Source organism: Ptychodera flava, chromosome 3 (assembly GCF_041260155.1).
Source record: "Ptychodera flava strain L36383 chromosome 3, AS_Pfla_20210202, whole genome shotgun sequence".
NCBI classification, from domain to species: Eukaryota; Metazoa; Hemichordata; class Enteropneusta; family Ptychoderidae; genus Ptychodera; species Ptychodera flava.
This window is the reverse complement of record NC_091930.1, coordinates 34759695-34831783: the sequence shown is the minus strand read 5'-3', so window position 1 is coordinate 34831783 and position 72089 is coordinate 34759695. Positions and strand designations below refer to the sequence as shown.

At 37.1% G+C, this 72089-nt stretch overlaps 2 protein-coding genes across 2 annotated transcripts in view; both read left to right on the top strand.

The window, feature by feature from the left end:
• The window catches only part of LOC139129235 (flavin-containing monooxygenase 5-like), a 16239-nt gene extending 9271 nt beyond the window's left edge, over positions 1 to 6968 (top strand). The window contains exons 3-4 of the mRNA XM_070694878.1: positions 4493 to 5136; positions 6015 to 6968. Coding sequence (XP_070550979.1) covers positions 4493 to 5136; positions 6015 to 6968 — 1598 coding nt within the window. The remainder of the gene's footprint in view (positions 1 to 4492; positions 5137 to 6014) is intronic.
• An 11554-nt stretch (positions 6969 to 18522) lies between these two features.
• Positions 18523 to 67316, top strand: LOC139129879 (uncharacterized). Its single transcript, XM_070695567.1, has 2 exons — positions 18523 to 18827; positions 61550 to 67316. Exon 2 carries the CDS (start codon positions 62324 to 62326, stop codon positions 64004 to 64006), a length of 1683 nt encoding a protein of 560 aa, XP_070551668.1. The 5' UTR covers positions 18523 to 18827; positions 61550 to 62323; the 3' UTR covers positions 64007 to 67316.
• Positions 67317 to 72089: the final 4773 nt, after the last annotated feature.

Here is a 72089-nt window from a genome sequence, read left to right as displayed (position 1 = left end):
GACAAACCTGAGCTGGGGAGCTGATGTGGAGAGAAGGAAGCGGGGAGGCGTCTTGGTTGGAATAAGAACAGCAAATATTCCCACCTGCCCAATTTTGAAATCGTTTCAGTTGCGAACAGTTCGCTTTAAGAGTGCCCATCAAATTTTGATTTTGTTCTGAACAGTCAGAAATAGCAGCTTTACAGTGACAGTGTCTCTGGTTACAATAGTACATCTCCAAATCGAATGGTTGCCTGCCTTTACAACTTGATCTTTAATCGACTTGGTTGAAAGCAATTGTCAGGTAGTGTTTATCTCGTCTGTAAAAGCAGTTCTTGTGGTCACACAACTCATTCAACCGATTCCAACGAGCAATCCGCGGTTAGTGCCAAAAAAAACCCACTACAGCAACAGACTCTTATTGGCATTTGTTGTCTGACAAAATAAGAGTTTGTCTAACTAGATTTCAAAATAATAAGGCAAATCAAATTTCTTAAAAGCATGGTGGCGGAAAACATCAGACGAGATTGTCATGACGACGGGAAACGAAGTAACCACCCTGGCTGAAATGCAACCTCTGCAAACACATGGAGCCGCTAGTCCAAAAGGTCGTACCGAGTCTCCACCTCATGAAATATCAACAATTAGGGAGTCGTCATTGTTTACGGCCTGGGGTCGGAGGAATTTGAAGGGGTTACTCAAAAATGGAAAGCTAGAAGAGGGATTGCTCAAAATATGGAGAGAAAGAAGGGGGTTACTCAATTTTTGGTGCAAAATGAAGTGAACACCTCCCAGGTTGCAACATTTCACACATCAATTTCTCAAAATTTTCGATGCGAGAGGGGGACCCCCTCTCGTGCTCTCCCCTTCGGGCGTCCTAACAGTTTTGCTCAGTAAAAATACATATTGAAGACACCTCTCAGATTGCACCAGACTGCACCATTGCACACATCAATTTTTCTCAAAATTTTCCACGCAAGAGGCTATCAGGACGTCCTATTCTAATACATATACATGTACATGGATTGTGTATATGATAGACTAAGTGTATGCAAAGAGTGCTCGTGCATACATGTAAGGAGAGAAGATAACTATTCATCTTATCTGAAGCTAACTTTGAAATCTTGGTAAGTCTTAACTCTGGAAAACAGACATTGCCAAAACTAACGAGTACGTCTTTACACTATTCTAATCCCTGTACGACATATATATTAAGCTTAGAATAGGACGTCCTGATAGCCTGTTCAGTTCGAAAACGGGAACGGTGATTTCTCTGCAAGTTTTGTAAAATGGGGGCAGAAACTTTACAGAAGTGTAATCGAAGCTGAACCTCAGTGAACAAGGCATCTTACACAACAGATTTTTATGAGAAAACGGGTAAAAATACTTACCGCCGTATCCACTGCTTTGCTGTCAGCCGTCCAAACTTACAGATTCCATTCCAGCAGCTATCGTTTCCTACGTATACCCAAAGCTATCCTGCACTGTGTCAAAGCTATCGTTTTCATTCAAAAGCTACACCTGAAATTATGCTCAGCTTGATACCGGTGACCCTGTTCTCATAATTAGATGTACCCAAGGTCATAATCGTTGCCAATTTAAGACAAAAAAATTACAGCTTTGGAACCAATACTAATACCATCGGTAATTACCATCGGTAATGGCATTTTTTGCACCCGCTTCTTTGGGATGACAATTTGATTCAATATAATGATCTCATCGGAACATTGGTTGCATGTAAATTATACTACGTGTCCTCTTTAAATGGTGGAGCTGATGAACTGACTACAAATACACAGTAATGGTTTGTTTATATGCCCGTGAACATGAATAATAATATTAACAACTCACAGTATCGTAAACATCGTAACTTTACAGCTAAAACGTAAACTGTGATTTGTAAAGATCACAGTCAATCACTTAATAAAAGGGAGAACTTTTGGATCAAGTTCAGACATTTTTTTTTCTAAAGTATCACGGATTTTGCAAAATGTTCACAGCGCGTGTGACACTTTTGCAACACTTACTCATCACTGTTCAGTGAATACAACATCTGTCTTTCGCGTGGGAAGGTTTCGTAAATTTTGCGGTTTTTAGGGGTTCGTTGATAATCAATGGAAATAGCAGACCCCGCCCTGACCATCAACGTTTTTTATGGGCAAGGGGAACAGTAAAGCCGAAAAAAGAAAAAAATAACTAAATTGTCCCGTCCATTCTAATTGTAATTGTGAGTAATGAATACATACAATAATTGCCAGTCAAGTGATAACACTAACATGGGTAAAATGCTGCAAACGTATATTTTTCCTCTTAGTATCGAAAACAGGAAGATACAGAGATGAAGCAGTACAAGATAAGAAGTGTGTGTATATTGTAATCAAAATAGCGTTGAAGATGAAATCAACTTTTTGTTGTATCGTTCGTTATATGATGTTATCCAAATACTCTATTTGACATTGCATTTGAAATTGTCATGATTTTGATGTAAACGATACACAGAAACATGAGTTTTTAGTTAATGACACACGTAGAAGTACAGCCAAACGTTTCCATAGAGCTCAAGAGGAGCGACAAATCAGTACCTTATGGGTCTCGTTCAGCTATCATGCTTCGATAGGCGACGCTTTAGAGGTTATTGAACGTACTGATTTATTCATTCACATGTTTTGTATTTGAAAGTTTACAAAGAAGGCCATTTGAAGAAAATTCTTTGTTTGCCGTCCTTGGGTTTTTGAAAAAACCTACCAGCCTGCCAGGGAAAATAACAAATACAGACAAAAGAATACAAATGCATTAACAGAAACTCAATTTTCATTTGGTTTGTTTTGGAAAAATAATATTTTTATTTGTAATAGTGTTAAAATTGTGTTTGATTTTTGTTAATTTTCTCTGAAAACATACCAGCACGCAGATAGCAAAGAAAGAAGTTTATTGAAAGCGGCTAATGAATATGTTTTCCATTAAATTAAATTTGTCCTGAAATGTACATTTAGCTGTGACTAAAAAGCCCGTCGTGGCTTGTTCTTTTTCATTAGGTCACTTTAATAAAACTACTACCACTACTGTCCGTTCATTCTAATCGTAATTGTGAGTAATGAATAAATATAATAATTGCCAATCACGTGACAACACTCAACAAAGCTTTAAATTGTACGCTTTTTGACGTTTTCGGCAGTTGAAGCCGCTGCAAACATATATTTTGCCTCTTTGTATCGAAACAGGAAGATACAGATGTGAAGCAGTACAGCATAGGAACTGTGTGTATATTGTAATCAAAAAAAAGCGTTGAAGATTAAATCAACTTTTTGTTCTATCGTTCGTTATATAACGATTATTGCAATACTGTATTTGACATTGCATTTGACATTGTCATGACTTTGATGTACGAACGGATATACAGAAACTTGAGTTTTTAGTTGATACATAATATGTAGAAGTACGGCCAAACATTTCTATAGAGCTCAAGAGGAGCGACAAATCAGTACCTTCTTATGGATCTCGTTCAGCTATCATGCTTCGATAGGCGACGCTTTAGAGGTTATTGAACGTACTGATTTATTCATTCACATGTTTTGTATTTGAAAGTTTACAAAGAAGGCCATTTGAAGAAAATTCTTTGTTTGCCGTCCTTGGGTTTTTGAAAAAACCTACCAGCCTGCCAGGGAAAATAACAAATACAGACAAAAGAATACAAACGCATTAACAGAAACTCAATTTTCATTTGGTTTGTTTCGGAAAAATAATATTTTTATTTGTAATAGTGTTAACATAATGTTTGTTTTTTGTTACTTTTCTCTGAAAACATACCAGCAAGCAGACGGCAAACAAGAAATTTAGTTGAAAGCGGCTCATGAATATGTTTTCCATTAAATTAAATTTGTCCTGAAATGTACTTTTTTTTAGCAGTGACTAAAAGCCTGTCGTGGCTTGTTCTCTTTCACTAGGTCAGTTTAATAAAACTACTACCACTGTCCGTTCATTCTAATTGTAGGCCCAAATTGTGAGTAATGAATAAATATAATAATTGCCAGTCACGTGATAACACTCGACAAAGCTTTAAAAAGTACGCCATTTGAAGTTTTTGGCATTTGAAGCCGCTGCAAACATATATCGTTACCAAGTAAGTAGCCAATTGATATTTGCATCGGTGTCGTTTCTAAGGTGGTGTCTAGTTTTTAATGTCTTTACAGTTCTCTTTTTTGTTTCTGATTCGTCATCTTTTAGTGATAATAATCAACAACTGTCTTTGATTTGTTTGAGGTCATTTTTGTTATACAATAATGAGGCGCATTGAAAAGCAGAGAATGGTATAGCTAGATATAAGCTTGTTTTTGCCTTATACAAAGTTTTAATTTTCTGAAAAAAAACGCTTTATAATTTACACATAACTGACGTAATCCAATGGTGGCCTCATTAGAGCATATTATATCACAACGATATTTGTTGAATTGCCGCATGGTTATAGTATATTAACTAACGTTCGTGTATCGTCTGTCGTGTTTGTGTCAAACAGGTCGCTCTGTCAACAATATGTCTAAAAGGGTAGCGGTTATTGGAGCTGGAGCGAGTGGGCTCACGGCCATCAAATGTTGTCTCGATGAGGGTCTTGAACCTGTGTGCTTTGAAAAAGATGGAGACATCGGTGGGTTGTGGAATTACCATGAAGACGTAAGAGAAGGTAGTCCCAGTGTGTTCCGTTCTACCGTTGCCAATACTAGCAAAGAAAACATGAGTTTTAGTGATTTCCCGCCACCGAAGGAATTTCCAAACTTTATGCCCCACACTGTCGTCATGAAATACTTCAGACTGTATGCTGAGCACTTTGCATTGTTAAAGTACGTCAAGTTCAACGTTTGCGTCGATAGCGTCAAACCAGCGAAAGATTACCACACACACGGTAAATGGGATGTCGGATTCACCGAGAAGGAGACAGACACGCGGAAGACAGAAACCTTCGATGCGGTGTTGGTGTGTTCGGGTCACCAAGCCGATCCGCATATGGCGAAGTTTCCTTGCCAGGGGGACTTCAAAGGCCGAGTTGTGCATACTCGCGACTACAGGCATCCACGCGGGTACGAGGACAAACGCATATTGGTGATCGGGATCGGTAACTCCGGCTGTGATGCGGCGGTGGAGCTCGCGAGAGTTGGTTCACAGGTAAGAAAAAAAACTTGTGGCGTGTATGGAAGGCGTAGTCTGTATCCACAAAGACTATAGAGGGCAGCATCACAGGTCTACACTGAGATGAAAGACTTCCTCATGTCAGTGACAAAATGTAAAAATGTAACATGGATTGCATTTTGTACATTGTAAGTTTAGGACATAGACATTTAAGTTGTTTCTGCAATAAGGCTGTCGATGTTGATTGAATTTGAGAAAAAAATTGTCTAAAATATATCAAGATATACGGCATTAAAGGGACAAAGTCGGCCATTTTTCATGAATTTTGTTTGATACGAGATACTACTTACATTGTTTGATATGTTGAAAGATACTGAATGAATGGGTGACCATGCAAATATTCGACCCAGCTTTTAGACACGATACATGACACCATCTCGAAAATGAACTAATGGTCATGACCATTAAATTCATTTTCGCGATCGTTTCATTTCTTAATTTGTCTAAAACCAGGGTCGCATATATGCATGGTCACCCATTCATTCAGTATCTTTCACCATGTCAACAAATATATGTAGTATCTTGCATCAAACAAAATTCATGAAAAATGGCCGACTTTGACCCTTTAATATACCACACTCTCCTGATTAGACTGGCTCTCAGTCGCTTGGCTTTTCTCGGCAGCTGAGTTACTGGCCAAGCGTGGGCCAAGACGTTCACCCAAGGAGCTACGCAACAGCCTACCGCGGTCTGCTGCTGTTCAGTCCTTCAATTTATTATATGTTTGATATTTATATGTCTACAGACTAAGAGCAAGTCTATATTCTGATTTCCATGACAGCATATTTGCTTTGATTCTGTGCCGCACAGTTTTCAGATTTTGACAAAATAACACTGCATCGTTTGGATTGCAGGTGTTACTGAGTACAAGAAGAGGAACCTGGGTGATAAATCGAGCCAATTTGCATGTATCCCGCGCTTTTAATGCAATTCCTCTGTCTTTGTTAGCAAGATACACTCAAAGACGAATAAGTGGTAACTTTAATCACGAAATCCACGGATTGCAACCCTTGAATAATCCACTACAACAAGTTATAACGGTGAGTGATTATTTGCAAAGCGAGATTTCGTGCGGTCGCATCAAGATCAAGGCCAACGTAAAGCGCTTCTTTCAAACCAGTGTAGAGTTTGAAGACGGCACCGTGGAAGAAGACATTGACGAGGTGATCATGGCGACGGGATACACATTCGCCTTCCCGTTCCTGGACGAGTCCATCGTCAAAGTTACCAACAACGAAGTGGCCCTGTACAAACACGTATTTCCTCCACAAATGAAACACGGCACATTGGCAATAATCGGACTTGTGCAGCCAGTGGGAGCAACGCCCCCAGTGTCAGAGCTTCAATGTCGGTGGGCCACCAGAGTGTTTAAAGGTCTTGCTAGACTACCATCTCTCGAGGCCATGCTGATCGATATTCGTCGTTGGAAAGAATTCATTGCATCGAGATTCGTGAGGTCACAGCGATACACCATACAAGTGGATGGCCTCGACTACATGGACGAAATCGCCACTCAAATCGGCGTCAAGCCAAATATTTTCCGCTTGGCTTTAACCAATCCAAAACTGGCTTACAGGTGTTTCTTCGGCCATTTCACCGCCTACCAGTATCGTTTGATGGGTCCCGGAAAATGGGCAAATGCTGTGCAGGCGATGGAAACCGTGACGGACCGCGTCCTCTATCCAATCAAAACACGACCACTTGATGTGCTCAAACAACATCCAAAATCCGGTCGCTTTACCAAGTTCTGCATTTTGATAATTGTGATTGTGGCTGCCGTATTTGTACAAGTAATTAACAGTTCCTAAAATCTCCGTCTTTCAAGACGATTGTAAATAATTTGAAAATCAATTTACTTATCTTATGAAAGAGTACATTGAAGTGTAAGAAAGAATATCTTCAATCGAATACCTTTGAACTTCATATTTCAAAATTATGTTTCAATAGTTGTCGATGATCGATCATTCATGGAAAGGTGTAAGTTAAATCTATTCAAATTATTGCGTTGACTTACCAACAAGATTGCGAATGCGGTAGAGGGTAGAATATTGGCCGAGGGTTATAATATTTTCGTTAAATAAATTTGCACATTGGTGTTCAGTTGCGTTTAATAATTTTTTGAATATATTTCTTAATCATTATAATGAGAGAAATAATATAAATTGAAAGAGTAAACGAAACGACAGAAGCTTCGAATAATATGTGCTAGCATTTTAGTATACATTTTCGCCTCTTTTAACTTTCACACTTTACAGTAATATGGGAATCACAAAAAGTGTTTATTTGAATATTACAAGTGTCATTTTTAGGATAAGGATCGCTTGATCCAGGTATTAATTGTAATTCACTGCTGCCTGTCTTATGTCCATCCGATCAACATCAAACAGACAAGTTCGAAAACTTTTCAAAGAAGGACACTTTTCTCTACAATTATTATCTTTTAACATCGACAAAACGTCCATATAACTGATGGACAGTCTTTCTAGCATTCAAATCGACATTCCTGTTAATCAAAAAAGAACATCGTGTGCCTATAGATTAAGTTCCTTATGTAACATTGTGGTGTAAAATCTTACGTCTTAGTTGTTTTGCGTTCACATTGTAATGTTTTCTTATCATGTATGTGTTTGATGATAAGAAATGAACATAGTGATAAACAGTGTTTGATTGCAATTTCGTATAGGTAACATCAGTTCGTTGAGTTATCGCACAACTACATCGATACACATCTTCTACGGCACCGTTTGTGTCAAAGGCAGGACACAGCTTCTCGAGACCTTAAGATGAGGGGCGTTGAGACATATTCTTGTTAAATGCATGACGATCGAACACGGTGGAATTAAGCAATAACCTATACGCATAAGGGTATACACAAAGATTTGGATACAACGTGCAACATATTCCGTTAGCTATAAGGCGAGTGCCGTATCACCCCTATTTGTAACAATCAACCCTTTTTGAAACAAAACTTAATTTCAAAATAACTTTGCCGTATTTGTTGAAATATTAATAAAATATGCATATTTGTATGTTTGGGGGCAATTTTCTTTTTTTTCCTTGTCAAAACTTATTTTTCCGAAACTGCTTTTCGTTACAAATTGGGTTGATTGTTGCGAATAGGGGTGACATGTCAACCTATTTGTAACAATCAACCTATTTGTAACAAAATTTAACCAACTTGTAACAAAACTTATTTTCCAAAAATCTTGGCCGTATTTGATGAAATCTTGAAATACATATTAGTATGTTCGTGGGCAATTTTCTTTGTTTTCCTTGTTGAAACTCATTTTTCCGAAAATGCTCGTGAGATTAAATTTCGTTGTGCAGGTTCCTAGGGATAAGAGCCCTACTCGTAAGATACAATCAAGTCATGGAGATACATGCCAAAAGTTTGTTTCGGGGCAATTTTCACCAATTTCGGTCGAAAATGTTAAAATCTTGTTTTCTGACCGAAATCATACTAAACCTATATGGGGTTAACTTTTGTTACAAATTGGGTTGATTGTTACAAATAGGGTTGACGTGTCAACCCTATTTGTAACAATCAACCCTATTTGTAACAATCAACCCTATTTGTAACAAAGTTTAACCAATTTGTAACAAAACCTAATTTTCAAAAAAACTTGGCTGTATTTGATGAAATCTTGATGAAATATACATATTAGTATGTTTGGGGGCAATTTTATTTTTTCCTTGTCGAAACTCATTTTTTCCGAAAATGCTTGTTAGATTAACTTTCGTTGTGCAGGTTGCCTGGGATAAGAGGCCTACTCGTAAGATATAATCAAGTCGTGCAGATACATGCCAAAAGTTTGTTTCGGGGCAATTTTCACCAATTTCGGTCAAAAATGTTTAAAATCTTGTTTTCTGACCGAAATCTTACTAAACCTATATTGGGTTAAATTTTGTTACAAATAGGGTTGATTGTTACAAATAGGGTTGACATGTCAACCCTATTTGTAACAATCAACCTATTTATAACAATCAACCCAATTTGTAACAAAAGTTAACCCAATATAGGTTTAGTATGATTTCGGTCAGAAAACAAGATTTTTAACATTTTTGACCGAAATTGGTGAAAATTGCCCCGAAACGAACTTTTGGCATGTATCTGCACGACTTGATTATATCTTACGAGTAGGGCTCTTATCCCTAGGAACCTGCACAATGAAATTTTATCTAACGTGTATTTTCGGAAAAAATGAGTTTCGACATGGAAAAAAGAAAATTGCCCCAAACATATAAATATGTATATTTCATCAAGATTTCATCAAATACGGCCAAGTTTCTTTGAAAATTAAATTTTGTTACAAATAGGGTTGATTGTTACAAATAGGGGTGATACATGTCACCCCTATTTGTAACAATCAACCCAATTTGTAACAAAAGCAGTTTCGGAAAAATGAGTTTTGACAAGAAAAAAAAAAGAAAATTGCCCCAAACATACAAATATGCATATTTTATTAATATTTCAACAAATACGGCAAATTTTTTTGAAAATTAAGTTTTGTTATAAATAGGGTTGATTGTTACAAATAGGGGTGATACAAGTGCCATATTAAGTGTTTTACCCCAACTGAACGTATACTCGCCTTTAGAGGAATTAGTCGCTTTAATCTTATACCAACACTGCTGATTCTGGCGTTCAGAAGTTGTTATCTCCGCCAGTCCATAGTTTTGGCACCCAAACACGGAAAATAGAATCAAATCTTGTAACAACGTCGTCGAATGATAATCCAAGACCTGGTCCCATTGACAGGAGGGATATATGGGGCGTTATTCGGCTGTGGAAATAGAAGTTATGCAGACGACAAAAAGTGACCATGCTAACACATAGCATATCGCAAGCAAATACTTACAAAGGCAGAACTGTTCTAAATGCAAAATTTCTGAATGTTTATTAAAGTCCCACTAGCTGTATCTTTTCGGATTGTTTTTATGATTTTACTTTAAAACTAACATAAGTTTGTGAGAATGTATTATACAAATTCTTGATTGTACAAGTTTGAACAAGATTACACTGCGATTAAATATTTGCATATCTGCACTGAAATCTTGACATCATTGAAATGCACAGAGTAATCCAATGTAATGCATAGCGGTGAATATTTTCATCTGAGCCATTGTATGTCTTGTTTCCTTTGTAATATTACCATTTTTTGAAAATGGCGGGAAATCAAAATGACCGTAAAAAATTGAATTTACTTGTCAAATGTTTGACAAAGGAATGGTTTCCTAATGCAGTAAAAGCCCATATCCCTTCAGAGTGTAGAATTCAGAGTAAACCAGGAGAGAATAGGAAGATAATTTGAGATCAACAAATTTCAAAGAGTTACAGCTAGTGGTGCTTTAAGTATTTCCAGTATTCAGTCATTTAATTAGTTTTAACGCTTACTTTTCCTGCTTTGTCCCGGTATTAATCTTCTTATCCCTGGGGAATAGCCCGTTTTAGCACCCGTATATTTATTGCCACTGTACCAAAACCGACGTGAGTCATCAAATAATCAGAATAATGCATCAACGTACCTGACACACAAAGTTACTATAATATAATCAACTCTACTGCATGAATAATAATTGAATTGTAGATGTCGTCAGCGCTATTAGTAATCAGCCTAAAGAATCCTTGCCGTTTTAAAATGAAATATTCACGACTGTACCATTCTTTTGGATGTGTTATATTCTAATGTCCCCAAAACGACGTATTACCAGAGCCATAAACAATCCTAACCTGCCACAGAATCCTGGCAGCCCAGAACTTTCTGCACTTACACATTTGCCGATGCATCCATTTCAACTGGATCATTAGGCAGGACCACTGTGAAGGAGAGCGTTTGATTTTGTCATCATTTGGCGTGGAAATTATTTAGACATAAAATTAACAGCATTTTGATGGTGCAAATATATTCCCGGTCGTCCGATGCAGCGAGTAGAGCGATTGTGACCTTGAATGGCGTTGCCAATATGATTTGTGCTCTCTCTACTCGGTCTTAAGGTGGAGCTGCACGTTGCCATCACAGTATTTTTCAAAGCAATATTTCATCAAAGATGACAAGGGGAACCCCCTCATGCTGTATATTTTCAAAAAGCAGACCCTCTAAAGTTTAGTATAGTAGCAGTAGCTTACACGAAGGATGAATAGGGTGTATATTTGGGGTAAAAAATCTCAATTTAACATTAATTATAAAAATTAATTAAGTCAAAAACTTGACACTATTTTCTGTAATGCAATATTTCAATTGAAAGAATAGTATATGTAGAAAAAAAACGACTATTTTTTTTGCATTATCTATCCTTATTCAGAAATGGCAAGGGTGAAAGACTGACACTCAAAAAAGTGATCAAAATCATGATTAGCAAAATTGAAATGCCTCTTGTTCAACATGTAAGAATTTTATTGTTAAACAAAATAGTTGTTTTATTATAGAACATTTTAAAAAACATAATTTGACCCAGCCAGAGTGGAGTTAAATTCTTTGGAAACTTTGAAATTGGAAGGGAAAAAAGCCAAGAATTCAGGTGATTTGCATAAATTTGCATAAATTAATACTTCTTTATCACGCAACTTACGACTGCTTGACACGCTAACAGGTGAACGCAACAAATATTTTAATCTTGGGTAAACAAATTAATTAGAATTAAATAAATACTTGAAAACAAGTGATTTTTTAGCAAAAAAGTCAGATTAACGGAGGCACATGAAAGAGAGGTCTTTGTCATCTCCACCACCTTGCTACTTCTTTCTGCTATACTTTGATGTTTAATCGTAGCTTTCTTGCTTTGAACTTATTTTAGGTACGTTGGATTACGGTTTAGTTATATTGCTACCTGGTATTTACCATCAAAAAGGCGAAGAAAGTAGGGCGCGCTGAACAGCAAACATTAGCATGTGTGCTCCAAACACTATTTATGATGATGAATTACATTTTGATAATAACTACATGACCACCAATAGGCATAGTAGGGTATTGCATAGGATAATCTGAAATTCCGTCATAAAAGGTTAATGTGAGCAAACTTAAATTGTGTAGTTCCACTCTTCTTCACTCACTCACACACACATACACACGCACGCACGCACACATACATACATACATACATACATACATACATACATACATACATACATACATACATACATACATACATACATACATACATACATACATACATACATACATACATACATACATACATACATACATACATACATACATACATACATACATACATACATACATACGTACATACATGCATGCATGCATGCATGCATGCATGCATGCATGCATACATACATACATACATACATACATACATACATACATACATACATACATACATACATACATACATACATACATACATACATACATACATACATACATACATACATACATACATACAGACAGACAGACAGACAGACAGACAGAATACTGACATACATACATACAGACAGACAGACAGACAGAAAAACACACAAAAACAGACAGATTGACAGACAGATTGACATACTGACATACATACTGACGTATTACATACACTTTTTGTGCGATCAGCATAGCGGACGGGTTATGTCGGACATGGTGTAGCGCCCTCACTGTTCGTACTATTATAGGACAAACGTTACTAATTTGTAAAATGTACTACCGCCACTTATCATATGTTTCTGTTCTGCACATTGTAGAGTATTTTGGGACTGTCTACTCAATCAAGGCAGTTAATTCATAGAAAAGGTTCCATCAACGCCAAACTACGCTTTGAAATGACACAAGAAAGCTTCAAAGATGCCGATATTTTAGACGATTTTCCTTGCCAATGAAAAAACGCGATGCCCTCTCATGATCAAGCAATAGTTCAATCATGTCGATGCATATTACCATGAAGGTCGAAACTAACATGGCCACATTTCATGTTTGCCTTTCCACTTTGTTAGCGAGGCTTGAACTTCATCTGTCACATGTTTCTATTCGGTACCCGAAATTACGTTACTTGTATATTCACTTTGTTCAGAAGTTAACGGCATATTTGTGATGACTTTACTCGAAGGATATTACAGTATACCAAACAATGTATGACCCCCTCCCCTTGCAAAATGCATAATCTTGAGGCTGCCTTCTTGAATTCTTCGTCGAACATGTGGTGCGTCTGTGCACCACTTACAGCAAGACCCCACACGACCGACGTCACTTAAGAGTCAAATATTTACGAGGTAAATATTGGGCAAGACAAAATAAAAGGAAGTTTATTCCCTGCCACCCCCCCACCCCCGCCCGAATTGCCGCTTCTTCTTTGTCACTTGGAAGTTGGTTTTGAATTCATTAAAATAGCCGTAATACTGTATTTTTGTATAATATTAATCCACCAATATTTTGGCCTCTTTTCAGGAAACGATAAATTCCATTAAGCTTGTTGTTTTACGACAAGCTCAGTGTCAAACCTTTGTGTTGTCACGTCCTGAATCGGTAAAGAGGCCAAAATAGAGAGTGTGGCAGTACAGCGAGAAACCTAAATATTGGGCCTGCATTTACTACAGGAAGTGAATAAAATGAGAGCTTTTTCAGCACTTTTGCTTTGTAGTTTCCAACATTTTCTTGCTTTACCCCGAAAAACATATTTAGCCGCTTAACATTCACTTTGTAAACACTAAATAAATAATATAGCATGTATTATTATTATTAGAAATTGAATTTAAGTCGTCAATATCAATGTGGCTACAAGTGCGGACACCGGACACTTCATTGTGAAAAATGTGTAAAATTGAAGCTATACGTCCGTTTGAATCAACATTTCACCAGTAGCCGTGTTTTTCTTTCATTAATAAATAAATGAATGAATGATTGAAAAACGTACTTATTGTGTGTTTCTGTCCGATGATTTATACTCATTCAGCATTCATCATCATAAAAATTATTGGGTAGGATCCGAATAAGAATAGCTGGCCACTATGCTAATTTGGCAAAAACACGGGAGGCCTTGCACTCTGCGAAATATCTGACAGAGCTCTGCAGTTTGAAGGACGTCGTTCCCGCGCGTTTCCATGGTGAGCAAACGCAAACTCCGAGAGCGTGAACTCTATCACAAATTGTGCTGAGCGACGTGTAGCTGTGTCACCACAACAAAGAAGTGACTGTTATCACATTTCCATGACAACAGATGAAAGGTTGCTGACAATGAGTGAATAGTACACCATTATGATACAGCGCCACTTTGAACATCTGCCTTTTTGTGAACGAGTTTCACAGATACCAAGATTAGAATAATAAAAAGAGTTTCAAAACAATTTCTGCGAGAAGAACCTTTGCATGAAATAACTAAGCGATGGCAAAAAACAAAAATATCAATCTTCCTTGATTTACACGTCATTATTCAGTCTAAGCGATGTAGTCTGGTGGTGAATGTTGTTAATACTTTTTCACAATGTCCCTGGATGCAGACAACGCGCTGTAGAAAGGTATACCATGCATCCACGATGGCGTGATTCATTTCGCAACACATCGATTTCGAAATTCATATATCTCTCTGATCCACATACATAGATACATAGATAGATACATAGATACATACATAGATACATAGATAGATAGATACTATAGATAGATAGATAGATAGATAGATAGATAGATAGATAGATAGATAGATAGATAGATAGATAGATAGATAGATAGATAGATAGATAGATAGATAGATAGATAGATAGATAGATAGATAGATACATACATACATACATACATACATACATACATACATACATACATACATACATACATACATACATACATACATACAACATACATACATACATACATACATACATACATACATACATACATACATACATACATACATACATACATACATACATACATACATACATACATACATATATCAACCTACTTACCTACAGACAGACGGACGGACAGAACGGCAGGCAGACAGGCAGGCAGCAGAGTGACAGGCAGACAGACAGACAGACAGACAGGCATGCGAGAAAATAAAGTTCAGAGCATGTGCCGTCTCTACCATATCTTTACTAATCGGTGTTGATCTCTAGGTTTACTTTGTGTTTGTTGACATGTCGCATTCATTTTTCTCAGAGATGGAGCGGTCAAGTGTACGGTGAGGGTTCATTGTCCTGTTCACGAAGAGTATACTTCACCCGTGACCGTCATAAAAACGACTCATATCATGCAAGAAACGAAACGCGAACATTGCTCGCCTGTACAACGACACCAGCTTTGGCACTGGTGTCAAAGACACGAATGAATGCTGTGCTTGATTCAAATTGATTATAATCAGACGTAGAGATGGGCCTGTCTTTTGCGCTATCGTATTGCGGTCGGTTTTTAAGTAGTGATGGGAGCACCGTTGTAAATAAAAAGACCGTAGCACAATAGCGTAATAGAGCGGTCCATCTCTACATCGAATTTTAATCAGATTGTGGTTGCTTTTGAGTTGGAAAAGATCAAGTGGATTTCTAAAACTTCTGCGTAGAGGGAGTTCACGATGTAGTCATGACGACACGACTCTCGTGAGTCCTTGCAAGTCTAAAATATTGGTCCGACACTTCTCCGTGGCCAGGAATATCCGTTTCCACGCCTTTAATATTTGTTTCAGAAGTCTCGGTGACATTTTTAATAGCCACGATGCGTCGACAGTGAAGTTGTTAAATGTCCTTCACAGGTTTTAAAATACATGAATATTCCAAAATTGGGAAATTGTGGTCGCGTCGTATCTTCAGGATATGATAAAAAATATATCCTGTTGTTAAGTTTGGCAGATCTAACATTAAACCGACTCCTTTGATCTGTCATGGCTGCATGGCGAAAGAAGGCGATGTTGTAATAACGATGATACATCTTTGTCTGCCTGCCTGTCTGTCTGCCTGTCTGTCTGCCTGTCTGTCTGTCTGTCTGTCTTTCTGTCTGTCTATCTGTCTGTCTGCCTATCTGTCTGCCTGCCTATCTGTCTGCCTGCCTGCCTACCTGTCTGTATGTTTGTTTGCTCCTTTGACCTTTGCTACCTCACCTGTCTTTCCGCCCCGTCCCGTAATGCAATTATGTAAATGGAAATTATTTGTTACATTTTACACAAATACTAAAACATTCTCCGCCCAGATCACAATGCTGCAACGGTATTAATAGGGAAAGGTAAGACAAACAAACAAAAATCACCATGACGACAAGATTTTAGTGCACACGTGACTCTCATATTCAGTATTATCGGGTGTAATGGATATTGTCTTGCACACATGGCCCCCAGAAAACGACCTTGCAACATATCTTGTGAATACAAAGCGATCATCGCCCATGGTTCCGCGGTTATTGACTTTTGAATTTGACCTTCGGAAGGTCATCACCACCAGGGGCTCAAAATACGATGCGAAGCGACGAAAACCCTTCTCAACAATGCACATCTGCATAGCGCCTTAGAGTAACGCGGCACTTTTCTCGCCTCACTCATAATGTTGGAAAAAAACAGGGCGTATAGTGGGTCCCAACTGATTTACAGTTACAAAGGCCAAACGGAGACCACTAGAAAGATTGTTTTCCTGGGTTTGACAAGGACATGTCTACCAATTATCAGAGGAAAGTTGACGTGTTAAGTTTCACACATAAGGTTGAGCGATGTAAGACTGTGAAAACCGCAGCTCCCAACGTGTATTGAGATATTAATTATGGTACGGTAACCACACATTTATTATGAAAATTTCAACAGTAATGTTATAAAGAATATTAATTATGATAAACTGAAGGGACTGAATTTTAAATACATAGATACATAGATAATAGATACATACATACATGATACATACATAGATACATACATAGATACATACATAGATATATATATATATACATACATACATACATACATACATACATACATACATACATACATACATACATACATACATACATACATACATACATACATACATACATACTATACATACATACATAGATACATACATACATACATACATACATACATACATACATACATACATACATACATACATACATACATACATACATACATACATACATACATACATACATACATACATACATACATACATACATACATACATACATACATACATACATACATACATACATACATACATACATACATACATACATACATACATACGTACGTACATACATACATACATACATACATACATACATACTTACATACATACATACATACATACATACATACATATATTTCATGCCGTTTTGGAGAAGCAAACAGTCCACCTTTCGGCTGTTATTGATCAGCTAGATCTCGCGCAACAAACATTCCGGTAAAAGTTCGGCTAGGCCGCCTTGTCCTTTGCTGGTTACCGTGACCAGGTAATGAATGAATCGATGATTTAAGAATGCGTTGTCATTTCCAAGCTCGTCGTCTACGTCGATCACACAATGTGTTTATCTCTTTCGATGAGTTTCGGAGGCAAAATGACATACACTGTATTGGAAAAGCTGAATTCCTTTAAGCCTAAGGTAGTACGCGTCTCGAAAGTGCAAGACTTAAACTTTTGATCAAACTTTCCTATATAACACTGTGAAGCATTCTCTTACAACATCAAAAATAAATCGGGGGTCAAGTACAAAGTTGGGTACTACAGATACAAATTACCCAACATTTCCCGATATTTGTAATTCAAAATGGCTGTCATTCCCTTGGTAGCTATGTAGGCAAAATGAATTTTTTTAGTTTCAAAAAACTAAGATGGTGAAAATATTCTCACTCCATCAGTTTTAAAATGAGCCCCAAAAGTTGTAGATCAGGAAGAATTGTAAAATTTTAGAGTCCACACAACTGATCCCGGGGCGCATTCGACCTCAGTGTATGCAGGTCTTTTGAAAGCGAGACCGTACAGGCTCAAGGCCAGAATTATGGGATTTGACGAGTTTGAAAATCTAATCCGGTAGCACACTCTACCTCAATGTATTAAAGAATTGATAATGAAGGGATCATATTTTCCCTTTGTTCATGTGATGGTGCCTAGAGGGCGCTTTGAATTCCGGGATTACAACGTTTGTGGCTGTGATCCACGTTTTAGCTGACAACAAACGTGTAATGCGACTAGTTTGAAAAAGAAAGGTGATTCTCACCATAACAACGAAGGTGACAGACTAATGTTGAGAATGACCCCTGCAGTGCGGCTATATCCAACCAAACGAATCGTTGGCACATTTGAAAACATAACCAACCCATGCGTTGAAACGCTCCACCGTTCAGAATTATACTAATGATGTCGAGCGGCGCTGTCCCCAGAGAGATGAACGCAGCGGGTGTGTCGAACGCATATGCATGACTCCCTTTGTTATCATGACCAGAAGCGGTCACGTGTTTGAGACAGCAGTACAACAGTCACACACGTACAGCCCACTCCGCCAGTAACGTTGCATTTTGTTGAAGCGCGGGCAAGTACCCCAACGGCATGTGTGTTCAACTCTCCGATGTTCAGCTAAGTGCTCGGTCGCTGATCTCGTACGGCCGTTCTTCATAATCCGCATCCTGAGTAGGATTCAATGGGAAAGGACAGATCAGTAATTCCAGAACGCCATTTGAAAGACTCCCTCTGCAATAGCTGCAGCGTGGTCGAGAATGCGTTTATATGAACAGCGCTGCATGGGTCAACGCCATCCCTCACGGTATGTTTTAATTTCATGGATTTGATAGTGGGTTCACAGGCGTGAATTAAGTCTAAGGATTTCCATTGATGATGTCCAAATGGCGCATGACCTATTTATCAAAGATGAAGTCGTTGGCATGTTTTTTTCAACAATGATAGGGTAATATTCGCCCTTCAAATCACCTGATATCGTGTTGTGTTTACTTCGTTATAATTGTCTGTATAATTGTCTGTGAGGGGGACTCAGTATATATATATGAGAGAGAGAGAGAGAGAGAGAGAGGAGAGAGAGAGAGAGAGAGAGAGAGAGAGAGAGAGAGAGAGAGAGAGAGAGAGAATTAACGTGTAAAGATGAATCCAGGAGATGTGCAGTGAAATGCGGGCGACCTAGTTATATTAGTATGCGTGGTAATACCTCGCGTAAGGCTATTATTTTAACTGCCGAGTATAGAATACAAACATGCAAAATGCGTCAAATTTTAATAAATACGACCCACAATTGCGATAACACACATACCGTTGTGAGTTAATTTAAGCCGACGATTTATTAGGCATCGATTCTCTATGCGGGTAATTTGTAATCGGGATCATCGAGCATACAACAATAGTGAAAACAACATAGGCGGACAAAGGTTCTGAGTGAAACGGCTTGTTCGCCAGCTATAAACAGAACTCGCGCGTCACTGAAGCGTGCGTGTTCACAGACAAAGACACTTTCATCTAGCCCATCGAAACAGACAATGCGCCCATTTGCTGAATGAAAACGAGCCCCTCTGCAAGGGACGATGCGGAGATTTTTTATGCCATTCCCCAGTTCTCATTTAGGCTAATTTTGTGTTTATCGGATCAATTATGAAAAATACTAACCCTTTTGTTAAATAAGGACCTGTATCGTTGTGCATTGAACCGACTATTAATATCAAACCAACTCTATTTCAAATAAAACATCGTTATATTACCTTTATGGATAGGTTTTAATATTACGACATCAAGTGAATAATGACGATTAAACATCACTTATCCAAAGATGTTAATTCTAATCATAGTTATTGTATGTGTAATTATGGTATCCTGACATTATGATGGTAGGACTTATCTTGCATTACTTTTAGTATCAGTTATTTTTGAAAATGATTTTTTTGATCATCGTTTTCCTCATAAGTTAGCCTACTACTAATACGAGCGTCACTGAACACCGATGCCATGACATCTTCGCACTTTTGATTTGACAAGCGCTCTTTCTCTATATTGCTTTGGTTTACAAAAGATCGCGTCATGTTCCCAATTATTGAGAATAGCGACAGTCGTAAAATATCGTAGTAAATGAAATGAAAAGTGACCCACGCGGGACTCGAACCCACGTCCCCCGAATACATTTCGGATGCTCTGCCAACTGAGCGAATGGATCAGTCGGAATTACACTTCTCTGGCTTTGCATCATTCGTATGACTGATCCTCATTACAAGCAACAGTGTCTGAGGAAAGCACGTTCCATTATAAATTCATCAGAGCATATTTTAAATTCAGAATTCCAACTGCTTCCTTCGGGAGGACGTTTTAAGTGTCCAGTTTGCAAGACAAACCGGCTCAAGAATTCCTTTATTCCTACCGCTGTGCGGTTTTTAAATGGTGTATCTTAACGGTCGTTGTGTGTTGTCATATTTTTTAGTTTTAGTCTTGTTTTGTTGTTATTGTGATATTTTGTGTGTTGTCCGCCAATCTGAATTGCCCTTAAGGATGAATAAAGTTGATTGATTGATTGATTGATTGATTGAAGATTCAATTCCTAAGTTGGTGACTTCTGTGCGAGTCCCTGTTGAATCCATAGGATCCTTAGGCAGAAAGATTAGGTAATGAGTTTAGCCAAAACTCACTATATTTGCACATGAAATGAAGAGCCCCATCTAAGTGACAGGACCGACCGCAATAATTCCGACTGATCCATTAGTAAATAAATGCGACCCACAATTACGATCATGCACATTTCGTTGTGAATTAATTTACACCGACGATTTATTAGACATCGATTCTCTATGCGGGTATACAATAATGGTGAAAACAACATAGGCTGATGTGGGTTCGAGTCCCGTATGGATCACTTTTCATTTCAATTACTACAAAATAAATAAAATTCGTATAGTGAGCAGAGCCACAATTTCAAACCCGTAAAAGCTTGTCTGATCAACTTGCCATTATAATCCAATGTGTCATATCCGACCAGGTGACACGTTGTTGGTAAGGTTTTCGTCTTAATGAACCTAGAGAAGAAATCATGGATATGAGAATTCATGAGAATGGTCCGTAGTGCAGGAATATCCCCTCTTTATAATTATACCATACACGTACATTTCTGTTGATTTGTGTGTTATGTCATTGAAACTTGAACTGCTCAATTAAATTGTACACTGTAGCCGTGTAACGTCTTGTAACCGACAGCACAAATGGTTGATGTTCGTTGATATCGCGAAGTTTGAAGGAAACACAGATATTTATTCACTTCGATGGCCATCTGAATCGGACATTCGCCACTTGCTCTCTTGTGATCTTGGCTTGCGGTATACGGACATGTACAAGGCCAAGTAGGCATATGACTTGTCACAGGGTAGAGGCGCGCGCTTTGGCTTGTTTTGATCTAGTGATCTCTTGGAAAATATCGATCAAAATGTTGAAATAACTCCGGAGCGCGTCCGCACAAATCGGGAATGGCCGTGACACGTCGGATTCTGAGGCATGGTCACATTTTGTCGCTAGGGATCATTTAAAAACATGATATGAACTGAAAATGCTCACGTGTTTCATTATATATTGAAGTTATGTGTAAATTTGAACCTTTGCCACATGTTTGCAACTTCATTGAAATTATTATGATCAACATAATGAACAATAATCACCGCCGATTAGTTCTAAAAGGTCATGAAGTATACAAATATGTAATTAGCTGAAATGAAAATATTAAAGTTATTTGATTGCTGTCATTGTATCGCCACTTTTATATAGCAAGCGTAATTACCGTTGGCCAAGGCCTTCAAGCCATATATGCCGAGCTGTGAAAGCTCATTAGATATGCAATTTATAAATTAGCTGACATGAAAATGTGAAATGACTTTCGATATTGTTTTAACCTAGTACCTGGTATAATCATCAATGTACATAGCATGTTTTGCCAACTTTGATCAAGTAAATCCCGGTATATATCCCTAATAAGCAAAGTTCATTAAATATGTAAATTAGGAATTGGCTTGAGTAAAAATGCTTAATGATTGTCAATAATGTTGTATCATGGTATCTGCAATATGTGTAGCAAATTTTGTCAACTTTGGTCAAGTCAATTCAGATATATATCTCTAATTAGGAAAGCTCATTAAATATGCAAATTAGGAATTGGCTGAGGAGAAAATACTTAATGACTTTCAATAATATTGTATTATAGTGTCTTTAATGTACATAGCAAGTTTCATCAATTTTGATCTCGTCAATTCTGATAAATATCCCTAATTATGAAAATTCATTTAATATTCAAATTAGGTTTGGCTGAAGTAAAAATGTCTTTTGACTTTCAATAATGTTATATCACAGTATCTTTCATGTATACAGCAAGTTTCAACAATGCAAATGCAAATTCGGATTGGCTGAAGTAAAAATGCTTAATGACTTTCAAAAATTTTGTATCATAGTGGCTTCAATACATGTAGCAAGTTTCATCAACTTTGGTCCAGTCATTTCAAATATATATCCCTAATTAACAAAGTTCATGAAATATGCAAATTAGGAATTGGCTGAAGTTAAAACGCTTAATGACTTTCAATAATGTTAAATCATAGTATCTTTAATATACATACCAAGTTTGGTTAATTTTGATCGAGTCAAATCAGACATATATCCCTAGTTAGGAAAGTTCATTGAATATGCAAATTAGCATTTATCTTTCATGTCACCCCTTAATGGTTCCAACTGCTGATATATCTTGGTGTGATCAACATTTGTAGCAAATCTCATCCAATTGTGTGTAGTGGTTTTCAATGTATATCAGTTTTTTCTAAAATCATTAATTATGCAAATGATCAAAGGTATGCAAGCCACACCACCAAAAACTAATTAGTTCTTGCCATTGCTTACTGAATATATGTACCAGATTTCATTCTGATCTGATAAGCCGTTTTTGAGATACCAACAGACAGACAGACAGACACGCAGACGGACAGACAGACAGACAGACAGACAGACAGACAGACAGACATCGCTGCGACATATGCTCACGTCTGTAAACACGTGAGCAAAACTGAAAAAAGCTTCTAGTCACAATATGTACACGTATTATCAAGCTAGAACATGCCTCGGGGGCATATATTCGGACTCTCAAACTGTATCAGTATTCTTTTGGCATACCACTGTGGGGGGAGTGGGAGGGGAGGGGGCTCATTTTGAAGCTTAAGGAGTAAATAAAGTTTTAACCGGCTTAATTTTGTGATAGTCGGGAATTTTGTTTTCGCACATAGAGATTATATAGGGATGACGGCCATTTGAACTTCAAATATCGGTAAATAAATATAGGGGAATTTGTTTCTTAGGTACCAAAATTTACATGGTGACCTCTGATTTTTATCCTTCATTTTGAAAGACAATAATTGAAATTTGCTTAAGGAAAGTTAGAGCTTACATTTTCGAGGCACGAACTACGTCGATAGTGTGTCGATGGGGGACGAGCTTCAAAAAATTATGAACAGACAGGATGGAAGAAATTGGACCTTCAGGTGAAATCAACAAAACGACGACAAACGTAACAACAAACTGCGAATGTTGAAAAAAAGTGTGTGATGTCTATAGCAGACTTCGAGTAAGAGGTAAGGTCCCGGATGAAGGTTGAATTTTCTTTCAGATAAGTACATGTTCGGACTTAGGATGGCTTGTTTTCGTGTGTACTGCGCAATCAAGGTAGATTGCACCTCAGAGACAAGAATTCAGAATCTCGAACTTTTACAATACTCTCTTGTTCCTCCATTTCGGCGGCTAATTTCGAAGCTGGTCGGGAAAATAAAGTGATCACCGCCCTTTATTTGTTGTAAAATTGAAAATTTAATTTTTTCTTCATAGAGTTAACACAGGGATGCCGGCCACTTGGAATTTCAAATGTCGGCAAATGTTGCTTAATTTGTTTCTCTGGTGTCAAATTTTGAACGGTGACAGCCCCCCAAATTATTTTCGTGATTTCGCATTTCCTTTTCGGAAAGTTAGAGCAAAAGTTTAGGACTTTAACTTTCAAGGCGCAAACTACCATAACGTGACTACTGCAACTTTAGTGTCTGACACATGCAGAAGTATGGAAAATTTAAAGCTTTATAGACGTGGGAAGACAAGTGTCAAAGGATCCTTTCGGTGGAATTTAGTCTTGTGGCCTCTGGGATGGTTAGATATGAGATGAGCCCGACATTTTTAGTGATTTGCCCGTTGGTTCAAAAGCGTTATGTACCTTACTGGAATATTCCACTGCAATCTGTACCGCGCATTTGCTGTGGTAAATTTTTCAACGATGTTCTATTGCTGTAAATGGAATAGCCGCAGCTTATCAATAAACCTGAAAAGAGATCGATTAATCCGGTGGTTTTCAACGAAGCCGAGAATCAGAGCAGGTTGCATGTCATCAGATAAAGTGATTGGTCGCTTTGTCACTAGTAATTGTATCAGTCGAATTAAAATTGAATGAGCCACATATCAGACCGCGTTTTACTCATTGCAAGTTCTGTAATTTCTCAGCGGTAATATCTCTTATATTCAGCGGGATAAGATTCGCAAAATTTCCAAAATGGATCAAAATTTCCAAATAGAATCAGTCTGTAATTAAAGAGGTCGAATCGTTTGTTATATACGTAACTTACTTTTAAGGTAGTATGGGCGGTGTTAGTGAAAAACGTAAGCTTTTGTTCAAAATTTGCCCAATGAAACACTTGCCCATTCTCTTACCAAATCATCAATAAAATCAGGGGTCACCGTGCAGCGTTTTGGAACCAGAAACAAATAACCACACGTTTTGCGATATTGACATTCAAAATGGCCGCCATCCCTGTGTTACCTCCGAGAAAAAAGTTTAACTTTTGATTTTCGAAAAACTAAGATAGAAAATTTTGTTCTTACTAAAATAGCTTCAAAATGAGCCCCCACAAGTGGTAGGTCACGAAAAAAATTGTAGAAATTTGAGAGTCCGAATATCTGTGCCTGGGTAAAGTATGAAAGAATAAGATGACATAAAAGAACAGTAAAAGACTCTCACTCTGTGATTCAATGGAGAACGACTTGGCATGCAGAAGAAATAACGAGAAGCTGTCGTATGTAAATAAACAACTCTCCGTTCCTCGTGATATCTCACGAGAGGTCGATATTCAATGACCTGTCGGTTGGGAGTCACGTAGTATAAGTTCGTGATAAAAGTGTGATACAACTTAACTTTGCACAGAAATTTTGAAGACGTCTGTGCCGCCATCAGCGTTGTCGACTTTATAACGTATGTTCTGCGGAACAAGAATATGTCCTGCTAAACATTACGGTCATCGGAGATCTCGCAAAATCTCGTGCAGAACTGAAGACGATTCAGGTGGATCTAAGAGTGTCAATATATACGGATAATGAAAGCGACAGACTATTTATTCCTATGTGTTTCACTCTTTATTGATCTTGCAAATACTAAATGTTGTTTTAGAAAATTACAATATGGAGTATTAGTCTCTTCGAGCCGTCTTATGGTCGGTGACCGGCGTACCATCAACCTGAAAATCCTGATCCATACTCAACATGAGGTGCATAATAATGACGTCACCACCACTCCTCCCCCAACAGAAAGTAAACCCCGCAATGCTGTTGTTGCATTGGCCCTTTGGCGGCAACTTTATACAGGCAACTTAATCTTACAGCGTTCGATAGATTAACGTTTTGCGTGTTTTGCCAAACTTGTCGCCTGGGTTGTTTCTTTTACTAGTTTCAAACAATAAGAATCCTGCTGTCATTTTCTTCCCTAGGGCAGTCATTTACGAAATGGCCTAAGTGGGACAGAGTACACTTGGAGAATACTTTATTAGTAATATTGCTAGCATTCAATTGCTTCGGGGCAGGCAAGGCAGGCCTGTGTTCATTAGGTCAGGTTTGACCGATAATCGAAACATATCAGAGCTCGGAGGCATGAAAAACTTTTAATCAATTGATAAAACAGCCTACATTTAATCCAAATATAGGACCCGGATCGTTTCGATAAATACACACCATGTAATATTCAAGAAAGTGTTCAAGGGTTGGAGAAATGGAGTCGATCCGTCCACAATCCATTACTTGCTGTATATCTGTTGTATCATCTCTGTCTACGAGTGGAGTGACAAGCTCTTCCTTCTTTCTTTGTTTCTTTCTCTGTTTCTTTCTTTGTTTCTTTCTTTATTTATTTCTTGTTTCTTTCTTTCTTTCTTTCTTTCTTTCTTTCTTTCTTTCTTTCTTTCTTTCTTTCTTTCTTTCTTTCTTTCTTCTTTCTTTCTTTCTTTCTTTCTACCTACCAACCTACCCTCGAACCTACCTAAATATCCTCCCAATACCTACCAATATATCTAACCTACATATGAACTAGACCAAAGACAAGAAAGCTGGCAGACAGGTCAACGTATGCACCAACGTACCTACCTAATACCTACACGTATACGTAAACATATATCAGGGTTCCTGCCTGCCTTCCTATCCGCAGCTATATGTCGACTAGCGAAACTACGTTCTTTCAAATACTTAATGTGCATAACTATATACCTATCTACATACATGATAAGCATATGTGATAGATAGATAGATAGATAGATAGATAGATAGATAGATAGATAGATAGATAGATAGATAGATAGATAGATAGATAGATAGATAGATAGATAGATAGATAGATAGATAGATAGATAGATAGATAGATAGATAGATAGATAGATAGATAGATAGATAGATAGATAGATAGATAGATAGATAGATAGATAGATAGATAGATAGATAGATAGATAGATAGATAGATAGATAGATAGATTGATTGATTGATAGATAGATAGATAGATAGATAGATAGATAGATAGATAGATAGACTGTTTTTTATTATTTTCCTAGTATTTGGGGTTGTTATCTCTTGAACTGGCTTTTAAAGCGGGCAATACTACTGATTTGAATTGTGACATTGGTACCTAATCCACTGAAACGTTTACACTGTAAGAGTGCTATCTGCCATCTTATTGCTATTAGTACAACCTGGTAGTTTTTGCACACAAGGTAATTTGTGGCCTGTCTTCTCCATACATCCGGGATATGATAACTGTGTACGGTCGTCCAAGATAATTAAGGTCTGTTCGTGATCCAGCTCCACAAGTACCATTAGCCAAAACCGAATTAATAAAACAGTCTTTTAGAGAAATTGCTCCTTGACTATGAAGCGGGTTTCCTAGGACAATAAGAAGTTGTAGAAGTGTTAAAGTTTTCAATCATGCAAGTTATTAATATTATGAAAACCTTTACCAACTCTTTTACTTGATGATGTGTTTTCGTTTTAATGTTGTTGTTATACCTGTTTTTCTACTTTGTACATGTTTCTTCATTGTGCTCTACCCTTGTAAAAAAGGAGTATACTTACCAAGGTTATCAAGTTGAAAAAAGTTATTATTATTATTATTATTATCATCATAATAATCATTATTATTATTATTATTATTATTATTATTATTATTATTATTATTATTATGATATTATTATTATTACATATGTACCACAGTTTACTTGCATCGAAGCGCGCGCGTACTGCCGGTATTTGCACTGCAGTGCAAATACCAAAAACATTATTCCATACCTGCATGCAAATGAATAGAACAGCGCGTGATCCTTGTCTTTCAATGTGTGTCGCGTAAACTATTTAAAATGTGTTCGCTTGTGTTTTTAGTTCCTTTGTTTTCTCGATAAAATAAACAGGGGGAACATATGTAATAATAACAGAACCCCATGGCGAGCGAGCAAGCTTGCCGTACCTGGGGTATTTGCACTCGTGTTTGCGTTGAATCCGGCTGTCCTTTCACTCGCTGCGCTCGTGAAAGCACGACCGCCGGATCCCCCGCAAACACTCGTGCAAATACCGCTGGTACGGCGCGCTTGCACTCTCTCGCCATGGGGTTCTGTCATATTATTATTATTATTATTATTATTATTATTATTATTATTATTATTATTATTATTATTATTATTATTATTATATGATTGTTATTGACATACATAGATACATAGATACATAGATACACACACACACACACATATATATACATATATACATATATATATTTATATATATATATACATATATTTATACATATGTTGAGAAAGATAAAGAAGTTGATGATTTAGAGTGTAAAATCACAGTACTGAATGATTTGAAGTATTTAAATCCTTGTCTCGCTCATCAGAAAGACAGACCGTGGTTGTGTACGATGGAGTGATGCAAATAAGTTTCATGAATAAATAGATGTAATCATCATCATTTTTTCAAATTTATCACATAACGCTCATGAATCCTTACTTTATCGATCAAAGTAAAAAAGAAGTACCGATGATTTAACGGCTTGTAACCTGAAAAATAGTTTGTGATTTATGTCGTGGCACTTACTTATTTTTGAAAAATAAAAATAGATAATGAAAAAAAATGTTGAAAGAAAAAAAAAAAAGAGCAACTTATTGCCTGGAAAAATTCAAAAGCCATATATGTAGAGCTGTCTTTCAGACATATTAACCTAAAGAAAATGAAAAAATCTAAGCTGTGCTGTATCTAAGAGATAACGCTTGTTTAATTTTGATTTATGCTCATAATAATAAGTCTCAAAGCAAATTTATTTCTCTTTATTATATTTATGCCATCTTTTCAAGCAACACATTTATGGTCTTAATGATGTTTGCCACAGCGCAGCATATGGTAAAAATATCATTTGAGTATAATTCTAGGAAATGTTAAATCATATCGGAGACAATATGTTGCCAACTCAATGGCAGTTATTTCACTTTTGATTTAGAAGGCGGCGACTGTTTTTTACCACTAATAAGTGAGAAGCAGCAACTTTTAATAATGTTTCGTCCTGCCAATCGATCGCACTGGTTATTGTAACGATGGCATAATACTCTGATATTTGGACACACATGAAATGCTGCAGCTATAACACAGTAGCCTGTTATTGTTTCACTCGATGCGGATGACGTCAGAATCGTCATCACGCCATCTGTCGCCTGTGCTCAATACAAACTGAATCGTAAACACAAATATTGGATTCGTTGTCATTGTTTTGTTATTGAACCGTTAGAAAACAATGAAAATATCCTCATACCCGTATGGAATCATTGAACATTGCAATATCTAGGTTTGCCGATTATATCTTCGGCGGGATGATTTCAGTGTTAACATTATTTCTAATGGCTATTAAGTGCATCATATCGTCTTTGTGTTTTCATTTTTTCAACCAGTGCGAAAATTTCTTCAGCGAAACGAAAACGACATATTCCAAGTGGATGGGGGCTTTCAGCTGATTGTCCGTACGATGCCATCCGAAAGGGCCCGTGTGTCTTTTCCTCCGCGAATATACATACCATTGCGCGCTTAATGCAGAAGACGTGTAATTACCAGATTGTATGTATGTATGTATGTATGTATGTATGTATGTATGTATGTATGTATGTATGTATGTATGTATGTATGTATGTATGTATGTATGTATGTATGTATGTATGTATGTATGTATGTATGTATGTATGTATGTATGTATGTATGTATGTATGTATGTATGTATGTATGTATGTATGTATGTATGTATGTATGTATGTATGTATGTATGTATGTATGTATGTATGTATGTATGTATGTATGTATGTATGTATGTATGTATGTATGTATGTATGTATGTATGTATGTATGTATGATGTATGTATGTATGTATGTATGTATGTATGTATGTATGTATGTATGTATGTATGTATGTATGTATGTATGTATGTATGTATGTATGTATGTATGTATGTATGTATGTATGTATGTATGTATGTATGTATGTAGGTAGGTAGGTAGGTAGGTAGGTAGGTAGGTAGGTAGGTAGGTAGGTAGGTAGGTAGGTAGGTAGGTAGGTAGGTAGGTAGGTAGGTAGGTAGGTAGGTAGGTAGGTAGGTAGGTAGGTAGGTAGGTAGGTAGGTAGGTAGGTAGGTAGGTAGGTAGGTAGGTAGGTAGGTAGGTAGGTAGGTAGGTAGGTAGGTAGGTAGGTATGTATGTATGTAGGTAGGTAGGTATCTTTGTCCGTACATATAGACGTCGTAAATATATTTATCACATGAACTGGCCCGAATTTCCACCTGTGTGACGAAGAGCAGGACGGATAAGAAATCCGAATTACCTCTGTTGTACGTCATCAGCCGGAATTTTTTTCGTGCATGGTACCGTTCATTCATGCAGGCGCCGCGAAACTGACCGATTTGTTGTGATCGATGCCGTGCTAGCTCTCACGACAATTTTATAAAAAGGTGACCCGATAAATCCAGACATAGAAACAGTTCGAGTCGCTAAAACTATGAGATACCGTCGATCGTCTTATCGCTCAGTGACGTCGTGGCTCTAGTCGAATCGTACAGGCTCAATGTGGACGTTGTACCTGGTGATCCCGGTTGCGATAAAACCGAAACCTACACCTTAAATTAAGTTCAACTGAATAAATGCGTACAGTATAATCTTCGGGAAAGCGACCTAGGAGGCACAAACATAAAGTCATTCGACTAACAACGATAAATTTCCTGTATCACACAAACAATTCCGTAAATTCACGCTCAGAATCAAACTTTCAGTGGCGTAAGGCAGTAGCGAAGACATAAGCTGTCGAGCTGTGCAGCTGTGTGCAGCGCTGTGGAATCCGATGTACTTCGAAAGTTGACTCAGACAACACTCAAAACATAGTTTCCGTCAAGTAACAAAATTAGGATGTATCCACGGGCGAGATATGTGTTACTGCAAACATCAAAGTCCGTAAGACGAAAACATTGACGACCGAGATCGGGATTGACGAGTTGACACCGGTAGAGACATGCACTGAGGTACACACCCTGTGTGTCATCGAACGGAATCTTTCGCGCTCGCCAAGGTCGTAAACTTGTGTGATATTTTCAAAAGCCACGGCATCTCTGAGAATGAGAATTACGTTACTTCATAAATCTAATTTGCAAATAGTCTACATAACTCTGAATACTATGGCTATCCGTCGCTAGCATGGTGAAGCTATGTCCGCCGATGGCCGACTTTCCTTGGCATCAGTATGGCGCGAGACAATGATTGACAAGTTCATGTGACCGAATCTGTATGTCTGGTTGGTGTAGATACCATTCGATGTATCAAAATTTCAGCTTTTTGGGATTTATGAATGAAAGTATCTCCTGGGTGACGGGCTGCTTTACTCATTAAATGAAAGTAGTCCGCGTAAGTAAAACACAAATTGTGACGAAATTCATGCAATTTGTGACAATAATTTTGATCCATCTATGTCAAAAGAAAAATAAGAAGACTGTTCATGTGATAAATATATAATCCCATGGTATTTTTCTCTGTTTGACGTCATCGTATGCTTGTGTTTTTCACGGAGCCGCACAACTTCTCGTCCTCGGCTCGAAGTTCTACGGCTTCGCCTTCGGCTCGAAGTTGTACGGCTCCGCGAAAAACACTCTTATACGATGACGTCAAACAGAGAAAAATACCATGTGATTATATGTAAATATCACTGTGTGACGTGTACATTTTCAGTACTGCGGATACAGCTTGTCTCTTGCCTTGCTTTGTAAATAAAGGTTGAAAAAGGTTAAGTCTCTAATCAATACAATCAATAGAGTTTCGAGCAAAATTAATATTGAAATTTGAAATATTAACATCGTTTAATCTTCTTGGTCTGGTGATTTATCGAAAATTAAAACGATGATCAATAATTGCCGCGAATCAATCATTCTGGCTGTCGTCTCTTGAAAGGAACTCGATGACTCATCAATTCCTATCACCATAGCAACGCTTATGGTGGGCGTGAAAGTGATTGGTGTGTTCTGTCAAATTCGGTAGCCAGTAGGAATAAATTGTCAGTACCGGCCGTACAAATCACCAGATTTAGAGTGTCCATTCTACGCTTAGGATTGACGTGGATCCCGTTTAGTTTTGGTGGCGATGAGGGTTGTTTAAAAAGGAGCTCAATAATTGTAAATCTCGCGCGAAAATACAACATGTGCACCAATTTCAGTCGGGAAAAAATAGTGTCCTTCACGCGAAAAATCCCATGAGCTTTATCGTTTGGTATAAAAGACACGTATAGTCTTAAGTTCACAGGTCAGAAAAAAGAGAGAGTAAATTACGACTATTCGAGTTAAAGATATAAATCTTGGCTATTTGAAAATTTATGATAGAGATGGTTATTGTAAATTACGTTTATTGAATGCATCACCTTCCTATGGAAATATATAAATATATTACACCTGCCAAAACTAGTTTATCATACATACATACATACATACATACATACATACATACATACATACATATATATATATATATATATATATATATATATATATATATATATATATATATATATGTATGTATGTATGCACATTGTATACATTTTGTGTATTAACCGTACTCTCTGTGCCCAAGTTCAGAGGTTGCCATAAAGCCATTATGGTGATAACCGGGAGGGCACATTGTATACATTTTGTGTATAAACCGTACTCTCTGTGCCCAAGTTCAGAGGTTGCCATAAAGCCATTATGCTGATAACCGGGAGGGCACATTGTATACATTTTGTATATATATATATATATATATATATATATATATATATATATATATATATATATATATATATATATATATATATATTTATATATATTATATATATATATATATATATTAGTCAGTCAGGTGGGATCAATTTGTTTAAAATTTGAGTTATTTTAATCGATTCAACTTTATCTACTGAAACGCACGATGAAATGGAATAGCACACGTTAGATTAGCAGACGTTTGTGTGATCATGTTAAAGTGTTAGTGTGGTTACGCTAGAGAACAGAATGAGATGCATCAGTCATTTTGAGTCTTTCATTGTATTGTTTACAATTCTGTCCTCCTGTATCTACTGAATTTTAATTTTTTGGCGAATAGTACGTTTTCTTTGTCATTGATTGTGGAATTGAGGAAATGTTAGACTCCTTTTTATTCTGAACATGCGCAAAAAATGCTGTCCTTTTATTATAACCTTCATTTTCGTGGTTGCAATACCTAAACAAGGTGTTTTTCTTTCGACTCGTCAGGCTCTGTTGCGTCATTCGAAGTTGTAGATGGACGTGTCCCCTACAACTATAATTAGCATTGAGACGGCGAGTATGTAGGTTGGTTGAACTAGATCATCCGTATCCGTGACAATAAAAGCCCGAAAGATGCAAAAGTACGCCCACCAATCTCTTAAAAATGGCATTCATTTGACTTTTACTGCGTCATTTAACGTCACAATCAGATGAAATTTATTGTTATAAAAGCTATTTTAGATGCACCATTAGAATATTATTCTTTTATATTTTATTTATTTAATCAAAATTTGATACTGATAACTATATACAGAAAAAGCTCGATGAGATCAGCAGGTGTTTATCTTTCATAACTTATCGTTAAGAGACGTTGAATAACCATTTTCCAGTGACTCGGTTTAGTAATTAACACAGGAAACTCTTTTACCTTTAGAATATATATGTATGTGAATAATTTTGTTTATGTATGTATGTATGTATGTATGTATGTATGTATGTATGTATGTATGTATGTATGTATGTATGTATGTATGTATGTATGTATGTATGTATGTATGTATGTATGTATGTATGTATGTATGTATGTATGTATGTATGTATGTATGTATGTATGTATGTATGTATGTATGTATGTATGTATGTATGTATGTATGTATGTATGTATGTATGTATGTATGTATGTATGTATGTATGTATGTATGTATGTATGTATGTATGTATGTATGTATGTATGTATGTATGTATGTATGTATGTATGTATGTATGTATGTATGTATGTATGTATGTATGTATGTATGTATGTATGTATGTATGTATGTATGTATGTATGTATGTATGTATGTATGTATGTATGTATGTATGTATGTATGTATGTATGTATGTATGTATGTATGTATGTATGTATGTATGTATGTATGTATGTATGTATGTATGTATGTATGTATGTATGTATGTATGTATGTATGTATGTATGTATGTATGTATGTATGTATGTATGTATGTATGTATGTATGTATGTATGTATGTATGTATGTATGTATGTATATGTATGTATGTATTTATGTAGGTATTTAGGTAGGTAGGTAGGTAGGTAGGTAGGTAGGTAGGTAGGTAGGTAGGTAGGTAGGTAGGTAGGTAGTATGGTAGGTAGGTAGGTAGGTAGGTATGTATATACGCACGTACGTTTGTACGTATGTGTTCATATAAGTATTTATGTAAGTATGTATGTACATGTATACATATAATTCACTTACCAGGTCATCTTTAATGCCTCAAGCTTTCCTATGTCTCGTGGATTTCAAATTGTACGTCAGAATTATTCGTGCGTTTGTTATTTCTAGCTATTTCAACTACCATAATGTGGTACCACTGAAAGACAGCAAAAAATTCGTTCGAAAAATAGTTTTCCATCAAATCTTCCTTTTTTATGTTATTCTAGTTTACGTAAGTTTTCAATTAATTTATGCTCATGCTTGACAAATCCTCTTCGTCGTTCAGATGATTTACATTCAATTCACCACACCTCAGTCACGTCAGCTGTACCGTGCCATTTTCGAACCGAGGCTGACTAACCCCGCCGCGCGACCTCGTTCTCGTTAATGATGCTACTCTTTTACGACTCGCAACCTTTGCGGTACATGATTTACGGTTGCAGAAGGAGCTGATTCCCTCATTCATCAGTGGTCATGAAGTGTGACACAGTAATACGAGTATCACGCGTCGATTTCAGCAAAAAAAGGAGAGAGTGTGGTATTAAGGTAAATTAGTCAGACACGCAACTCTTTCTGTTGATGCCTCTACAATAGCACACGCTCATGGAAATGTATTTTCCAGTTTTGATATCAGCACCCTTGTTGGCGTTCATACAGCCAGTGAGCGAGTGGACGCATCACCAATTAGATCATCACCACTTAGCTAATTGTCCTGGACAGCTGTCAATCACTCCAGATAGACCCCTGTTAACCCGATAGAATTGCGAGTCTTTTCCCGCCATTATGAGCAGAGCCGAAAAACCAGCTGACATGCGCCTTGCTGTTCACTCGTGCGCGAAAAGTGCGTGAGCAGTGATAGAATGAAGTTAAGGAGAAGTTCGTAAAATGTGTTGTACAGATGAACGTGTGTGGGGCAAATGATTATGATTTCTCCCAATTACATGGTCGGTTGATGCCCTTGCGCCTTGCCTTTCAATTTTTTGACAGAATTCATGAATACAGCATGACGTGTTTCGCTCCTTCTACAAGAAACTGCTCTCTCAGTGTGTGAGCTTAAGGTTCCAAGACAAGAAATTGACCTTTTTAATCTAACAATTCTCTGGTGGTTAATAAGCTCAGAACCCCTGTACATTATACATTTCTGAAAGCGTAGATATTGGGGAAGATTTTGGTAACCACAGTGTCACCATGTTTACATAACTATCACATGACAGGTAATTTGCATAACCTTTCAAAAATCTGTTTTCCCTATGTTTTGTCTCAACACTTCAAAATATCTGAGTCAAACTTGCTGGAAGCAAGCTGTTACAACGCTCTTCAAAAGTGTGTCTCAGATTTTTTATATCTTGCTTAGTTTTTATTTTAGCACAATTTTAAAGAAATCAACTAGGGTTAAATTCACCGCTCTGGAAGTTTTTCTGGCATAAAAATTGTTTCAGAAGTTTAAAAAAATTCTGAGACACACTTTGGAAGATCCTTAGAACAGCTTGCACTCACACAAATTTCAGCCACATATCTCAAAGCATTGAAACAAAACATAGGGAAAACCGATTTTTGAAAGGTTATGCAAATTACCTGTCACGTGATAGTTATGTAAATAATGGTGACACTATGGTAACAAAAATGTTCCCCTATATCTAGGCTTTTCGAAAATATATAATTTACGGGGGTTCTGAGCTTATTAACCACTGGAGAATTGTTAGCTTAAAAAGGTCAATTTCTTGTCTTGGAACCTTAAGCTTGGTCTTTGTTCCTGTAAAATGACAAATATATAATTGCATAATTATCACAGATCGATGATATTTGATATAATTATAACAATATTTTCTTAAATGCAGTGGACTAATTGATACAGGTAATATTAATATTATTGCCTGAATACATGGGTTTATGTGCGCGAGAGTAGGTGACAATTTTCCCCGCGCCAGGAGGGCAAATTGTCACCACTATTCATTAGATTGTAGAGCACTAAATATAGTGAAAATAACCAAAATTTACGCCCCTTTCTTGAATCCATAGTTAGGAAACGCTTGCTTGTTATATTTTAGAGTGGTTCGGCAAACAAGAAACCACATATTCAACTCACTGCGGTAATAATCAGTTAGTATACTTTCCTTGCCACTTCTCTCGTTTTGTTAGTGGTATTTTTAGAGGATAACTCATCATTCAAGCTCCACTATATGTAACTTATAGAATTTGTTGACCTATAAATATCTTCCTATTCCCTCACGGTTTTCTTTGAATTCTGCCCTCTGAAAGGATATGTGTTTAGGAAACGGTTCCTTTGTGAAACATTTGACAGTCTTGACTAAATTCTTTAACGTCCTTTTGATTTCCTGCCATTCTCAAAAATTGACAGTATTCAATAGGAAACAAAACATACAGTGCCATAGTTGAAAACACTCACCCTTATGCATTGCATTGGACTACTTGGTGTTGTTTATGTGAAGATTTCAGTGCTGATATGCACAGTATCCAAGGTTTTTGCTTTTCTGTTTGGGCAAACATCTAATCACAGTGTAATCTTTATCTTATTCAAAATCGCATGTACAGTCCAAGAGGATTGTTAATAATAGGTGTATACACACACCTAAATTAGTACATTCTCACAAACTTATCATAAAAATAATGGTAAAAATACAGATTGTGGGGCTTTAAATGAATATTTATTGAGGTTAATAAGTCGCAAAGTCGCAAATATATATATATATATATATATATATATATATATATATATATATATATATATATATATATATATATATATATATATGGCAATGCGTGCATGTCAATAAAATTTACCGTTGTAACTGCAATATCGGCATTTAATGTATAGTTTTGGCGGCATACTATCTTGCGTAGTCCGCAAGAGGAAATCACCGATTGGTTAACATAAGTAGTGACATGATCCATTTAATCGGTCCGTCATAAGGCGATGACCGCATTATTTTGAAACATAGGTGATGAGCCGAGTCCCTTTTTCTGCGGATGTTATCCCTTTACCTCTTATGACGCCAACCAAAGACAGTAATGACTATATCAAATTAATGATTGCAATGTGTTGCCATTGGTGTTCTCCACTTCGAGTATGCAAATGAGTAGTCTGAGCAGTCACGTGACTACAACACTTATGGAGATTGTAGCACGGTCGACTGATGATCATGTTCAAATTACCTAGATGACACACACTTGTTAGAAGACCAACATATGTAAAGTATTTCACAAGTACCTACCACTCCCCCCTGATTAGTCAAAACTAATTGTTTTCGATAAGGCTACAAAACGGTTGTTTTATGGTCGACGCGGGAGTCAATCCAAAGCCTCGGCGTAAACGCTTTCTCCAGCTTCTGAGCTGCGGAGATCGGCAATGGGAGAAAATCAAGTATGAAAGTGACAAGACCGTGTGCTTTTGCAAACTGCCTGTTTGCCCAGGATTCAAATATACTGAATTCAATACAACGCATGAAAATTAATTGTTTGATATGTTTGGCAGGCAGATTGACTGACGCGAACTAAAAATATTTCAGAAACGCCCGTCGTAGTCCCAATTGTAAAAAATAAGTCATGATCAGAAAAAAATAATTTTTTCTTGAGTGTAAATGTTGCTGCAAAAAAAAACACCGCACCATAGTATAATCACTAATAAGCCTAAATGTTAGAGGCTTAAGAAACCGGCAGAAGCGTTTACAAATTTTTAGGTGGTTGAAAGATCAAAAAGCCAATGTGATATTTTTGCAAGAAACATATTGGGATAACGATATTGTCGATAAATTTGTTAAATCTGATTCGGGTCAAATCATGGTAAAGGCGTAAGCATTTTGATGAGTGACAAGTTGGAATGTTCTGTGTCAAAAATTAAGACATGTACAGATGGAAGAAAAATTCTTATTCATCTTGATTTTGACGATATAAGTTACACAATGGTCAACATTTATGCTCCAAATGTACCAAAGCATAGGAAACAGTTTTATACAAATTTAAAATCTTGGATCAGCAAGAATGTTAATATTGAAAACAATTTATTCTTAGGTGGTGACTTTAATTCAATTCTGAATCCAGATTTAGATAAATTAGGTTCCAAATGTCATCTCCATCAACCTAGGAAATTACAGAATCTGATGAAAGTTTTCAAACTCACTGATGTGTGGAGAGAGTTGAACCCAACAAAAAATCAGTTTACATGGAGACAGATATCACTTGGTATAGCAAGCAGGATAGATTTCTGGCTAATATCATCCCATATTCTGACTAATATCATTTGTTCCGATATTCGTCCAGCAATTAAAACAGACCACAATGCAATTTCACTCAAAATAAATAATACTAAACAACGTAGAGGCCCTGGGTATTGGAAACTCAACACCAACCTTCTTAAAGAAGATGAATATCGAGTTTTGATCAAAAATGAAATAGAAAAGACTGTAGAGGATTTTAAAGACATAGAAGACTCAAGAATAATTCTGGATTTAGTTAAGGTTCGAGTTAGAGAAAAGTCAATTCGTTATGCGAAAGAAAAAGCACGCATTAAAAGAAATAAAGAAAAACTTCTACAGAATAAAATTAAAGATATAGAAAGTAAACTAAACGAAGGTGAGAGGTTAAACGAAGAGTTAAAAGCAAGATATAGCGATTTAAAAACCGAGCTGAATAAAATATATGTTAATAAGTTAAGAGGTTCACAAGTTAGATCACGAGTGAAATATTATGAAGAGGGAGAAAGGAATACTAAATACTTTTTAGGATTAGAAAAGAAAAACTATCATAGAAAGCAAATAAACAAGCTGGTCATAAATGGTCAGGTGATAACTAAGGAAAAAGAGATTTTAAATGCTGAAAGAGATTTCTATGACACATTATACACTTCATCAAATGTTGACAAGACAGTATTATTACAATATTTAAATTCCATTGAATTGAAGTGTAAATTAAACAATGATGATGCAAAGCAATGCGAGGGTCCAATTTTGGAAAGTGAATGCACAGCAGCTATTGCAAAAATGAAAACACAAGCACCAGGTGGTGATGGTTTACCAATAGAATTTTATCGTGCGTTTTGGGGAGATTTGAAGCAAATTGTTGTTGATGCATTTAATGAAAGTTACAAAAAAGAACATTTGGCTGAGTCACAGAAAAAAGGTATTATTAGTTTATTGTACAAAAAAGGACTCGAGTCGACCTACAAAATTGGAGACCAATCTCCCTTTAAATCACGATTATAAAATATTGTCGACAGTGTTAGCAGAAAGAATGAAAAAGCATATTCCGAAAATAATTGATGAAGATCAAGTAGGCTATATAAAAGGAAGATATATTGGCCAAAATGTAAGAACTATAGAAGATGTGATAACATATTCAAAATCTCAGAATTTAAACGGGGCAGTTATTTTTTAGATTTTTATAAAGCTTTTGACTCTGTTGAACATCCATTTCTGTTAGCAGTACTGAAAAAATTCAATTTTGGAGAGTCCTTCATTAAGTGGATCAGAACAATATATTGTGATGCGAAAAGTTCTATCATTAACAACGGATGGCTTTCAGATAACATAAAATTGGAAGAGGGGTACGTCAAGGATGTCCCTTTCTGCTCTTTTATTTTTACTAGTAGTGGAAATACTGGCTGTTAAAATTAGATCAGATCAAGAAATACACGGGGTAAATATTGGTAATCGATTGAAACACAATGAAATTAAAATAACTCAAATGGCAGATGACATGCAAGTCTATATCACAAAGCAAAAATCTTTAACAAGACTCCTGAATATAATAGATGAGTACGGAATGTTCTCTGGGCTAAGACTTAATAGAGGTAAAACAGAAGGTCTTAAACTTGGTAATTGGCGGAAAAATACAAACTTAGGGTACATATCATGGCCAGACAAGCCTATCAAGGCACTTGGAATTTATTTTGGTTATTCAAAGCATGAAATAGATAAATTAAACTGGGAAATCAAAATAGACAAAATTGAAAGAATGTTGAATGCTTGGAAAAGTAGATATCTATCAATTTTTGGAAAAATAACTGTTTTAAAATGTCTTGCAATTTCAAAGATTTCATACGTTGCTTCAATGAAGGAAGTACCTCCTAGTATAATAACAAGATTAAATACTATTTTCTATAATTTTTTATGGAATGGTAAAAAAGGTAAAGTGAACAGAAATGTTGTCATTCAAAAAATAAATAACGGTGGATTGCAAATGATTGATGTGGAGGCTCATTTCAAAGCTCTGAAATGCGCATGGGTATCAAGATTATGTAACGAAACGATCACAACTTGGAAAGTTTTACCGAGATACTGGTTTGACAAGTTTGGTAACATCCCTTTAGTGTTTACATTTAACGCAGATAAAGCGGTGGTGCATTTTATGAAAAGCAACCTTCCACCCTTCTACAGAGAAATATTACAATTTTGGTATGAAATAAAGGGTAAAAATACACCAGATATTACAAGAGCCAGTAGTGTTGGTAGCGAGGTTATATGGGGCAATCATTTTGTAAAAGGTCGTAATAAGGCTTTGTTTTTAAAGAGTGGATTAACTCGGGTATAATTCATATTGCTGATGTATTTAATAATGGTTCTTTCATTACTGAAAATCGACTTGTTGAATACTGAAAAACAAAGAAATTGGATTGTTCAATACAAAGTTCTTAAAAGTGTTATACCTCAAAATGGATGGAAGTCATGAAAAGTGTAGAATCACAAATTAAGGTGAAAAAATCAACACCTTGTATTCTTAAAAAAGGTTGTAATGAAAAGTTTAAAGATATTTTTGAGTTTACATGCAAAGATTTTTATTGGAATTTTACAAATATGAAGACAGTGACATCCTATGCTCCACATATTTGGAATGAAATTGACCAAGATGATGTGAGTTGGAACATCATATGGGAGACAAAAATTAAGAGGCCTATTGTTAAAAAAATTGCACAATTTATTATATTCTTGATTCATAATAAAATACCAAATAAACAAAATCTGTTCAAATGGAAAAAAGTTAAATCTCCCAATTGCGAACATTGCAATCAAGTTGAAAACAGCGAACACTTTCTTTTTGATTGTACTCTGCTGAAATCTTTTTGGAACAAATTTAACACTGTTATAAATCAGATTTATGGGATCAACATTGTAATTAGATGGAGACACATTATATTTGGATACATGCTTAAGCAGCAAAAATTCGAAATGTTAAATTTATTTTTGATGGTAGCAACATTTGTGGTTTATAAAGCAAGATTGACAGAAATCAGTCTTATTGAAAGGTATCTAATAGATGAAATGTCAATCTTAAGATATATACTGAAAGATAAGAAAAAAGACATTAGCAACTTCATAAAATCCATGTAATGCTCAGATTTTTCTCTTGTCTTTTTGACACTGTCGATTTCCCTATTTTGTGATTTAATATTTTCAAGGTCTTTTTCTGTTACCATGGCTATTTAGAACTGTAAATTATCTTTGTCTATGAAAAGAATCGAATAAAATGTAACCAATTAAAAAAGAAAAAAAAAAAAAAACTAATAGCCCCGGGAGTATAGGAAACAAAACTGTTGTGTGCGCAGGTCACGCGCAGAATCGTGGATAACGGTCGTTCGTTTTAAAGCTCTTATCAGCGCGGCACTACAAAAGCGCCATTCAGCTTTCGCAAGAAGGTGTTCAATTTTCCGTAATGCTTGGAGAGCAGGCTCGATAATGGCTGCCAGCATGCTTTATCAAAGAAATTGAGAGTAATTCAAAGAACTTCTCTATGACTCTCTCCGAAGATGCTCCGATTTAGCGACATAATCTCGTCAGCAGTGACAGATATCAGCGTAAACCATCAAGTTTTTAATATGAAATATTGTATCTTCGCTAAAGAATCTTCTCTTATGAAGGTTTACATATATGCTCAGGAGAGTTCTATGCAAAAAACATCGTAAGATGATATTTTGATTCAAACTTGTCAATAATCACACGGCGTATATATCGTTATACCTGTATCGTTCCGATATAAAATACTCCCGCGCCCAAATTCTTATCCAATTGTCACCTCATTTCATTCGTAGCCAATTCACACTCTTATACATTCCATCGCGACGGAAATGCCATGATTGTCATCAATTTCGCGGTAATCAATTGGACACCGACTGTAACTCAGTTTCTTCGGCAGCTGACGCGGGTAGACACGGAAATACCTAACGTTGCCAGAAGCGCCCAGACGACAAAAAAAAAAAAAAACACCAAGCAGAAACATAGTGACTGTAGCAATTTCCTCTACTTACGCCTGCAGCGAACAGGCTTTACTTTATCCGCTTGTACTGTGTAAACGTTGTCAAATTTACACAAAGCCAATAGGTCACAGCTGTTGTGTCTTATTCAAATGGCTTCGAGCTGAACACTTCTTTGATGGACAAATGCAAATATACCCACAGTATTCTAAACATGAACGTCATAGATTTCCTCGATGATACATATGTGATATATATATATATATATATATATATATATATATATATATATATATATATAATATATATATATATATATATATAATTACACAAACTTACTTCAAGTACAAAGAAATAATGGTCTGTTACTCAAGTTTCATCCTGTCTGATGATTGCAGGATGCATGAAACTTAAGTAACATATATCATTACTTTGTACTTGAAGTAATTTTGTGTAATTATTTATAACGCTCTGTTTTAGCATCGAGCACTGTAATTCCCACGAGGACCACTGTATACTTCGGTTATATATATATATATATATATATATATATATATATATATATAATATATATATATATATATATATATATATATATATATACGCGAAATCGGGAGGATATTGAAGCGGGGAGAGTTTGGCTTTGATTACGATTGTCGCATGATACTGGATCATAAATCATTCATGGTGTAATTTTTAAGCCTTGTGATCATCTCTATGGTGTTCAGTGAGACGTGGAAATTTTGTTTACTTCATTTTAAATGTATAGTTTATGAATTAATGATACTTCGATATCGCATGGCGGAATAAACGTGAATTCAGAACTTTTGTGAAATTCTGGGCAATGTGTATATGATAAATCAGTTATTATCTAATATCGCTTGTTCCTGTTTTGTGTCAGCTAGGGTGTAATTTTTTGCTGCGTCCGTCAGACGCAAGACTTCGTCCCGTGTCCGATGCAACATGCAAACGACACGACGCTTATGCTGATACGACACAGGGAAAGGCGATATATTGACTTTACTCGAAATCGCAGGGGATAGTTTTACTCGTCACGGTGAGATACATACGTCGCGCTCGTAACTAGGGGAATACGAGTTGCATATACCTTTCAGTAACTACAGCTGACACACCAAGATGATATGATGCACCACTTTAGATCTATATTACAAGATGGTAAAGTGACGTTCCAGGTCTCAAGTTCTAATTGTCAGTGTACATTCACTGCAAAGTTATATACTTTTCTAAACTTACATAACTACAAAATTTTATCATCATTACATAATGGTCATCACATCACATCACCTATCTCCTCCTCGTACGATCTTGAGCCACCACTTCACACGCCTTGGCAACGTGAGGGACGCAAGGGAGACGGGGAGAGAAGAATGAAGCTCTCCCTATTCTTTAAAGTTATACAGTCACCTGTATTCTAAATATGCCCATATATGGTAAAAAGGGCGTTCCTTGGTATTCAAAATGCCCCTGTGAGGACGCTGTTTTTAAAAAGCGGCCACCCGCTTAAAATCTGTGATTGGTTAGATTTTCTTTTCCATGGTAACTGTGGCAATATTGGAAACAGGTGACAGTAAACCTTTTAAGTTAGTCTCTTTCTGCAAACCGCAATGACACAACAACGGACAGTTCATGATCGACTTGGAGCCCGACCGTTATCGAATCACAATGATTTTGAAAACAGCTTCGGGAATAATAAACCGCTTTTTTTCCAAATGTACAATTTAGATCTGGCGGAATGCAAAGTTGTGTTGATTACATTTCGATTTTTACCAACGTTAAACGTCCATGCCATGCCTATCGCACTCGGCAAAAGTCGGAGAGGAAAATATTGACCCGGCAAGACACATTCGGTGGGGGGGGGGGTTTTTCGGCGATCACAACAGCTTTGCATTGGCACAGAAAATTCTGCCAACCGTGCAGAATGAACAGAGTACGCAAACGAAACCAAATATCCATTTACGGCAATCCAGCCTCATACTCTGAAAATTTTAATAACCTCCGCGCGGTTGATTGATAGTTCGGCAATATGCCCGAGTCGTTACGAAGGGATTTTGTTAGCTTCATTAATCAAAGAATAGACTGCAGTCTTGCCCCCTTCAGCAATACACAGCCTGTTTTCGAAATCTGACACTCGTCTTTGGAGATGACCCCTTTTTAAATTGAAAACTGCATTTTTAAATAATAGCGAACGTCTTTTCTGAGAAGGATTTTAGTCAATGAAACAAGTTTATCTAACCCCGCAGGCCATGCTCTGTGCAGCTTTGTATCACATCACGAACACTCTCTGATTTAATTTGCATAAGGGAATTATGATTACTAATAGATATTTTTCTGATGAAAAGGGGCTTAATTATACAAATTATTTATATGTGAGAGTCGATAATAAATTTTCAAAACCAATCAGACTTATCGACTCGATAATTCTCAGTTTTGAAGAGTGTAAACAAATTCGCATTCTTGATTGCTCTTGTGCGTGATCAAATTAAAGGTAGTGTTCTATTCATATCCCAGCAAAGCCTGACTTAACTGCAAGGTATAAAACCCGGTATGAAGAGTCAGTGTGCCGATAAAAGTGATATATTCGTATGGAATCCTGACGCATACGCACCTAACTGCGCAAGCCGATTGAATGAATAATGAAGTTTGAGGCTTGAGAAACGTGTGTCCTTACTGGCACAGTCATGTCACGTCCACCCTCAATGCGTGCCATTTACCGAATGGAACAAAACAAGCGACTGCCATTTTCAAATATAGAGACTTGTATAATTGAAAGATTCCGCTAAATGCGCAAGGCATCTTATTAGTCTGTCGGGATATCTAGCAGTATCATCACAAGAACGTTTGATAATAACCAGGGTAGCATAATAGAAGAAGTAACACGGATGGAACTAATTTGGGATAATTGGACTTTCATATTTTGCAAATTTTTCAAAAGTTTTAGGTGCCATATAGCTGAATGTTGCAGTATCACAAATTACTCATAAAATCAAATGTAATATAAAAGAGAAGCAGATGAGATAACATTTGTACATTAAATCGACACTATTTCACCATCTAATTATCCCACATTAGTTCCAATCGTGTTGAATGTAAGCTTGTCTGCTTTTCTTTTCAAGTTACGCACTAGTCTTGTTTTCACGAGTAATTGTTATATTGCAACATTCAGCTATACGGCACGTAACACTTTTGAAAAATATGAAGAATCCAATTATCCCAATTAGTTCCAATCGTGTTAAATTTAGGCAACTCGCAATTATGCAAAGTAGCTCACCTAAATATGCACGCATCTGTGAAAGAAGAAGCAAAGCCCAGATTTCTGTATCTAAATGTAAAATATACTGCTGTTTATTATTCTATGCGATATTTTAGACTTCAATTTTGAGGTTGTCAAAGGAACAAATTTGTCTATGGGCAGTTAACACTTGAAGGACACAGGATATTTAATACACACATTCATTTCCGGTACACGGTATCCGGAGTCGACAACTGTGCATTTAAGGTTTGTCAGAGGGCACGAAGACCATCGATTAGGGTCTGTATGCATGCATGCATACGTACGTACGTACTGACGTACGTATGTACGTACGTCAGTACGTAATATATTACATACATACATACATACATACATACATACATAATACATACATACATACATACATACATACATACACACATACACACATACACACATACACACACATAACATACATACATACATACATACATACATACATACATACATACATACATACATACATACATACATACATACATACATAACATACATACATACATACATACATACATACATACATACATACATACATACATACATACATACATACATACATACATACATACATACAGAATTGCAAGGTTAACTCATATTGAATCACTCTACAAAACCGTGATGTAAAGTCGTCATTTGACGTAAAATGAAGCATGCACCTTAATTGATTGTCTTATCTGGATTAGATGTTGAGGATTACCAGATAGCTTTCAGCGATATATAGGCCAAGGCTGCAATATGCAAACGCTGACGACGTAGCAGCAATTCGCTCACTCACAAACGTTGACCACATTCAATAGCATGGGTTGAAAACGCTCATGTTATTAACTCATAGTGATGTTTTCGTGCGCGTAATATTTGCAGACCTCAAAACTCTGCACCTTTTCTCAGGGGTACGATTAGGGAAAACATTAGGGGACGTTTCCATCTAAAAAACAATGCATATTCGATGCACATTCACCCTTAAAATAGGGGTTTCAAGGGGTATGGAGCTCCTAATTAAAGTCATTTGCCACCTCGTAAGCTGTTTGCAATATGTGATTAGAGATAGCGATTAAGTGGATGTACAGGGAAGACATCTCTGCCTTACACACTTCACTCATACAGATAATCTTTCGCCTTGAATTTCTTTGGAACATTGTACCCTTATTACATAATAGGACCTATAAATATACTACAAGCCATATGTTAGTTCAAAATTAAAAAAGTAGGAACAAATCTATGTCCTGAAATGATAATACTGTTGTCAAGGTTTACACCAGACTGAGTTTGTGCCGCTTCACTGTACAATACCTTGGCATAAAGTAGTACCGGCCAAGCTATTGGTATCTGAAGTTGTTGACTAAGCATTATGTATAGTCTGATTATATCTGATATAACTACTTTAGATTGCATATTATCAGTGCAGAAAGAGCCCCAAAAGATGCACTGTTTTTTAGATGCAAGCGTTCCGTCATGAGGGAAGTAAGATTTGCATAGTGGCAAATATTTATTGCTTCTGCCAATCTTTGTTTTGCGATATATTCCACTAAGTCGTGCATTTTTGATGTCGTCAGAAAATAATCACCCTTTACGAATCGTATGTCTCCAAGTACTATTTATATTTAAGAATACTTTGGCGTGTTTGAAAAACCCGGATGTTGATAAGTTAGTAAGGTGTGTTAAGGCGGACGATTTACAGTGAACGGCATTTTTATGGTAGTGACTCGCGGGGTCATTTTATTAATGTCTGGCTTTTGGTTTTTGGCAGTGAACCGTACCTTTCATCTGAATTCCCTTTCTGTAAATTCCCTTTCTGTACATTTGTTGAATTTTACAAAACGGATCTATCGTGGTATTGTTTGCCATGTTATGTAACATTATCGCGCACTCACGAGCAAAGTGGCTCGATATACTCCGGCTAACTCCTAAAGTTATAATACACGTCTACGTTGCAAAGGAGACACACACACAAATACATTGGCGGATTAATTATTCAGGTCCTGCCTGGGAATATGTCTTGTCAACTATCATGAATTTTTAATCGGCGATCATCCCGGCACATGTCATCAATCACCTCGTTGCCATGGCAATTTACATGAATATAAGGAGTAAAACCCAATGTCTTTGTCAATAAATCATACATCGTTGTCATTTAAAATTCATGGTAATGCGGAGACTTATTTAAACGACAGAGATGGAGAGAGCGTATATATTGTCCGGGAAATATTTATGATGATAATAATTTACATTAAATACACTTATAATCGATGGTCCATTGCAAGAGGGGCGTATCGCCTGTGTTAAAGCAGGGGAGACACGCCCTCTGGCACTGGGCCATCATATTGACCGCTGATTATATACGTCACGTGTAGCCGCTTAAAGCCCCCACTCAATTATCAGATTTATCTAATATAAATATTATTTACTTGATGAAATATTCAATGGAAAACAAAAGAATGACAAACTGTTAATGGGCTGTTGACACATTCGCTAATGCGAGAACCTGGAATTGAGGAGGGCGCCTTTAAGGTAGTATGCACCTCGAAAGTGAAAGACTTAAACTTTTGCTCTAACTTTCCTCAAGGAATCTTTCAATCATTCTCTTTCAAAATCAAGAATAAAAATAGGGGTCACCGTGCAAATTTTGGTACTAGAGAAACAAATTTCCCAAGATTTACCGATATTAGAAATTCAAAATGGCCGCCATCCCTGTGTTAACTCTATGGAGAAAAATAAAAATTTTCGAATTCCGAAAAACTAAGCCGGTGAAAAGTTTTCTTTCACCGAGAGCTTTAAAATGAATCCCCACATGTGGTATATCAGAAGAGAATTGTAAAAGTTTGAGAGTCCAAATGTCTGTCCCCGAGGTGCGTTCTACCTTAAGGTAGGACGCGCCTCGGGAACAGATATTCTGACTCTCAAACCTTTACAATTATTCTCTGATATACCACTTGTGGGGGTTCATTTTGAAGCTCTTGGTGCAAGAAAACTTTTGACCGGCTTATGTTTTCGAAATTCGAAAATTTTATTTTTCTCCATAGAGTTAACACAGGGATGGCGACCATTTTGAATTTTAAATATCGGCAAATTATGGGTTATTTGTTTCTCTGGTACCAAAATTTGCACGGTGACCCAAAATTTTTATTCTTGATTTTGAACGAGAATGGTTGAAAGATTCCCCGAGGAAAGTTTGAGCAATTTTACTTTCGAGGCGCATACTACCTTAATAAACTGATGGGTCCTCGATGCAAGAAAATTGCACGACGTCGTGTGACATGAGCTTATTCAGTTGCTGTGGGTTTAGCTTTTGCTAATGATATGGTTCACTCTAACGTTAGTCAAGGTATTTCATCACATTTGCCTTAGAATTTGGATTTCTATCCATTTTCAGTAATTATGAAGATGACATTTGAATTAAGGTCGTATGCGCCTCGAAAGACTTAAACTTTTGCTCAAACTTTCTATAGGAAAACTTTTAACCATTTCCTTTCCAAATCGAGAATAAAAATCAGGGGTCACCGTGCAATAAAATGTAGTGCCAGAAAAACAAATTACCTAACAAGTACCGATATTTGAAATTTAATGGCGGCCACCCCTGTGTTAACTTTATCGGGAAAAGACAATTTTCATGAGCTTCAAAATGAGACACCACAAGTGGTAGGTCAAAAAAGAATTGTAAAAATTTAAGAGTTCGAATATCTGTCACCAGGCGCCTTCTGCGTTAAAGGTAAATCGAAAAAATGATTAAAATTTCCATTAACGTTTGGATAAAGTTGTTACGTCGCCCGCCCTCACTTTTTAATTCTCGGAAAACGAAAATTACTCTGTTACGTTGTCAGGAGACGAAACGCAAAACATTGATAACTGAGAAATGTAGTTTGTTTTTTCACTATATTAACATGAAAGGAAAGTGCACCTTACAAACTGGAAGACACGGAGAGATAATAAGAAGATCGAAACCTCCCAGCCCACTTGGACTTCAATGTCAAGTTAACACGATTGCAACTAATTTGGGATAATTGGATGGTGAAGTAATGCAAATCTGCAAATGCAAATGATTGATTTATTCAGTATATAAGGCCTTCGGCCCTTAAATATAAAAGAATACATTACCATACATACCATCTTGGAAAAGTATTTACAATCTGCAAAACTTTGTCTCGTTTTTGAAAAGCAAAATAAATAAATTACTCAATTGATTTACTAAATAAACATTTTGTGATTCCATGAGTAAGTAAAACTTATAGCGGACTGGAGGATCATAAAAATACAATGGAATGAATCTTTGCCTTAACTCAGTGTACATCGGGCAAACTAAACACAGGTGGTATTCGTCTTCCACCTGGCCACTGTTACACACCAAGCAAACTCTTTCTTGCTGTGACCATACATCAGCAAAACCTAGCTTACATAACAGTTGTTTTACTTGAAGTGCCCAGCACAATATATTTCTCTCAGCTCTATCGTATTGTGATTTGTAGCAGATCGCCACTATATTGTTTTCTTCCATACACAATAATTTAAACCAATATTTAACTATTTTAATTTGACGTTGGTAGAAGAGATCGTAACGTCCAGTTTCAGCTTTGATAGCACTATTTGGGGCGTGTCTATTTAAACATAAGATATAACGTAAGAAGTTATTTTGGATTCTCTCTATATTATCAGCTTTGTGAAATCCCCAGATTTCTGATGCATAGTTTAAGATCGGAGCGATCTTACAATCAAAGACACGAAGTGCATATTTCAGTGGAACTTCGCTTAGATTTGACAGCTGGCGTTTCAAAAGAAACATAGCTTTGCTTGCTTGAGCAGCTAATGTTTTCTGGGCGAGGTTCCATTCGCCACTACATGACAACATCAAACCCAGATATTTGTAAAAAGACACAACTTCAATCTTATGGCCATCTAAGTACCATTTATCAGTTTTTTTCAACTTGCCACCCCGTATCGGTAATTGTTGAAGGAGATTTGTCCCTGTACTATTCCATCACTGGGCAGACGGCCATCCCGTCAGTCGCGGTTTTTTGTGATATCAACCACTTATCGAATGTGATGTACGCTTCTTTGTTTTGTTTCCTTGCCTCCAAAAGGTATGGTCCCAACTTTCGTCTAGCTTCCCTTACTCGAGGTGTGAAGTCTTCCCCAAAATTTGTATGGTTTGATTTCATCTTTGAGTTCCTTCGCTTTACGGTATACTGCATCTTTCTGTTTGTAGAAGCTAAACTTTGCGACGACAGGCTGCGGCTTTTGGCGAGAAGATGTTATTCTATGGACTCTCTCAAAGTGAATCTCCTCACCATCCAATCCAAGTTTATCTGTGATAAGGTTCTTTACTTTTTGTTCTGTTTTTTCCCACGATTCAATTCCGTCTTGATCAAGTCCACGTATAATCAAATTTTCCCGCAGCATTTGTGACTTGTTACTGTCCTGTTCTTTGTCTAGTCTATTCAGTCGTTCCCTGAGTAATTTATTTTCCGCAGCCAGTTCAGCCATTTTCATACTTTCATGTTTTATTTGTTCTTCCACCTCGGTAATTTTACTTTCCAAACCTTCTACTTTTTATTCATGGTGTCAGTGCATTCCTGAATCTGCTGTGACAGTGACATCTTTACATTACGTAACTCCGCCATTACATCCGATAGACTGTAATTTATCTCAGTATTTGCGCTTTCTTGTCCCGTAATATCAGTTAATGAGGCAGAGCGTGATCTTAAATCTCTGTGACTTACAGAGTCGGTGATTTTAGCTTGACGAGTGTTTTTAGGCGGACCTGGGTTAACTTCAATATCACCACATTTTATCAGCAACGTCTTTATCAATACGTGGGCATTTCTGCGGTGACTTACGCATGTGATTTCCCGAAGGTTTGTAAAGTTATCAAAATTATCGAACAATTCTCCTCGGTCTAAATAACATTCATCTCCACAGGTTGATACGTTAATAAAGGTTGTTATATCAACTTGGTTCAGGGCATATCCAAGTAGGAAAGTTACCTCAATAACGAATATAGTCGCCAAAGATCTGTACAGCAATTCTACAACAGGTGGCCACTTTGCGTACTTGGTGTCAACGTTGACAGTGGTGTCCATAGCCCGCCAAGAAGTTGGTTGAGAATACACACCAATGCGACCTCGCCAGAGCTCTATAGTTATACCCATGTCTTCTCCAATACTTGATTAACCTCCTTGTCGGGAAATTTCACCAAGGCAAGCCCTGTTCCCGAACAATTTGTTCGATAATAACGAGCCCAAAAGCAGAGCTGCTGCTCATTTAAAATTCAAGATGGCTCCTCTGGTGAAGTAATGTAGATTTCATCTACAAATGTTATCTCATCTGCTTTTCTTTTTATATTACATACTTGTTTTTATGAGTAATGATTTGCGATGTTGCAACATTCAGCTTGTGGCACCTAACAATTTGAGAAATTTGCAAAATATGAAAATCCAATTATCCCAAATTAGTTCCAATCGTGTTAGTTGAAAATATTACATAACAGAAAAAAATGGATTACAATGTACCAGCTGTTCAGAGGAGTGAGAAAATGTCTTATTAAAGTCCGTTTGAAAAGACGGTCTTTTCTACGAGGAAAGGTTTTTTTTGATATCAATACATTTACCCGTATTGTTAATAGCTGTAGCAAAGAATTACGTTTTTTTCAGTATCAGGGAAAGCACCTGAGAAAATTTCAGAGAGATTTGGTAAATAAATGGCTCTATTATAAGAATTACAGTAAGTATATTTCATCTGAGACAGACTTTCTGTTACAAAATTTACAAATCCATAATTCAGCACTTCCAAAATGAAATCAGTCATCAATCAATCAATCAATCAATCAATAAAAATATTTATAACGCGCCGAAAGCAATAAGCAATGCTATTCTCAGAGGGGCGATTGGGTCAGTGTACATATGTAAACCTTGAAATCTACTAGGCCGGGGCTAGAGGGGGTCTACGTGCACCCCCCCCCCACAGGATAACAAACCTGTATTTTTCAGAAGCCTTGGGATCCCTAGAATACGAAATGGAATTTTAACAGAAAAAATATAGGGATGGAATAGCTGTTATGGTCATGTTTTGAAGGGTACCGCAAAATCACGATTTTCCAAGCCAAATGCATTTTCGTCAAATCTGTCTTCTTGTAAGTCATGTGCTGAGCTCATTTTTTAACATAACCTCACTTGTTTGGTATCATTAGAAAGGGAATTTATTCCTCTTGAAGATGACATATTGTACTATGCAATATCTTCTACAGTTTTTGTCAAATATAACCAAAACTTACCCCTTACCCCAAAATTAACATTGCAAATTACAGTAAATCTCAAATTCTACCAATTTTTAGCTGGGCATAATAAAAAATGCAATGCTTTGTCTGAAATCTGTTTTATTTCATACAGGGACATGTAAGAAATATGAATTAGACTTTTAACAGAAAAAATATTGGGAATCTAGGGCTGTAACAGTCATATTTTGAAGGGTACCGCAAAATAACAGTGTTGCAGATTTGCATGCATTTTTGTTAAAACTGTCTTCCTATAAGTTATCTGCTGAGCTTGTTTTTCAATATAACCTGGCTTGTTAGGTATCATTAGAAAGATAATTCACTAATCTTTAGAATGATATATTGTAACATGCAATATCTTCTATAGTTTTCATGATATGTAACCAAAACTTACCCCTTACCCCAAAGTTTACATTGAAAATTTCTGTCATAGCTAAAACCAAATTCTACAATTTTTTAGCTTGACACAAAAAATCTGGCCGTTTTTGCTATTAAATCTGTTTTATTTGGTACAGGGACATGTCAGAATTATGAAATAGACTTTTAACAGAAAAAATATTAGGAATCTACAGCTGTAACAGTCATATTTTGAAGGTACCGCAAAATAACAGTGTTGCAGATTTGCATGCATTTTTGTTAAAACTGTCTTCTTATAAGTTATCTGCTGAGCTTGTTTTTCAATATAACCTGGCTTGTTAGGTATCATTAGAAAGATAATTCACTAATCTTCAGAATAACATATTGTAACATGCAATATCTTGTATAGTTTTCATGATATATAACCAAAACCTACCCCTTACCCCAAAGTTTACATTGAAAATTTCAGTCATAGCTAAAACCAAATTCTAATTTTTTTTAGCTAGAAACAAAATCTCTGGCCGTTTTTGCTATTAAATCTGTTTTATTTGGTACAGGGACATGTCAGAAATATGAAATAGACTTTTAACAGAAAAAATATTAGGACTCTACAACTGTAGCGGTCATATTTTGAAGGGTACCGCAAAATATCAGTGTTGCAGATTTGCATGCATTTTTGTTAAATTTTTCTTCTTATAAGTTATCTGCTGAGCTTGTTTTTAATATAACCTGGCTTGTTAGGTATCATTAGAAAGATAATTCACTAATCTTTAAATGACATATTGTAATATGTAATATCTTGCATAGTTTTCATGAAAAATGACCAAAACTTACCCCATACCCCAAAATTTACATTGAAAATTGCAGTCATAGCTAAAATCAAATTCTACCATTTTCTTTACCTAGACATATAAAATCAGGCATTTATTTGTATGAAATCTATTTCATTCGGTAATGGGTCATGTCAAAAATATAAATAGACTTTTAACAGAAAAAAGATTGGAATTCTGTAGTTGTAACAGTCAGATTTTGAAGGTACAGCAAAATCTCAGTATTCCTGACTTGCGTGCTTTTTGTTGAATCTATCGTCTTGTAAGTCAGCTGCTGAGCTTCTTATAGAATATAATGTAAGTTGTTAGGTATCATTAGTAAGATTATTTACTAGTCTTTAAAAAGACATATTGTAACATGCAATATCTTGTACAGATTTTTATGAAATATGACCAAAACTTACCCCATACCCCAAAATTTACATCGAAAACTACTGTCATAGCTAATGTCAAATTCAAGCAATTTTTTACGCAGACATAAAAAATTAGGCAATTTTTTGTATGAAATATGTTTAATTTTGTACTTCGCCATATCAGAAATATGAAATGAACTTTTAACAGAAAAAGTATTGGGATTCTATAGCTGTAACAGCTGTATCTTTAAGGGTACAGCAAAATCTCAGTATTCCTGATTCGTATGCGTTTTTGTTAAATCTGTCATCTTATAAGTAGTCTACTGAGCTTGTTATTGATTATAGCCGGGTTTGTTTAGTATCATTGGAAAGGTAATTAACTGGTATTTACAATGAAATATTGTAACAGGCAATATCTTGTATAGTTTTCATGGAATATGACCAAAACGTACCCCATACCCCAAGGTTTATATTGGAAGTACTGTCATAGATAACGTGATCAATTTCCGTGAATTTTTAGCTAGACATGATAAAATAGCTCTGTTTCGGTATTAAATCTGTTGTATATGGTACTGGGTCATGTCAGAAATGTGAAATAGACTTTAACAGAAAAAATATTTGGACTGTTTAGTTGTATCAGCCATATTTTGAAGAGAAATGCAAAATCGCAGTACCGCAAACTGGCACCTTTTTTGTTAAATTCTTCTTCTTGTAAGTCATCTGCTGAACTTATTTTGTGACACAACCTGGCTTGTGAGGTATTATTAGTAGGGAAATTTATTCTTCTTTAAGATGACATATTGTAATATACAATGTCATTCATAGTTTTCCTGGAATATGGTCAAACTTTACCCCATACCCAAAAAGTTCAAATCGCAAATTACAGCTTATCACAAATTCTACCATTTTTTGCTGCACATAATACAAAAGGCAATTCTTATTTAAATCTGATTTATTTGTTACAAAAGTATGTTACAAGTATAGAATTACCTTTTAACGGGAAGATGATACAATTTAGTAGCCACTTGGATCATTTTTGGAGGGGAACCCAAATATTGCAAATGTATGTGTTTCGGCAAATTTGCCCTGATACCTGGGTACCCTTCCAAATATTATCCAAAAGGCTACAAAATCATATTATGTTCCTGTTAAAAGTTAATTTCATATTTGTAACATACTTTTCTAACAAAAACACAGATTTCGTAGATTGCATACAAGCATTGCCTTTTGTATATAAAGTAAATAAATTGTAAAAAAAGGTCGAGTTTCAGATTTGCAGTAATTTGCTTTGTAAACCTTGGGGTATGGGGTAAGCTTTGGTCCTATTTCATGAAACCTAAACAAGACATTGCATATTACAATATGTCATTTTAAAGACCAGTAAATTTCCTTTCTATTGATACCTAAGAAGCCAGGTTGTGTCAAAATTCAAGCTCAGCAGATGACTTATAAGAAGACAGATTTAACAAAAAAGCAAGCGAGTTTTCAATACTGTGATTTTGCGAGACCCTTGAAAATATGACTGTTACAGCTGTAGATTCCTAATATTTTTTCTTTTACAGGTCTATTTCATATTTCTGACATGTCCCTGTACCAAATAAAATAGATTTAATAGCAAAAACGGCCAGATTTTTTGTGTCAAGCTAAAAGAATTGTAGAATTTGGTTTTAGCTATGACTGAAATTTTCAATGTAAACTTTGGGGTAAGGGGTAGGTTTTGGTTATATATCATGAAAACTATAGAAGATATTGCATGTTACAATATGTCATTCTAAAGATTAGTGAATTATCTTTCTAATGATACCTAACAAGCCAGGTTATATTGAAAAACAAGCTCAGCAGATAACTTATAAGAAGAAAAATTTAACAAAAATGCATGCAAATCTGCAACACTGTTATTTTGCGGTACCCTTCAAAATATGACTGTTACAGCTGTAGATTCCCAATATTTTTTCTGTTAAAAGTCTATTTCATATTTCTGACATGTTCCTGTACCAAATAAAACAGATTTAATAGCAAAAACGGCCAGAGTTTTGTGTCAAGTTAAAAAAATTGTAGAATTTGGTTTTAGCTTTGACTGCAATTTTCAATGTAAACTTTGGGGTAAGGGGTGAGTTTTGGTTATATATCATGAAAATTATAGGCGATATTGCATGTTACAATATGTCATTCTGAAGATTAGTGAATTATCTTTTTAATGATACCTAAGAAGCCAGGTTAGTATTCAAAAACAAGCTCAGCAGATAACTTATAAGAAGAAAAATTTAACAAAATGCATGCAAATCTGCAACACTGTATTTTGCGGTACCCTTCAAAATATGACTGTTACAGCTGTAGATTCCTAATATTTTTTCTGTTACAAGTCTGATTCATATTGCTGACATGTCCCTGTACCAAATAAAACAGATTTAATAGCAAAAACGGCCAGAGTTTTTGTGTCAAGCTAAATAAATTGTAGAATTTGGTTTTAGCTTGACTGCAATTTCAATGTAAACTTTGGGGTAAGGGGTAGGTTTTGGTTATATATCATGAAAACTATAGAAGATATTGCATGTTACAATATATCATTCTAAAGATTAGTGAATTATCTTTCTAATGATACCTAACAAGCCAGGTTATATTCAAAAACAAGCTCAGCAGATAACTTATAAGAAGACAGTTTTAACAAAAATGCATGCAAATCTGCAACACCGTGATTTTGCGGTACCCTTCAAAATATGACTGTTACAGCTGTAGATTCCTAATATTTTTTCTGTTACAAGTCTGATTCATATTTCTGACATGTCCCTGTACCAAATAAAACAGATTTAATAGCAAAAAGGCCAGATTTTTTTTTGTCAAGCTAAAAAAATTGTAGAATTTGGTTTTAGCTATGACAGAAATTTTCAATGTAAACTTTGGGGTAAGGGGTAAGTTTTGGTTACATATCATGAAAACTATAGAAGATATTGCATGTTACAATATATCATTCTAAAGATTAGTGAATTATCTTTCTAATGATACCTAACAAGCCAGGTTATATTGAAAAACAAGCTCAGCAGATAACTTATAGAAGACAGTCGTAACAAAAATGCATGCAAATCTGCAACACTGTTATTTTGCGGTACCCTTCAAAATATGACTGTTACAGCCGTAGATTCCCAATATTTATTCTGTTAAAAGTCTATTTCATATTTCTTACATGTCCCTGTATGAAATAAAACAGATTAGAGACAAAGCATTGCATTTTTTTATTATGCCCAGCTAAAAAATTGTGTAGAATTTGAGATTTACTGTGATTTGCAATGTTAAATTTTGGGGGTAAGGGGTAAGTTTTGGTTATATTTGACAAAAACTGTAGAAGATATTGCATAGTACAATATGTCATCTTAAGAGGAATAAATTCCCTTTCTAATGATACCAAACAAGTGAGGTTATGTTAAAAAATGAGCTCAGCACATGACTTACAAGAAGACAGATTTGACGAAAATGCATTTGGCTTGGAAAATCGTGATTTTGCGGTACCTTCAAAACATGACCATAACAGCTATTCCATCCCTATATTTTTTCTGTTAAAATTCATTTCGTATTCTAGGGATCCCAAGGCTTCTGAAAAATACAGGTTTGTTATCCTGTGGGGGGGGGGGGGGGTGCACGTAGACCCCCTCTAGCCCACGGACTATGCTACATGTATTTTTAACCTGTCAGAAGAAAAAGTACTAAAAATGAGTGTCGTGTGCCAATCCGAAAGATTTCATGCCTAATTTTCAGTGGATGTTCAGTGAATCTGCTCTATTCTGACTCTTCGTTCAGGAATTTCCACAATAAGACAAAAAAAAAACGTTTAAAATTACCAAATTTCCATCGACAGTTCAAGGAATGTACGGCGAAAAAGAACAAAGCATCGATCTTGTTTTGATAAGAACGGGGACTCTAAATAGCCAACTAATGATGACGCCAGCGACTGGCAATTACAGACAGGAAATGGATAATTACGCATATACTGGTTTCAAATCACAATTAAAAATGTCAGTCCGTTCAATATGGCCGACATCTGCATATTTCGCCTCTTCACTTTCGGAGCGCTCGCTTGTCGCCAGACTCGAAAGCGACCCTCTTTAAGAGTGGAACGCTCTTCGATTGATTTAATGGCTAATTCTGACTCTACGCATCAAGACTGACTTTCGTGGAAATGACTAACTCTGACTCATAGACATATGATTATAATGGCAATAAAACTAGGTCATGTGTAATTGGAGCGGAGGTTGTTCGAGCGCGAATACCTTGTAGGTCGTTACCTTATCGTATCTGTGCTGTCAAAAACGAACCTTCTGTCCAATACTGTAATAAGCGGGAGTTGAATGCAATTAATGGCACTGAATGATATGAGAGTAGATTGCGCATCTCAGGAAACCATTATTTCAGTTTATAAACGAGGCTTCATTCTCGCTGCCGTCATTAACTGGGTAATTGTCCAGTCTTCATTGAGCATAATGTTATTATACAACACATGAATTAACCGTAAGGGTTTCCCGCCAATTTAACGTCACCTGGGAACGTAATAACATACGAGACGACAGCGAGAAGCAGAAAGAGCGCGCGCGAAGATATTAAAAGCGTGCATTCCTTGCAACTAATGAATAACGTGTTCGACATAAGTAGTTTCAGGTTTGTAAACGTTCTTTTTCAAAGCGGCATCATGAACCTAAAGGATGGATTGTTCTCATTTCTCGCCGAGGGAATTTCTCAACATTTGCAATCATAAAAAATATTCTGAATTGAAATGGGGGTCACCTTCAATTTGCCAATTTCTTACATCAGAGAAGCAGCTGCTTCGAAGTTCTAAATATGTATGACCCTGCAAATACATGTCAGAGATCAAAAGCCAATTAATACAAATTTACCACCCTTTGAAAATAATGACTGTCATTCTGCTGTGTCGTCTGTGTATTGAAAATCACATTTCTGTGTTCACTGAATGATGTCAGCGAAATTGAAGCTTAAATGTGTTGTTGTAGAATATCTGATTTAAAATGAGTTCACACAAGCTCCAAACCAGCAAAAAATTGCATGATTTTCGGCAGTTCTAAGTTCTACCCTCGAGGTTTATATCGTGCCGTCAAATTCTTCATTGTACTACGCAATCTGTCTTCTCAACACTGGGTATTTTAAACACACGGACCAGGCTGCGCCTACATTGAGTAAGACATCGCCGTCATCGTGGACAACGAAGTAACAGATTTAGGAAAGGGTAATATAAGCACTGGGCACATTCGCCATGTTTGACAAGTAGCGCTAGAACATCGTGACTGTTGCGTGCTGTAAAAAATATAAGAGAGTAATCGAAAAGGTCACGGTGTTCCTCTAATCGCATTATTGACGAATCGATCAACAGTTTCATGATTGCGCTGTTCGGTCGAATGGGCGGCCTGACCTCTGAGTGTAATGTAGGGTACCACATAACAACATGCATCAACGATGGTTGAAAGGGAAACGGTGTTTCTCGAAGCATAAAAATTACAATCTCACATTTAATATGCTTTATTGCTCTGTAGAAACAGAACTTCTTAACGTTTTCTGATAGTGAACACATGTCGGAAATAAACCGACATACTTACACCGTAAACAATTGACCTTTTCATTGACAGGCTTAGGAAAGGTGTCGTCTGCGCGAGAACAAAACAGAGTGATAAATATTTTTTTCTATTGCATAATTGATATGCGGGTCGGTCGTTTCATCGTGACATGTCCATGTCAAACGCAGCTGTACAATTTGATTGATTATACGGGTATAGTTCCACGGAGGGACTAACCATTTGATGTTTTCGCGCCAAAAGATGAAAAGAAATCATCTCACAATGGTACATACTTCGTGTGACACGACATGCGAGACTCACTAACATAATTATTATCCACAATATATAGGTCAAACATGAACTCACCGATAATAAATATTTTCGTTGCGCAGAATAGATACCGATTTTATTAAAAACAACACGATCTCTGCTTGCAACATAATTATATTTGACATCCTGGTTAATCCTTTAACAATAAAGTAGGCCTCCTTTGTGTGGGTGTCCCTAGAAAAGAGCATTGGTCATACGTCGAAAAACAATATGTCGAAAAACATTATGAGAATGTATTTGTTGTTTGATTGACATTTTTTGGACCACATAGACACTTTCTTCAAACCATCTATAAATCCATTGATTCTTCAAAGGATATCACGTTTGCAGGTTTTAAAGAACTGACACCACACTGACTATATATGACTGCTCAGTATGTCGTACATGCCAAAACACCACCACTTAAAGTAGAACGCGCCTCATGGACAGACTCTCAAACTTTTTACAATTCGTTTCTGATATATCACTCATAGTGGGCCACTTTAAAACTCACAGCATAAGAAAACTCTTTACCGTCTTAATTTTTCGAAAATCGAAAATTGTATTTTTCCCCTTAGAGTTAACACACGGATGGCGGTCATTTTGAATTTCAAATCTCGGTAATTATTCTTGGATACTTGTTTCTCTAATGCCAAAACTTGCACGTGACCCCTAATTTTTATTGTTGATTAGTAACCTCAGTGGTTTTATTTTTCGGCCACGCGTACGTTAGTCAATAGAGTTGAAAGAGTTCTCTTCTTAGTCGCTCGCTACGATCATAGAGAACAGTAGGATTAAGATATGTGTGACTGGTCCAACCTGTTCAGTTTCTGTGTGGGGAAAAGTTGGAATGTGCGCGGCGCATACCACCTTAAAGAACAAAATAGGGGCGGTGCCGCACGTACTCTAATCATCTACCTGAACTTATTCCGTGTCTCGTCTCGCCATCACAGCTATTGATTACATAAATAACTTTATCGACTTTCTCCTCTCTGTATCTCTACGTCATTAGGTTGAGCAGGAACAAAGAACTGCGAACGGATGGATAAGTGAGTGGTCGTAGAGGGCGATAGTGACATACGAATCTTGAACTTGGACTTTGAACGACGTAATTGAACACTGTTAAAACTTACGCGTCTGTTGGGATGAAAACGACCAGAAATCAGAAACTGCGCGAAGAGGCAGCATTGAATCGTCGCAGAGGGCGATAGAAATATTATAGGCCTGAACTTGGACTTTGATCTTGGACTTGAAAAGAGAAAAAATAACACTCCGAAATTATGGAAGACAATATTTTGTATAATCGGCTGGACGTCAATGATGTGTCCCTTGGCAAGACACGATGTGCAACTGTCGCCGGGGAGTCGGAATCAAAAACGAGGCTCGACGGAAACTGCAAAGTTGAAAGCCCTCAGCATGGCACAGAGCGACCGAAATCTTCGGCCGGAAGGCGACTACGACGGAGGGCGAATGTTGAAGATGAGAGCCAGGTGATAGAGTGTGCGTGGGACGACAACCGCACCGTTCGACAACGGCCATCTTCATCGTATGGAAGGTCGCGCAGAAAGCCTCCCCAGCAGGCCTCTTACGACTGCAATTACAACGATATCAGCGTGGCAGCTGACAAAGAAAGAGTGCGAGCGGACCTGGATGCAAATCATGATGTCGGAAAGAAGAAACCGAGACCGCAATCTTCGTACGGCAGGCGTAGGCCAATATTTTAGAAAGCCCCAATGAGAAAACATCCGATGCCGCTTTGAAAGACTCTCGCGACTATGACAAAACTATGCCACCACGTCCTTCTACTTCTTACGGGAGAATGTGTCGTGCTTCAGTTGACAACGACGACGATGCAGACTCATCGGGTGGCTCTAGAGGGCGCCCGCAGTCACACACCTCGCCTCGCGGCGACAAGGCATCCACATATGCGGAAAAGGAAACTGCAAAGAGCCTCTTCCGACCGAACTCGTCCCGTGCGAGGCACAGGTCAAGCTCAGGGTCACCAGATAACATTGATTGCCAAGTTTTCGCAGACGTTAATGATGCTGGTGACAATAGTGACCAAAGGAATACCCGGGCTGAAATTGGGAGAAACTGTCGTCAAAATGTTGAGATTTCTGTTGCAAGGCGACGACATGTTTCAAGTGATTCATTTTCATTTCGCAGTGCGACCTCTAGAGCTGAAGACTATGCGCTGAGGGAGAAGAAAATTGCCGAACTCTATCGTCTGAAGCATCCGTCAAAGAAAACCTATCGCTTAAAGCCGCTAAAAATGAAAGACCGCCCTCTACGGTCTGCCAGTGAGGGCGACGCAGAGACTATCTTCGATGAAATCATCACTTTCAATCGTGATCCGAGGAGAGGGGATGCTGTCCAAAACCTGACGATGGGAAAGTCGTCCCCACTCGGGAAATTAGGTAGGAAAACGACCGACGGGGTTTCAAATCAGCCGTTAGTGAATTCAGTAGGCGAACTTGTGGAACCGGCGGGAAGCGATAATAACATATTCACAAGAAACAGCGTAGATTCCGTCTCTCTGTGCATGCGCAGAGATGAATCTAATAACCGAAGTGATGTTGCGGGCTATCATGCAAATGAAACGTTGCTAGGGTTACGCGATCTACCCGTAGAAAGGCCTGCCAAGCTTTGTCAGCTTTCAAAAGAGAGCAAGGCAGCGCTGATATCGAATGGCGATAACAACAGCTCAGCGAATAACAATCACGGCTCTCGCTCAGCATTACTCAGCACAGACGCGGAGGCGGACGAGCGGATCTCTCTGACCGATGCGCAAAAAGACAGTTGCAAGAATTTTTCGCAGGGACTTCACAGTCACGATTTGGATCTAGAGAACAGCGCACGGAAAGAGGACTTCAGTTTGCTCAGCTCACCAGCTCCACCAAGGGAACAGCCACCGCCCCAACGTTTGTCAAAACTCCATACGCGTCGATTGTTTCGGGATAGAGGCAACGATGGTATTCTGCCTTCGTACCCAGTGATAACAGCGAACGGGAAGACATTACGGACATCTTCGAGCAAGGACTCCGATTCATCAGAGCCCAGCACACCTACATCGCCGCACGACTTCGTCATGGAATCCAAACTCGAGCGCAGCGGGTCGCAGAAAAACCGCGGCACGCCCTTCGCCAGCAACCCGCCTCCACAGCGGCCGGACTCGGCGGCCTCTTCGCGACCAGGGTCAGCGCTAGCCGACCGTCCCCGGACCGGCCAGGGGTCGCGCTCCGGCTCAGGGCGCGAGGGCCAGCGGCCCGCGCGTTCCATCGCACAGCTGAAGAAACTAAGTTCCCAGGAAATGGACGACTTGAAAGACGGGCGACGATCTCAACTACTGCGCGCCCAGTCGCTGCCCGAAGGCGGCATGGAACCGGAAAAGAACAAACAAAGCTTGTCGGAGATGATGGAGGACATCAAGGAATGCCGATACATCCGAAGACAGGACAGCAAGGAATGACATTAGAAATATGCGACCCTGATAAAACTATGAAAATCTACCCCATTGTATTGGTTGCGGAACATCGAGTGGTATGATGCGACGCGCAAAAGTCAAGCCGCTCGCGGGAATTTATCTCACGCTAATCTTAAGCCTCACTAGTGTTGTTGCCAGGGTTCCTAATTTCTTCGAGGCAGAAAGTGGCGACAACGAGAAGCTTTTCCGCTTGTATTTACGCGTTTCATCGCACGCTTTGATTTACACACGCGAGATGACCAGGGTGCTACGACAAGACAATAAACAAAAATTGATCTGGGTGTCGGATACGTGTCGTCTCGATAACAAAGGATCGTTAGTGCACACATGTACACATTCGCGTTTTTCTCTCTCCATAAATCAGCGGACGCTACAGCCTCGTTGGTGTGCGTTAAATAAAACACCGTCGGTCTGCGATCCAGCGATTCTCACCACATTGCACACCGTCTTGCCCATTTTTACACGATGATCCATTATTGTGCCGGGCAATTTCTCCTAACGACTGCAGCGGGAATGTAGAGAGAGACGATGAATTATCGATATCAGTCCGATCATGAAAGATGGTTCCACTCATCCATAAGAGCATGGTCCCGTATCTAGGATACGCATCCATTTGTCGTGAACGCTGGTTGTATATCAAGTTTCCTGTTTATTTATATTTTTTGCTCTCTCAGTGTAATCTGGTATTAATAATAGCCGCCTTTGATAGGCGTTGAGTGCTTAATTTTGTCAATTTAAGAATCTCCGCGAAGCTGCACTCGCTACACCTTGATTTTGTCTGTAGATGATGTCATATTAACCCTTTGAGTGCTGTAATTTTTTCCACCAAAATTTTAGTGCAACATGTTACCAATTTTTAAGAATCTTTCTGTATTTTTTTCCAGTTTTTGACCAACGGGACATCACATTTCATTGGCTACAGTTCTTTATTAAAATTTTGGCAAAAGTCTGAAAAAAAAATTGGCACGGGTATATTTTATAAAGTCGACGAAAATTGACTTTTGGCGCTCAAAGGGTTAATCGACATATCCGGGGGCTGGCGATCTGCACCACGTCAAAAATGCTCTCTCGTTTCGGTTTATTGAACACTCCGTCGTATGAAGAGGTGTCAAGGGTTCGAGCTCGTGGCGGCATTTGTACAGTAAACAAAACGTGCCGTTACCGCTCTGAGCCAATCAAACAACCATATGACGCTAGCTACTGCATTCTAATATTGTCAGGAGCGCTGACGAAAGACTATTAATGTTTTTTTAAACACTTTCAATTTTACTAGTGCTGTTTGACCTGGTATCGACGACGGCGTCGCTGGTTTTTTTGAAATATTTATGTCAGACGAAAAGTATATGCGCTATAAAAATTGACTATACAATGCCAATTGACGTGAATGCACAACGCGGTGAGTTTTACATGAGGTTAACAGTTTGTCTGGGAAACCATTGTGTCCATGTCTGGTAGCACACCCGAAAATTATGTCGCTGGGATTTCTGTGTGCTATGTCGGTAGACATGATTCAGGGATGTATTGCAAACCAATGTTTTTGCATGTTAGAAGAACTTGATTTTAAGCAATATTGTGATTTTCTTTTACCACAATATGTCCGAAAAACAGCGACGTCCGTTCACTTAACTCCTTAAATACCGAGAAGCATTATTGACCCCTTTTTTGGAAAAATCGACTAAAATTATACTGTAAGTTACATTTCCACCTTATCACAGACGATACCGTTGTATACATTTAGGGTAAACGTGTACATAAATTGCGCACAACGTCAAGGTGTGCCGCAGTCTTATATCTCTTGGATCGACGCCTCGCTATTCGCGAGCTAGAATTTTTTATGGACGTTTGGAACATTTTTCACAGCTTTACACGTTTTTCACTTTGCGTGATGGGAGCTGTAACGAGCGGCTACACAAGAGTAATGCTTTTGAAAGCGTCGATATAACAGCAGAGATATCAGCGTGAAAACGGTTGCCACGTCACTGAAAATAGGTGTATTTAAATCCATACGGACATTGAAACCGCCTTTTCGAGCGTTTGGTAATTATTTCCAGCGCATTGTCGGCGGTATCATTTGAAAAAAATAGAATTCGAAGTCGACATAAATGCAGCCATTCGTGTGGTTGACCGAATGCGGCAGGCTGTGACGTCATAATTTGAAAGCTGTAGCATTATCGCCGTTATCTCCGCAGTACGTGTTCGTTGCTTTTAATGTTGGAGTAATAGAAAGCTTGCTTATCAGTCCAAAAGTATAGAGGACGCACGCAACCCACGTCTTGGAGGAAGATTTGCTCAGAATTTCACCTTGTACAGGCTTCTATAAACATTTTATGCTTTCTTTAGTGAAATGTTTGCCGACAGACGACAAAATTCAAGCTATCTCAGACTACTGCCTCAACAAGGGTATAATTTTCGTCGGACCCCCGTATTATCGAAAGCGGCTGTGTATGAATACGAGACGTCGTAGCACGTGACTTTTTCGAGTTTATTTGGCCTGAGAAATATTTCTCACAAGAGATGTGCTATTATACCTTTAACGGAATAGACATTCTCTTCCTAGAATTTGGTCGTTCTGTGGCAGACGACGATTTCTGTCAACACTTTTTTAGGCGGGAACAACAGCGGGTTCATTTAGGAGAAAATCTTTACCTATTTTTGGATGATATAATATGACAAGCGCCCTTAAGGGTGATTGAATCCAAATGTCTTCATGTCATAATTTATATATCGTCAATCATATTCATAAGGCGCCATTGTTATTGGCGCGTGACCTGGCAATTCGATTACTTCGTGCATATATCGAATCCGCGTTCCAATCTCACCACGAGAGCATTGTCAACACAGGACACTGCAGATAATTTAAGGTGGTTGGAAAGGCTAGAGCGTCAGTTATAAATTTCAACAAAACTATTAAAATATAAAAGTAGTCAACATTCTCTGTGGAATAAAAAAAACTAGACATTTGGGCACAAAGGCATTGCAGAGTTATAGCCTGTTAAAACTTCTGAAAAACTGACCAAATAAGAAGAAGTTGGGGAGTTCTTAGTGTATAACTATGGCAGAGGTCCCCTAGCTTTTAATAAAATGTTTGAAAAGGGAAAGTCATTATTTGCTGTTTTTCAGGAAAGTTTGACAAGGCGGTGCTGGCATTCAGAGTGAGTGACTGATATTGTAAATGCATTTTTAGATTCTTTGAGTGTCAAAGATGTGTCAAAAGTGAGATTAACCAAAAAAACTGCTCTATGACTTCAAAAGAGGGGTGCAAATATGGCTTTTTTTCAACATTTTCGACAGAACAATAGTTCTACATAATTTGTATACCAATTTAATCCAACTTGAAATGAGATATGGACATGGAATTTTTACAGCCTATTAACAAGGTTACAGATAAGATTTGTACGGCACAATTTTCCTGTATTTGAAGTACTTTTTGAAAAATCTCATTTTGAAATTTGAAAGAATTTTTAATAGTTTTTTGATATATAAACCCATGTAAAATCATAAAAACAAATTTTATTTACAAATCCTGCCGTACAAATCTTACAATTAATAGTGTCAACATATTTATAACTAATTTGGTAATATTAATACTATCCAATTATTATTAAATTCAAATATGTAAAAAAATATGAAAAATTAAATTTTAATATTTACTGGTGTCATATTTCAAAATTATGGCTGCAAATATACAATTTTTAGAGAAAATATTAACTAAGGGAGTTATACTGAAAATTTGAACTAAATATCTTGATTCTAACACTGAAATTTGACATTAACTCTGAGAAAAGAATTGGTGCCAAAATAGCCTTTCCAACCACCTTAAACATCCACTCGGTTTACATAAGAGACTTTGTCCATGTCCTACATATCGAACACCCTTTTATTCATAAACACAGGAAAATTACTTCAATGTGTCCGACCCACGGGATGGCATCATTATTCTGTATAACTTTAGCGTCAAAAGATGTATTTTTATGGTTTTTTTATTTCTTTTTTCGTTATTGCTTCATGTGTTGACATGTCATGTTTTTTTTCGATGCCATATTTTACAATTTTAGAGATTTACGAGCGAAATATTAGGTCATATTTCTAGGGATTTTAAAAAACTTAGAATACAGAACGACCCTCTTTACATTATGTTCCATTGCAGAAGGAAACGAGAATATGTTTTAAGTATATACTTATATTTATCGATAATTGAAAATTTCTGTAAACACTGATTTTACCTTAGCTTATTTGTTTGCCTAAAGCCATTATTTCACCATAGATTAGTCGTTGTCGTCCGTTTACATGACACACTGTAACGTTAATTGACACATTATTCGAAATGTCGAAAGCTTTTCGCGCCTTGGCAATTGGTGGATTTCAGTTTGCTATCACTATTCAGTGCTATATGCTTGATCACAATCATTTTCCATTATTGTCAAACAGTATTCAGACATATCTGCATGCGGAGATCATGTTTTACCAGAGAAAGGAAATAACTCTATTCCTTGGATTGACTGTAAAATTGTAAAAAAAAAGGGAATTTCTCAAAGGATTGAAGACATTTTGGAGTCTTTTTAATATGGTTACCTTAAGTGACGTCACCGTGAATGACCTTGTAACCGGTCAGATTTTGATTGCAATATTCAGCAGTCATAGTGTATCCCCCGGAGAGACAGTGTGAATTAACGTATAGTACTCACTTGGTAACTCAGATCCACCATTTGTATACAGATCCCAGGCCCCGGTGTTTGAACCCAACCATAAAGCTTACAAATCGCCCATTGCAGAACCGGTCAATTAACACAGAGAGCGGTGCCTGCATAAGTATCGAGAGCCCCCCTGTACGTATGTGGCTTCCCATCAACTTATTAATCCGCACACAACTAATTTAATAGAGATATTCTCCACAGATGTTTACTCAGAGTCAAACACAATATGTGCATTTGTTGTCATATATGATGTCAGCAACGACGATGCATAGTTAATATAACGCAAATTACTTCAAGTACAAAGTAATTGAAGTAATTTGTGCTATAATGCTCTGCTTGTAACGTCGAGCACTGTAATTTCCCACCAGGATATCTGTATACATTCACACACACGTATATATATATATATATATATATATATATATATATATATATATATATATATATATATATATATATATATATATATATATATATATATATATATATAATATATATATATATATCAGTTCTTCAAAGTGGAAAAGTAAACATTCCGAGTATAGTTTGATGTACCATCGAGATACAAGGTCAAAGATGTAAAACTAAAACTGTGAGCCAGTGAATATGAGACAAAACTCTCCGGCGTATCATGTCAAGATATGCAAGTGAAGCGTGAAGACAATTTAATGAAATATGTTTTGGCAAATATTGACACACAGTAAGGAGTAATTTCCTCATCAAAACCCCTGTGAGGAATCAATTGCCAATGTTTGTCGATGAACAATTGACCATTATAGATTGGCCTGCTGAAAATTCCAATCGCGTGTTTGTGTTGTTGCTGTTTATCGATCGAGTTTCCTGATATGAATTCTGTATAAATTTTAAGACTTACGAATGTCAATGAGAGCATGGGACATTCGAGTCAAAATGCTGTTTAATGCCTAAGGTAACGAGAGCTTATTGCCGACATCGAATCGCATTCGACATTTCGTCAGAAAAATTAACTAGGTATTTTAAAAAGATTGAACCAGCATACTGGGAAATCGGCTCCAGGGTTGTGCGTACTATGTTGGCTATTTAATTGCAGCGCAGACCTGTATAAGATGATTTAATGTGAGGTAAATTTAGTCTGTCGTTTTGATGGAGGATGTCGTGAAGCGTTTTGTCGACTGTGTATGCCAGATTTATTCGACCTAGATACCGCAATGCCGGACGGCGAGTTCAGTGACCATGTTCTAACGGCAATGACTTGGAAAAACGAGTTCTTTTGTAACATTTGCTGAAGCATATTAATTGCTTATTTTAACATTGTAATGTTGGTTGAGTTTGAAATTCGAGAAGCGAACTCTTGTTGACAGCGTAAATATATTGTGTGTGCGAAATTTCAACGAGCACGTCGAAACAGGCCTTTTATGCTGAAGGCGTTCTGTCAAAAATTTCAAATGCCTTCGGATTAGCGTACATGCATAAAAAATACAGACATATCCACCAGAATCGGAAACGAGACATAATCATTTTACGTTTAGCCTTCCAAAAGAAGACTTGATGTAGGAAACTGTTTGAAATGTGTCCTAGGAGACGAAAGTCGTAAAATCGACAACAGTGAGTGTCATCTTTTGATTAGGTCCGTGTACACGCGCCGTGGCATCATCTTCTATATCGTGTGTGACACAAGGATGGATGACCGTGGGATTTCTCTGAACTTCAGTGTTGTCAAACGTGTCTTATAATAAATTGTTTTTACCTCAAATAGGACTTAAACCAGCAGAGGCACATTTTAATTTTGTTATTTTAATAACATTAACAGTCAAGTAATATCCCACGGCAATAGATTGACTGATTTTCTTTGTAACGTCGTTAAAAAAATAAGCACTCGTTGAAAGGAGCTTTTTTCTTCAGGAGTTGCCATGGCGATAGCACTGAATCTGTGTAAAGGGAAGTATATTGTACGTACATCACGTAAAACCATGAAACTAGCACTACGGAGAAAACAACAACATATGCAAATTACTCTTTGACCCTTTTACTTTCAAAAAGCGACTGCGATCCCAAGACGTTTATTGCGTTCAGACAGTTGGCCAATCAGAACATTTCATTTATCCAGTTCTCGTGACTTCACTCTCTCCGATCTATTCAGATACAGCTATTTTTAAAATAGTCTCATTGGTGCCTAGACCTTTCTGCGGTTTGAGTGCCTAGTTCTTCTTAAGCATGCTTACAGCTGTCGAAAATACACTTCGGCACCAACCATCTTCAAACTATCGTTCTTGAAAACACTAATAAGCAGTAGAACGCGCGACTAGACATAGGAAAATGGATTCGTACATACTTACTGCGATTTGAACGATTTTTCTTTCATTTTTATCAGGAGGTCGATAGGAATGACCTTTTCGCATCAAGCCATTTTCAACTTCCCTCTTCTGATATTCGCGTTAATTATGCCCACCGCCCCTCTCTGTCCTCCCCTTATCTTTTAACTTGTTTAAACTAGCTTTAGAAAAAAAGATAGGGTCATTCTAAAATTCGACGGTTAAAGGGTACCAGATGTTTATTTCGGCATTCTTATTGGTGCCACTGCCCTGTAGCTCTGCATCAATGGATCAGAAGTCGTGCGCGCGTCCACTACGACATGCAAATCTTGACTCAACGGTGTCGAATGACTCACTACAGTGCAATCGAAAACCGGTATTGTCATAGTGTCTGATTTAAAATATTCCAGGTATGAAGGAAAAGTCACATTGAATTTCGTCCTTTCCATGGGCGCCGCTTTAAATTGCAAACCTGAATAGCTATTGTGCTGAACATGATCATGAAAAATAGGTCACTCATATTACACGGCACTGAGTGATTAAAAAAGTGGTTGGTTTCACACGCGATAAGAAACATCTGTGTGATGCCTATTAGAAGATTGGTGATTTTACGGGTCACCTCTCTTCCATTAACGTGTGTCATGCAGTAATTCAGTCAAGTCGAAAACAATTTTCATTATCACATACGGCGACTGACTTAAATCGACTGTGTTCAGATTGGGGTATTACGGTTTTCTATCGACAAGCCTACTGTAATTACATGGTTTTTAGAAGTGTAGAAACGCAATATTACATTTAAAACATTGTTTAGCACGCTGTTTGTGATATCAATTGTACACACTGTTTTCACATTTGTTTACCGATATGCATATCCATTGAATATTACGTAATAATAAATTTGTGTGAAACCCTGAAATGGCGATGTCTGTGTGTCTTTCCGTTCACTCATCGAGAAGCGACTCGGTGGGATGAATTATACGGCCTAGCAACGATAAGGAGGGCGCCCAAGGTTATTGGAGCGAGTGGAAAGGTTAGTACGCTTCCGCAAACAAATCCCAGTCCCTATGGAACTTGCTAAGCTGT

Coding starts and splice junctions, on each gene's coding strand:
- LOC139129879 (XM_070695567.1), top strand. CDS start 62,324: ATGCCACCACGTCCTTCTACTTCTTACGGGAGAATGTGTCGTGCTTCA.